Source organism: Panicum hallii, chromosome 1 (genome assembly GCF_002211085.1).
Source record: "Panicum hallii strain FIL2 chromosome 1, PHallii_v3.1, whole genome shotgun sequence".
Taxonomy (NCBI): Eukaryota; Viridiplantae; Streptophyta; class Magnoliopsida; order Poales; family Poaceae; genus Panicum; species Panicum hallii.
In genome coordinates this window covers 34,328,986-34,401,074 of record NC_038042.1, presented here as the reverse complement: position 1 = coordinate 34,401,074, position 72,089 = coordinate 34,328,986, and the positions used below count along the sequence as shown (strand labels likewise).

Genomic DNA, 72,089 nt, shown 5'->3' with positions numbered 1-72,089 from the left:
ATGGAAATATTTTGAAGTGTTGCCCTTGAGTAGTGCAACCTGTTCAAAGAAATCCAGAACAAAATTTTGTATATATCTATAATCATAAATAACTTTTAATATATTAGTGCTGTTGTTATTTATTCTTGGGACATAATTTCTACGAAGATAAAATCTTGTTAAATTTACAGTAGCTTGGATATAGCTTAATTTGTAATTAATAAAAGTTTCAACCCCAGTGCTATGGTAATTTATCTTATAAAAATAAGACATGTTGTCTAATGTGGCTAACTAGGTTAGTTTATACCCGATAAATGACTACCCAGTTAAAGAGTAAATGATATGTGTGATGAGTGAACTGTGTTTTCATTGGATTGCAACTTTATTGTGAAGTAAAATGAAAGTGCATGCACCTCTTAAACTAGATCTTTGCATATCATATAGACTTAACTACTCTCGCCGACGGAGACTACGAACTGATCCCGGAATCAGAAGTGGAAATTTCTGAAGACCCCGGGAACATCGTCGGAAATCTAACTAAAGCTCCGGACCAAAATTCGGAAAACCTTGACACTCCTGCCCCAACCCCACTAACGAAGGCAAGCCCCGGACATAAACCATTACTTTATTTACACTGCAATCTACCTTTATATATATCTACTTATGCATTAAGTTCTTAGGAATTGTCTGGAAATCCTAGTTGCATATTCTCAGAAGCTGATGTACTGAATACTAGAACTTGAGTCCGAATAGCTGCTACGCTAATAGGACCGGTAGAAGTCGAGTGATTGCCTATCACTCGCGAGCTTATAGGAATTATAGTGTTTATATTCCTATAATCACTATAAGGATGACGGATGGGATTTATGTGAGGTATCATGGTCGAGATGATACCCCGTCTGTGTTAATGAATTTGGCTAAGGTCGCAGTGTGTGGTAGCGGTGGTTAAGTGTTTGAAAGTACTAGCCACATGCTGCGAAATATGGTAAGCGGTAAGCCTAGTAACCAATCGGCCCGAGGAGTGGACTTACCTCCCACCACTCGTATTTGGTTTTTTCGGTTACTCACTTTGACGTGTGGGAATATGTGTTGCAGGGCAACCAGGAGTATGGCCATGTAGTCGCGCTACAGACATATGTCTTGCACATTGAGTGTGCGTATGGTCCTGCAGTCGCTTGTGGTGGATCTGATCCACGAGTCGGAATGAAAGGCAAACGGTTGCTTCGGAACGATCTCTGGATGTTCCAAGCGTGTGAGTTAGGTTTGCCCTTGCAAGGCTAAAATTCGATTCAGGAATCGTCCGTTTCTCGCGGAGATTGAGACTGCTTGATCCCTTTGCCACATAGAGTAACAAGAGCAACTTTATGATTATCAAAGATGATGTTTGCCTAAAGATTCTACCATGCTTGAGTAGTTATAGGTGCTTACCTAGAATGAATAATCAACTAGAACTCGAAAGCTAAAATTTGAAATTAAGGATCTACTCTTTGTTGCTTTTCAGCTGAAAACTTTACCCATCACCATTAAAGCCTTCATAAGTCTAGTTACATGGCTAAGTATACCACGCAACGGGTAAGCCTTGCTGAGTATTAGAATACTCAGTCTTGCATTGTGACTTTTTATTCAGGTAATCCCTCTGAGGACTCTGCTCTGCCTATGCCATGGCCTTATGCTCTGCCTATGGTTGGTCCGTGGAATGGGATCCGTCCCCGGCCAACACTGATCCTACCGAATGATATCATGCCAGGGCTTAGCATGATATCCGTACTGGCGACGTGTATAGTTGTTTTGTTTTAAATTCCGCTGCCGTAAACTTGAAAGCTTGAACCGGTTTGTAATAAATCCTATCAGTTTGGAACTGATACTACTTTTGACATCTTGTGTAATATAAATGCCTGTGATGTAAAATATGACGGTGATTGTATGTCTGAACTCGCCTTCGTGCGAGGTACCTTGTTTGATCCTGCATCGGTGGTTTATCGGGACGTTACCCGACAGGCCAAGGGATTATACCGTTTGAAGTACATTGGAGCCCTCGGGAATGGACTCGCGTACTTGAGCCGGTATAATTCAGGTTGGTTCTGCCACAGCTGGTATCAGAGCTAACAAGTGTACCCTGGAGATATGGTTAGCCTTAAAAATATTTTTAGTATAAATTTGGCCAATGAAGTATTTGGTAAAAACTACATTGGTATCGTTAAGTATTGTGCTTAGTATGTAAAGCCCTAGGGTGATGTTTATTAAGGGAATTAGAGGTGGCCATAGTATATATATATATATAACTTTAACTCTCAGCATTACTTTTCTGTCAAAACTTAAATTTATGCACAATCCAATTTTACATTTGTAACGACACCTTTGACGATGAGGTAAGGATCCTCAGCTAACTAGGGGGTTAGCCTTCCCGTCGGTGATGCGAACCGAACGCTGTTTTTCAAGCAGTGGCCTACTTGAGATGCTGCCAATATATCAACTTAGGTTGATTATATTGGGAGTATATGGTTTGGCGATCGCTGTTCATACCCCCGCATTTTGCGGTACCCCCGTGAATATGTTATTTTGATAACGTATGTTAACGTTGTCTGTACGGCGGTAATGGTACAGATGCTGTTTCTTTAGTGAACAGTAATGATTGGGGACACTTTCATGACTTGCTGGCATAAAAGGTTCATTGGATATATATTGTGGTTTTCTGCAGGTACAGTAACCACGATTAAGAGGCTAAGACGGATAGGACTTATCGACTAGTTATTAGTGAGAGACGTATGTATTGTGCCACCGAAACTGTGGCAGAACCAACCTGAATTACACCGGCTCAAGTACGCGAGTTCACTCTTGAGGGCTCCAACGTGCTTCAAACGGTATAATCCCTTGGCCTGTCGGGTAACATCCCGATTAACCATCGAAAGTAGGATCAAACAAGGTACCTCACACGAAGGCAAGTCTAGAGATACAAATGCCATCACATTTTTACATCACAGGCAGATACAATACATGGTTATTTTAAAAGTAACAATAGTTACCAACTGATGGAAATTATTACAAAACCGTTTAAAGTTTCAAGTCTTGCAGCGAAGTTCAAAGCACGGGCACTGTACACGTCATCAGTTCAGATATCATGCTAGCCCTGACATGATATCACTCGGAGGGGTCTGCGTTGGCCGGGGACGGGTCCCACTCCACGGACCAACCAACAGGCAGCGGGTAAGGCCATGGCATAGGCAGAGCAGGGTCGTCTGGGGGATTACCTGAATATAGAAGTCACAAGGCAAGACTGAGTATTCTAAAACTCAGCAAGGCTTACTCGTTCATGGTATACTTAGCCATATAACTAGACTTATGACGGCTTTTCGGGTTTTTGATAAGGTTTTCAGCTGAAAAGCAACAAAGAGTAGGTCCTTAATGACAACTTTTAGCTTTCAAGTTCTATGTGATTATTCATTCTAGATAAGCACCTATAGCTATTCAAGCATGGTAGAATCTTTTCCCAAACATCATCTTTGATAATCACAAAGTTGCTCTTGTTACTCTATGTGGTAAAGGGATCAAGCAGTCTCAATCCCCGCGAGAAAACGGACGATTCCTGAATCGAATTTCAGCCTTGCAAGGTAAACCTAACTCACACGCTTGGAACATCCAGAGATTGTTCCGAAGCAACCGTTTGCCTTTCATTCCGACTCGTGGATCAGATCCACCACAAGCGACTGCAGGACCATACGCACATCCAATGTGCAGGATATACGCCTGTAGAGCGACTACACGGCCGTACTCCTGGTTGCTCGGTAACACGTATTCCCACACGTCGAATCGAGTAACAGGAAAAACCAAAATACAAGTGGTGGGAGGTATGTCCACTCCTCGGTCCGATTGGTTACTAGGCTTACCGCTTACCATATTTCGCGGCATGTGGCTAGTACTTTCAAACGCTTAACCACCGCTACCACACACTGAGACCTTATCAGATTCAACAACACAGACGGGGTATCATCTCAACCATGATACCTCACATACATCCCGTCCGTCATCCTTATAGTGATTATAGGAATGTAAACATTACAACTCCTATATCGCACGAGTGACAGGAAATCACCCAACTTCTACCGGTCCTATTAGCAGAGCGGCTATTCGAACTCAAGTGCTAATATTCAATACATTGGTTCCTAGGAGAATGTAACTAGGGTTTCTCACACAATTCCTATGAACGTAATGCATAGATAGATATAAACAAAAAAGGTTGCAGTGTAAATAAAGTAGCGGTTATGTCCGGGGCTTGCCTTCTTGCGTGGGGCTTGGGGCAGTAGTGTCAAGGTTTTCTGAACTTTGGTTCGGAACTTCAGTTAGATCTCCGACGGTGTTCCCGGCATCTTCAGAAACTTCCACTTCCTAATCCGGGATCAGCTCGTAATCTCCGTCGGCGAGAGTAGTCGAGTCTACATGATATGCAAAGTTATAAGTTAAGAGATGCATATTCTTTTATTTTATTTCACGATAAAGTTGCAATCCAACGAAAATATAATTTACTTTGTACACTTATTATTTATTTCTCTACTCGGCAGTCATTTATCGGGTATTAATTATTTTATCTAGTTACATTAAGCAACAGGGTTGGTTACCCTAATTATTTAACTAATGGCATGTGTCCTGACCTACGGAAAGGACTGGGAGCAGAGTCTTGCTTATGCAGAATTCTCGTACAACAATAGCTACCAAGCCAGCCTGGGCATGTCGCCATTCGAAGCTCTCTACGGAAGAAAGTGCAAGACTCCTCTGATGTGGTCGGAAGTTGGGGAACGTGCCCTAGTTGGGCCCGCACTTATAAAGGAAGCAGAAGAAAAAGTAGCGGAGATCCGCGAAAAGCTGAAAGCGGCTCAATCCCGACAGAAGAGCTACGCAGACAAGAAGAGGCGGGAAATAAGTTTTAATCCGAGAGATTTTGTTTATCTCAAGGTCTCACCCATTCGAGGAACGCGAAGGTTTCAAGTGCAAGGAAAATTGGCCCCTCGATATATTGGACCGTACCGAGTTCTGAAGAGGGTCGGAGCAGTGGCATACCGACTGGAGTTACCGGAAGAAATGTCAGATATACATCCAGTATTTCATGTCTCGCAATTAAGGAGATGTTTGAGAGTACCCGAAGGAGAAAACGTGCCGGTAGAAACAATAGACCTGTAACCGGATCTGCGGTACCAGGAAGTACCGGTCAAAATTCTGGACACTGTCACTAGGAGGACAAGAAACTCCGAAGTACGGATATGCAGAGTTCAATGGAGCAGACACGGAGTAGAGGAAGCAACCTGGGAACGCGAGGAAGCTCTAAAGAAGGAATTTCCCCATCTGTTCAGGAGCCGGCCGAATCTCGAGGACGAGATTCATTTAAGTGGGGTAGGTTTGTGACGCCCCGAAAATTCACTTAATTAAATCATGCGCTAGAGTAATTCGTAGAAACGGTTCGACGTCAAAACCCTAACCCTAACCGGATCGCCGTCCCGTTCCGCATCGCTCGCGACCGCCCGCCGTGATTAGAGCCGGTGCGACCCCTTTTCTTTTTCTCCTCGCGCGATTACCGCGCGCGTGGCCGACCGGCCGCGGCTGCGGCCGCGATTGGCGCCGACGTGTTTTCCCTTTTTTCCCTCGCTGTTCTCCTCGCGCTGCGCGCTACCCCGCGCGTGGCCGACCGGCCGCGGTCACCGCCGCGACCGGCGCCGGCACTTCTCCCCTCCCCGTTTTCCTTTTCTCTCTTCTCCCTAATTCTTTTCTTTTTTTTCCTTTTCTCCCTTTTCTTTCTACTCCATTTTCTTCCTTCCCTCCCTTTTCTTTTCTCCCTCCTTCCTCCCTGCCTCTCCCTCTTTTCCCTCTGCTCCCGAGCGCCACACGCCGCGCGCTGCCGTGCCGCGCATGCCCCCGCGTGCCCCGCGTGGCCGTGCGCCACGCCGTGCGCCGCGCCGTGCCCGCGCCCCGCTCTGGCCCGCGTCTCGCCGCGCCGCGCGCACACGCGCCGCGCCGCCCGCCGTCACTGCGCCCGCGACGCCGTGCCGTCCGCCGTTGCCGCGTCCTCCCTCGCCACTGCTCCCACGTGCGCACGCCGCACCGCCCCGCCCCCTGGCCGCGCCGTACCGCGCCGAACGCGCACGCGCGCACAGACACCGCGTCGCGACGACGGCAAGCGGCCAAGGCGCCATTAATGGCGCCCCGCACCTGCCGCCGCCGCGACCGCCCCTCCACTGCCCCGGCCGCCTATAAAAGGGGCCGAGGAGCACCCCCAGCACCCCACCACCGCCACCGCTCGCCCAGACCCTCGCCCCCCCTGCTCCAGTGCCGCTCCGACGAGCCGCCCTGCGCCGCCGCCTCCGCTCCCGTGGGCGCACTCCCTCACTCCACCTCGGCCCAAGGTGAGGCCGGGGATGGACTCCCCGTGCCCCCCCTCTCCCTTTTCCCCCCACCCCCGGACCGCCGCCGTGCCCCGGGCCGCCGCATCAGGCCGGCGCCGAGCCCCCTCCACCCTCCTCTGTTTCCTGTGAAGAGAGGAGGAAGAAGAAAGGGCATTTTGCCCGTAACCCCCTCCCTTTCCCTGTAATCTCCAAAAAGAAACCCCTACTTACTCCCTTTTGCAAAAGAGACCCTATTCCTTCCATTATTTCAAAATAAACCCTCTATTACATGAACCTAGACATACTTAGCATCCTTTAGCATATCCTGAGCATTTCCAGGATTCGCAAATGGGTCCTTACTTCTTTCGGATATTTACAAACAAGCCCCTGAACCCCGTTTAACCCTTGAAACCATCTTTAACTCGTCATTTTATGTGCGAAACGACCTCCGATTGACCCGAAACTTTACCACTCCACTCTAGTATAGTTTTAGCCATGCCATTAAGAAACCACCCAAAGACATCACCCCTAACTCCGTAACTAAATTATTTCCGATTCAAGCCCAACGATAAAAGCTTTTAGTCCTTCCGCTTGATTGTGTGTCTGTTTGTTTGCGTCGTAGGACACGGAGTGAACGACGAGGTTCCCGACTGCGACCAAGCAACTGAGGACCAGTTCTGCGACCCCGAACTCGAAGGACAGTGCTTCGATCAGGACTTCCCGCAAGGGTTTGACGATGGCAAGTTCAATTCCGCCCTTTGATGCATGTTTTTGTCCTAGTTTTTATAAACACAACCCGATGGCCTGTTTTATAAAATTGCATGGTTTTGCATGCCGTAACCATGGTAGGATAGCCACCCTTGTTGTGACCACCATACCTTGACCACCTGATTTTATAAAGAAAATGCGTGTGTGTGGGAAAGGGTAAAATGTGGATTTGAGAAACGAGTCGGACGGGATGGATGGCATTTCTGTGTGAATTGCCGTTGGTGTGCTCGTACCTGTGTGGTTGAGCGTGGAGGGGAGATATCCATCTTGTCACCCCTAAGGACCGAGTTGATGTGTCGTCTCACCTAGCTTCCTGTCGTGCAAACCACTTGACCGTTGTATGGGCAACGGCTTGGCCTAACCCCACTAGTTAGTCTGATAGCCATCAGGAGAGCTGGGAGCAACGGGTGATCAAGGAGACGGGATAAGCTCTGTGTGACTTATGCCCCGGTTAAACCTTGGTGGTAGGTCGAATGACCCCTTGATAAATCCCGTGGTGGCTAGTCAGGTCTAGCTAAGGTGGGTAAGGGCTTCGATGGGATCTGCACCGGCACTAAGGTGTTCGTGCTGTGGTACCCCACCTGTGGGTAAAGTTGCACACCTCTGCAGAGTTGAAAATCTATTCGAATAGCCGTGCCCACGGTATTGGGCAAGTTATGGTGTGGTCACATAACTAGTGTTTCTCTTGGGAATGATTGGGCTGGTGTGAGTTGTTTGGAAAGTGTCCGGCAGTTGTGCCGTGTGCTACGGCGGACGGGGAGTCCGGTAGCAGTTTAAAACTTGGATCCTGTGTGGATTGACACCGTGTGCTCTTTGGTATTAGAAAACTCGTTTTGAAAGTTGTTTTTGAACAAACCTTGCACACAACTGAGTTTTCCGTAAATGAACTATAACCTTATCCTTGGATTATCCTGTGCATTAAATTCTGTTATACCCCCTCCGTGGGTGTGATTGGACTTGCTGAGTACGTTTGTACTCACCCCATTCTTACTTTTACAGTGGAAGACCCAGACTACGTCCCCGAAGACAACGAGTAGGGTTTCGTCCTGCACCCAGTCTTGCCTGTGGTTGAGGCCACCGTTGGATTCCGCATGGCGCAAGACTCTGATGATCCTCTTTTCGTAACTAGTGTAGTGGTGTGGGTTTTAGTTGTAATCCTCGCGATAGTGGCGCTTCACTGCCCATTACCGCGAAGAGTTGTACGGTGATGTACCACCTGTTGTAATAAAAGTGTTATCAGCCTCCTGGGACTGATAAATTAACGCTTTTAAGTCTTCCCTGATGGGGGGACGCTTCAGGTGGTATCAGAGCCGTAGGCTGGCCGTAGGACGTGACCCTAGGACCGAGACCCCTTTTCAGACCCTAGAACTTGTCCCGGTTTAGAAACTTTCTGCACAAACACTCACCACCGGTCTTTGCCTTGTTCCAGATGGCTAGCAATGGATGGGTTAGCGGAATCTGCCACGCAGAGCCTGGCCTCCCCAAGTTACTATTGCTCAGCCTGGAACGCGTTGGGATTAGGGAACCACCGGAGTATGCTTACCGTGAGTACATCGCCGGAGGCACCCTTCGGTGCGACATGATGGTTTTTGTGGAGAGAAGCACCCGCTACCCTGATGTGGACCCTTGGTTCATCTCCACCACTGGCTTTCGCTTCCCTGACACCTACCGAAAAGCCGCCCGTAAAGCCCTGCGACGGCTGCGTGTGCTCTACAGGCACCACCTTCAGCGGACTCCTATGGGATTTTTCCCACCCGCTGAGGGACGAGGACGCACTTGGATTGCCCGAATGAGGGGACTTGGACGAGAAGAAGAAGACCTAGAAGATACGGTCTCCCACCTGTCCATCTACCTTACTGGCTTGGATGCACTCTACCGCGAACAGTCGGCGCAACTGAAGCAGCTAATCCGTGGGATTGAAAGGATAACCCAGGAGCTGGAGGAACAACGGACAAGAGCTGCAAACGCCGAGTATTCCTTAGCCGCCCTCCAAGCCCAGATGCAAGAATACGAGAACCGCAACGGAATTGGTGGATGGATAGAGGAAGAAGAAGAAGAACCCATGGAAACCCATTGGATAAGGGTACTCAGACCGAAAACGAGATGGATCGGTTCCTTCCAATAAAGAAGCGCTCTATCAGAACCGAGGTAGAATCCCCATGATAGGATTAGCACCCTTAGCTAAAACCCTACCCTAATGACCACGCATCTATGAAAACTGTACCACCCCTGTTGTAATAATAAATATCGTCCACTCCCTTTTGCGCCTGTACCAGGTTGTTTACCCTGTTTCTGTTTCAGATGGCTGAGGAAGGATGGACCCAGGGCGATTGCCAAGCTGCACCTGGATTTCCCAGCCTCTTAATCAACACCCTGGAGAACCTTGGCGTTACAGAACGTCCAAGGTACTACAGCCGAGAGTACGAGCACCATGGTACCCTCCGCTGCAGGGTGATCCTGGTCATCGCCAGGAGCAACCGCTACCCCGACATCCAGCCTTGGCGAGCGACCGCCACAGGATTTAGACACCAAGATACCTACCCCCTGGCCATCAGAAAAGCACTCCGTTATTTGTGCCGGATTTTTGAAGAACACCTCGCCCCCACGCCAGCGAAGTTCTTCCCGCCGGCCATCAGGACCCCAATCTGGGAAGCACGCATGAGAAACCTGGAGCGACGTCGCCACGAAGAAGGCCCCCTGTACCAAGTGGCTACTTACCTAGCCGCCCTGGACCAACTTTTTGATGAGCAAGCCAACCTTCTAAGGGAGCAGACCCATCGAGCCGAGCAGGTAGAGCTCGCGGTGAGGATACAGCAGATCCGAGCCGCCCACGCCGAGGCAAGAGCCGCAGCCGCAGTCAGTAGCGAAGCAGTTGCCCAAGAAAGCCTCAGGCAGGCCCGAGACCGGCGTATGCAAGATTGGACCCAAAGTGGGACGCCAGTCCCAGCAATAGGGGAAGACCATGTTTTACTCGGGACACCCGTCATAGGGTGGGGATCACTCTTTGGGAGCACACGAGCCCCACCCGAGAATCCTGAAAGTTCTGCTGCCGCCGACGAAGGGGATGCTGCAATGCAACCCCTGACCGATGGGAACCCAGAAGACGGCGAGCGAGAACCTCTCACCCTGTCCGCCCCGGAAGAAGACACACCACGAAAGTAGAGTGACCGACGCCATCCCAGTGATGCCCCTCCCCAGCCTTTCTGTTTACGCCGTACCCTTAAGATGAGACCCTGGCCGAGTAGCACGGGACCTAGTCGTACCCCCAAGCTGTACCCCCCCCCTTGCTGTAATAAAAAGGGTTTGTGCTTGCTGTTTGTGGTGATTGTGTGCTGGTTTGTTGTGTGCTACTTGTTTATATGGGTACCGGCAGAAGGTAGATTCTGCCTTATATATACGAATTAAACAACTTAAACATCACAAAATCGTAACCCTGATTTACCCAATCAACAGGTGACCCCCCGGAACGTCGCGAGGGCCTCCCGTGGCCGGAACCCCGTAGCCGCTAGTGTCGGAGCACAGCCCGTTGAACAAGATCTTCCCCAAGGGGAGCAAGAAGTAAGCCAGAACCGAGGGGGAATTCAAGAAGGAGAACAACTACCACCACCCCCACCCCTCGGAGACCTGGCGCAGATCATCCATAACCAGACCCTCATACTGGAGACTCTGGCAAATGCCCTCATTAACCGGCAGCCACGAGGGCAGAATATGAACGACAAGCTGACGGCCTTTCTAAGGACCAAGCCACCTACCTTCGCCGGATCCTGCAACCCGTTGGATGCTGACGACTGGTTGCGAGTAATTCAGAGGAAGCTCGAACCATTCGAATGCCAGGACCGGGATAAAGTCCTTCTGGTAGCCCACCAGCTCACCGGAACAGCATTATCCTGGTGGGAAAACTATTGTGCCGCAGCCGAAGATGCCTCTACCATCACCTGGGGAGAATTCGTAAGGGAGTTCCGCCGCTACCACATCCCTTCGGCCACTATGAAGCGCAAGGCGGATGAATTCCGCGCACTACAACAAGGGAGCATGTCGGTGGAAGAATACACCCACCGGTTCATAGAATTGGCCCGATATGCGCCGGAAGAGGTGAACGACGATGATAAAAAGCAAGACGTGTTCAAGAAGGGGTTAAGCCCAGAGCTCCGAACCTTGCTTACTCCCCAGATCTATCCGGACTTCAACACCCTGATGAACAAGGCTATCCTCACAGAAAGGGCCAAAGCTGAAGAGAGAAAGGATAATAAACGCAAATTCCTGGAAAGTAAGGCCCGCCAACAGGACCGCTTCCAAAAGCTGAGGAACTCCAACTACACTGCACCAAGATCCCAGGCCCCAATGCAGTATAGGACTCAGTCCCAAGTGACAGGATCACGAGCCCCTGAAGCACAGCCTAAGAGTCAGAATACCATGAGGGCCCCGCAGAGCAACACCAGCCTGGCTGCTTCCGACAACAGCAACGTTAGGGCCTGTTTCAACTGCCGTGAGACAGGGCACTTCATCGCCAACTGCCCTTACGCCAAGAATAAGCCGGCCACGTCAGCCTTCTCCAACACAGTGAATGGGCCCAGACCAGCCCTAACCGGTGCCAACCGAGTGCCCGTCCGCAACAACGACGGCAACCAGCAGGTGAAGCAGCAATCAGTTGGACGAGCCCGCGTCAATCACATCGACGCGCAGGAAGCTCAAGAAGCTCAGGGCGTAGTGCTCGGTGAGTATCTAGTCAACTCAGCTCTAGCAACGGTACTATTTGATTCTGGAGCATCGCACTCGTTTATATCCTCGAGCTATGTGGAGAAACACAAAATACCTACAGTACTACTAAAAACACCCCTAGTAACCCGGACGCCTGGAGGCGACATCAATTGTCAATTAGGTTGTCCACGGGTAAGGATCAATTTAAGTGGGGTAGACTTTCTAGCAGATTTGGTAGTACTTAAGTCTGGGGGAATAGACGTGATCCTTGGAATGGATTGGTTAAGCCGACACAATGGTCTCATAGGCTGCACTGACAAAGTGGTACACCTAACAAACCCCGAAGGAGTACAAGTGATCTGCCATACCCGAGACAGTAAGTTTGACCCGATGGTGTTTAGCATGGAAGCCTAGCCCTTAGAAAGAGTCCCGGTAGTGAATGAATACCCAGATGTTTTTCCCGAAGAACTTCCCGGTATGCCACCAGACAGGGATATAGAGTTCGTCATTGACCTTATCCCTGGAACCTCCCCTATAGCCAAAAGACCCTATAGGATGGCGGCATCCGAGCTGACGGAATTAAAGAAACAACTAGAGGAACTGCAACGAATTGGTTTCATCAGACCAAGCTCGTCACCATGGGGAGCCCCAGTTCTGTTTGTCAAAAAGAAAGATGGGAGTATGAGATTGTGTGTAGATTACCGGGCACTGAACGAGGTTACCATTAAGAACAAGTATCCCCTCCCCAGGATTGATGACCTTTTCGATCAGCTAAGAGGAGCCAAGTACTTTTCCAAGATCGATCTAAGGTCAGGATATTTCCAGCTCAAGATTAAGGAAAGTGACATCCCTAAGACAGCTTTTGTCACCCGCTACGGGCAGTTCGAGTTCACCGTAATGTCCTTCGGACTAACCAATGCCCCTGCCTATTTTATGAACCTTATGAACAAAGTATTCATGGACGAGCTGGATAAGTTTGTCGTAGTCTTTATTGACGACATACTTATCTACTCCAAGAGTATTCAGGAACATGAGCAACATCTGCGGGTAGTATTGGAAAAGCTGAGGACACATAGGTTATATGCCAAGTTCAGCAAGTGCGAATTCTGGCTGGAGAGAGTAGCTTTCCTTGGTCACATCCTGACCGCGGAAGGCGTAGCTGTGGACCCAGAGAAGGTCGAAGCAGTTTCCAACTGGCAGCGGCCGACCAACGTTAGTGAAATCAGAAGTTTTCTTGGATTAGCCGGGTACTACCGGAGATTTATTGAGGGATTCTCCAAGATAGCCCGACCCATGACGGAACTTCTTAAGAAGGAGAAGAAGTTCGCCTGGATAGAAAGTTGTGAAAGAAGTTTTCAAGAGTTGAAACAAAGGCTGACAACCGCCCCAGTGCTGACCCTACCGGACATTCACCGGGACTTTGTCATCTATTGCGACGCGTCGCGACAAGGATTAGGGTGTGTGCTGATGCAAGACGGGAAAGTCGTTGCATATGCTTCCCGCCAACTCCGGACCCATGAGCAGAACTATCCGACCCATGATTTGGAACTTGCAGCCGTAGTGCATGCCCTTAAGATTTGGAGACATTATTTGATTGGAAATAAGTGTGAGATTTACACCGACCATAAGAGTTTGAAATATATCTTCACCCAACCGGATTTGAACCTAAGACAGAGGAGATGGTTGGAGTTGGTTAAGGACTATAATTTAGAGATCCATTACCACCCCGGAAAGGCGAATGTGGTAGCCGACGCCTTAAGCCAGAAATCCTATGGACCCAAGGATGACAATCTGCGCGAGGAAATGGCACGAATAAATGTGCACATTGTTCCTCGAGGCTCCAGCCATGTGCTGAGCGTTCAATCAACACTAGAGGATAGAATTAGAGAGGCTCAAAGCTTGGATCAGGAGCTAGTAAAGATCTGCAAGCAAACTGGAGAAAACAAAGCACCAGGCTTCAGAGTAGATGAAAAAGGAACGTTATGGTATGAGAATAGAATTTGTGTACCCCAGGATGGAGACTTCCGGCAGATAATCATGGACGAAGCCCACAACTCGGCTTACTCCATCCACCCAGGATCCACCAAAATGTATATGGACATAAGGCAAAAATACTGGTGGAATGGAATGAAAGCGGATATTGCACGATTTGTGGCACATTGTGATACCTGCCAAAGGATCAAGGCCGAACATCAAAAGCCAGCAGGATTATTGCAACCCTTGCCTATCCCGGTCTGGAAATGGGATGAGGTAGGAATGGACTTTGTAGTGGGTCTACCCCGAACACAGAAGGGACACGATTCCATATGGGTGATAGTGGACCGACTCACTAAATCGGCACATTTCATACCCGTACGAACTAATTATGGTGGAGAAAAGCTGGCAAAGCTTTATATTGAAAACATAGTAAAGTTGCACGGAGTGCCTGGCCGAATTGTCTCGGATAGAGGGACCCAATTCACCTCAAGGTTCTGGAAAAGCTTGCATCAAGCCATGGGCACCAAGTTGGATTTCAGCTCTGCATATCATCCACAGACGGATGGACAAACCGAAAGGGTAAATCAGATTATGGAAGACATGCTGAGAGCATGTGTCCTGACCTACGGAAAGGACTGGGAGCAGAGTCTGCCTTATGCAGAATTCTCGTACAACAATAGCTACCAAGCCAGCCTGGGCATGTCGCCATTCGAAGCTCTCTACGGAAGAAAGTGCAAGACTCCTCTGGTGTGGTCGGAAGTTGGGGAACGTGCCCTAGTTGGGCCCGCACTTATAAAGGAAGCAGAAGAAAAAGTAGCGGAGATCCGCGAAAAGCTGAAAGCGGCTCAATCCCGACAGAAGAGCTACACAGACAAGAAGAGGCGGGAAATAAGTTTTAATCTAAGAGATTTTGTTTATCTCAAGGTCTCACCCATTCGAGGAACGCGAAGGTTTCAAGTGCAAGGAAAATTGGCCCCTTGATATATTGGACCGTACCGAGTTCTGAAGAGGGTCGGAGCAGTGGCATACCGACTGGAGTTACCGGAAGAAATGTCAGATATACATCCAGTATTTCATGTCTCGCAATTAAGGAGATGTTTGAGAGTACCCGAAGGAGAAAACGTGCCGGTAGAAACAATAGACCTGCAACCGGATCTGCGGTACCAGGAAGTACCGGTCAAAATTCTGGACACTGTCACTAGGAGGACAAGAAACTCCGAAGTACGGATATGCAGAGTTCAATGGAGCAGACACGGAGTAGAGGAAGCAACCTGGGAACGCGAGGAAGCTCTAAAGAAGGAATTTCTCCATCTGTTCAGGAGCCGGCCGAATCTCGAGGACGAGATTCATTTAAGTGGGGTAGGTTTGTGACGCCCCGAAAATTCACTTAATTAAATCATGCGCTAGAGTAATTCGTAGAAACGGTTCGATGTCAAAACCCTAACCCTAACCGGATCGCCGTCCCGTTCCGCATCGCTCGCGACCGCCCGCCGTGATTAGAGCCGGTGCGACCCCTTTTCTTTTTCTCCTCGCGCGATTACCGCGCGCGTGGCCGACTGGCCGCGGCTGCGGCCGCGATTGGCGCCGACGTGTTTTCCCTTTTTTCCCTCGCTGTTCTCCTCGCGCTGCGCGCTTCCCCGCGCGTGGCCGACCGGCCGCGGTCACTGCCGCGACCGGCGCCGGCACTTCTCCCCTTTCCTTTTTCCTTTTCTCTCTTCTCCCTAATTCTTTTCTTTTTTTCCTTTTCTCCCTTTTCTTTCTACTCCATTTTCTTCCTTCCCTCCCTTTTCTTTTCTCCCTCCTTCCTCCCTGCCTCTCCCTCTTTTCCCTCTGCTCTCGAGCGCCACACGCCGCGCGCTGCCGTGCCGCGCACGCCCCCGCGTGGCCGTGCGCCACGCCGTGCGCCGCGCCGTGCCCGCGCCCCGCTCTGGCCCGCGTCTCGCCGCGCCGCGCGCGCACGCGCCGCGCCGCCCGCCGTCGCTGCGCCCGCGATGCCGTGCCGTCCGCCGTTGCCGCGTCCTCCCTCGCCACTGCTCCCACGTGCGCACGCCGCACCGCCCCGCCCCCTGGCCGCGCCGTACCGCGCCGAACGCGCACGCGCGCACAGACGCCGCGTCGCGACGACGGCAAGCGGCCAAGGCGCCATTAATGGCGCCCCGCACCTGCCGCCGCCGCGACCGCCCCTCCACTGCCCCGGCCGCCTATAAAAGGGGCCGAGGAGCACCCCCAGCACCCCACCACCGCCACCGCTCGCCCAGACCCTCGCCCCCCCTGCTCCAGCGCCGCCCCGACGAGCCGCCCTGCGCCGCCGCCTCCGCTCCCGTGGGCGCACTCCCTCGCTCCACCTCGGCCCAAGGTGAGGCCGGGGATGGACTCCCCGTGCCCCCCCTCTCCCTTTTCCCCCACCCCCGGACCGCCGCCATGCCCCAGGCCGCCGCATCAGGCCGGCGCCGAGCCCCCTCCACCCTCCTCTATTTCCTGTGAAGAGAGGAGGAAGAAGAAAGGGCATTTTGCCCGTAACCCCCTCCCTTTCCCTGTAATCTCCAAAAAGAAACCCCTACTTACTCCCTTTTGCAAAAGAGACCCTATTCCTTCCATTATTTCAAAATAAACCCTCTATTACATGAACCTAGACATACTTAGCATCCTTTAGCATATCCTGAGCATTTCCAGGATTCGCAAATGGGTCCTTACTTCTTTCGGATATTTACAAACAAGCCCCTGAACCCCGTTTAACCCTTGAAACCATCTTTAACTCGTCATTTTATGTGCGAAACAACCTCCGATTGACCCGAAACTTTACCACTCCACTTCTAGTATAGTTTTAGCCATGCCATTAAGAAACCACCCAAAGACATCACCCCTAACTCCGTAACTAAATTATTTCCGATTCAAGCCCAACGATAAAAGCTTTTAGTCCTTCCGCTTGATTGTGTGTCTGTTTGTTTGCGTCGTAGGACACAGAGTGAACGACGAGGTTCCCGACTGCGACCAAGCAACTGAGGACCAGTTCTGCGACCCCGAACTCGAAGGACAGTGCTTCGATCAGGACTTCCCGCAAGGGTTTGACGATGGCAAGTTCAATTCCGCCCTTTGATGCATGTTTTTGTCCTAGTTTTTATAAACACAACCCGATGGCCTGTTTTATAAAATTGCATGGTTTTGCATGCCGTAACCATGGTAGGATAGCCACCCTTGTTGTGACCACCATACCTTGACCACCTGATTTTATAAAGAAAATGCGTGTGTGTGGGAAAGGGTAAAATGTGGATTTGAGAAACGAGTCGGACGGGATGGATGGCATTTCTGTGTGAATTGCCGTTGGTGTGCTCGTACCTGTGTGGTTGAGCGTGGAGGGGAGATATCCATCTTGTCACCCCTAAGGACCGAGTTGATGTGTCGTCTCACCTAGCTTCCTGTCGTGCAAACCACTTGACCGTTGTATGGGCAACGGCTTGGCCTAACCCCACTAGTTAGTCTGATAGCCATCAGGAGAGCTGGGAGCAACGGGTGATCAAGGAGACGGGATAAGCTCTGTGTGACTTATGCCCCGGTTAAACCTTGGTGGTAGGTCGAATGACCCCTTGATAAATCCCGTGGTGGCTAGTCAGGTCTAGCTAAGGTGGGTAAGGGCTTCGATGGGATCTGCACCGGCACTAAGGTGTTCGTGCTGTGGTACCCCACCTGTGGGTAAAGTTGCACACCTCTGCAGAGTTGAAAATCTATTCGAATAGCCGTGCCCACGGTATTGGGCAAGTTATGGTGTGGTCACATAACTAGTGTTTCTCTTGGGAATGATTGGGCTGGTGTGAGTTGTTTGGAAAGTGTCCGGCAGTTGTGCCGTGTGCTACGGCGGACGGGGAGTCCGGTAGCAGTTTAAAACTTGGATCCTGTGTGGATCGACACCGTGTGCTCTTTGGTATTAGAAAACTCGTTTTGAAAGTTGTTTTTGAACAAACCTTGCACACAACTGAGTTTTCCGTAAATGAACTATAACCTTATCCTTGGATTATCCTGTGCATTAAATTCTGTTATACCCCCTCCGTGGGTGTGATTGGACTTGCTGAGTACGTTTGTACTCACCCCATTCTTACTTTTACAGTGGAAGACCCAGACTACGTCCCCGAAGACAACGAGTAGGGTTTCGTCCTGCACCCAGTCTTGCCTGTGGTTGAGGCCACCGTTGGATTCCGCATGGCGCAAGACTCTGATGATCCTCTTTTCGTAACTAGTGTAGTGGTGTGGGTTTTAGTTGTAATCCTCGCGATAGTGGCGCTTCACTGCCCATTACCGCGAAGAGTTGTACGGTGATGTACCACCTGTTGTAATAAAAGTGTTATCAGCCTCCTGGGACTGATAAATTAACGCTTTTAAGTCTTCCCTGATGGGGGGACGCTTCATAATTGAAGTGCGGCAACGAGTAAACAAGGTCACAGAGTGGTTGTGGAGCGCGTCTTAAGGCTAGGAGCGATGCTACGGTGCAAGCAGGAGCTGTCAACGGCGGTGAGGTGCATGGCGGCCGGCGGACGGCTCGGGAATGCATGGCGCGTGCGCGAGAGGGTAGCAGGGAAGGGGAACAGCGCCGGGGCAGGAGGGAGAACGACGCGTGGAGGTCGCTCCAGCAGGAGGTGGCGCAGCGGAGACGGCAGAGCGGTGGCCAGAGGCAAAGCACTGCCTGTGGCAGGTGTGGCAGAACCAACCTGAATTATAACGGCTCAAGTACGCGAGTCCACTCCCGAGGGCTCCAACGTGCTTCAAACAGTATAATCCCTTGGCCTGTCGGGTAACGTCCCGATAAACCACCGATACACAGGATCAAATAAGGTTACCTCACACGAAGGTGAGTCCAGAGATATAGTCACCATCATATTTTACATCACAGGGAATTACATTACAGGAATTTCCAAAAGTAGTACAAAATTTTAAACTTAGAGAAAACAGTACAAACTGTTGAAGTTTTGGCTTTTGGCAGCGGAAAACATACGCGATGATTTACAATATGTCATCAAGACGGATGTCATGTTAAGCCCGGGCACGACATCACTCGGTGTCCTTAGTGTTGGTCGGGGACGGATCCCAATCCATGGACCAACCATCTGGAAGAGCACAGGGCCAAGGCAAGGGAAGAGTAGGGTCTTCAAAGACTTTACCTGAAAAACATAAAACTAGCAAGGCTGAGTATACTAATACTCAGTAAGGCTTACCCGGGTTTGGGTATACTTTAGCCCGTAACTAGACTCATGAAGGCATTTCAAGGGTTCTGGGTTTATTTTCAGCTGAAAAGCAACAAAGAGTATGAACTACTTTCAAATTTTAGCTTTCACATTCTAGTTGATTATCCATTCTAGGTTAGCACCTACACTAAGCAAGCAAGGTAGAGATTATCATCCATCAAGATTGTTCCATCATTAGTTACACTTCTTACTCTATGTGGTAAAAGGGATAAGCAGTCTCAATCCTCGTGAGAGGCGGACGATCCGAATCGAATTTAACCTTGCAAGGTAAACCTAACACACACGCTTGGAATACCAACAGGGCGTTCCGAAGCAACCGTTTCCCTCATATTCCAGGTTATGGATCAGGGCCACCACAAGCGACTGCAGGACTGTACGCACACCAATTGTGCAGGACATACGTCTGTAGCGCGACTACAAAACCCGTATTCCTATCTGCCATGCAGAACGTACTCCCACACGTCGGTGCGTGTAAACATAAAATAAAAGTCGAGTGGTGGAAATGCGTCCATTTGCCGGGCCATTTGGGTACTAGGCTTACCGCTTACCATATTTCGCGGTATGTGGCTAGTACTTTCAAACGCTTAGCCACCACTACCACATGCTGCGACCTTAATCACTTTTAACAAAACAGACAGGGTAAACCTCCAGGTCATGATACAACACATGACCCTGTCCATTATCCTTATAGTGATTGCAGAATTGTAAACAAGCAACTCCTATATCGCGCGAGTGATAGGAAATCACCCAACTTTTACCGGTCCTATTTAGCAGAGCATCTAAGCGATAAAGGACTCGGGTACAATACATTGGATTCCTAAGATCTTATGCAACTAGGGTTTCATTTCAACTCCTAGACGTAATGCAAGATATATAATATAATAATGGAATTGTAATAGATTGAAATACTGGGATATGCACCGGGGCTTGCCTTTACTGGTGGGGCTGAAGTCAGAAATGTTAACATCTTCCGAACTTTGGTTCGGGGCTTCAGTTAATCCCTTGGTGACGTTTACTTGATCTTCAGGAACATCCTCCGTAGACTCCGGGGAGATCTCGTAGGTATCGTTCTGAAGTAATCGTATCTACATGCAATGCGACATTACATTCAAAGTGTGCATATGAAACTATCTTATTTTACAATACAGTTGCAATTCAGTACTCATATAACACACTATTCACATAACAAACAAAAAGATTTGAAGTTAAACTTAAACGGAGCTTTAGGAGGACAACTAATTAGAATTGGCTGCTCGTTGAAGATCACAACAGAGCCGATTGGAAATAACAGAGGTTTAGCTGATGGAAAGGTGCATCGGTTCCCTAATTGATCGATGAAAGCATCGATTATTAGCAGAAGGATGATTCCTAATGCAGTTGTCTTAACTGAGATGTGCTTAAGTGTTATTCTAGGTAACTAGGTGTGGTTGTATCGGCTCGATTACGTCAACACAACAATTGAGTGACGTATAGCCGATTGGAGTGTGGTTAAGGGTATGTGACCGATAAGTATAAAGCCGACCTCTCAGTCGATAAATCGACTGATAGAAGTGTGTGGATAAGGATGGGAAAACTAAGGTTTGATCGGCCATATTAGATTGTTATGGAAGACAGCTAAAATCGGCTTGGATCGGCCGATAACAAGAATTTTAGAATCGTGTGTGTTTCTCCGATACATCGACTCTGTGCAGTCGATGTAGGACAGAACAAAAGAACTGTATTGGCAGTAGCCGATACTAGAAAGGTAACAACCGTATCAGCTAACCAGCCGATGGTAGAAGCATCGACTGACAGCTGTTACACAGAAACACCATAGACTCAAGAAAACTGATGCTTAGCGGCTGAGCTGATAGCCTGACACTGAAGCACAGCTGCCGAGATGTAGTGGCTAAGTAGCAGATGCACATGGACTAACAAGGATTTTTATACGACAAGGAACTTAAGGAAACAGCAATCAAGACGAGGACAATGTCTTGATGGTAGGGATATGAGCGTTCGTGTGATGGATTAACTAATTATCACACTTCTCCACCTGAAACATATATCTTATAATCTATACTCAGCTACAACACATGCATATCACAAAAGACACAAATAAAGCATTCATTTCCTAATATTTAACCTAGATCACAAATCAAGATTTTCAATTCAAGAGTACAACATAAAACTTGTAGATTTTAATCTAAAGGTTCAAATAAAACTGATTTTGCATTTTTATGAACTTCTTACAAATTTCTATGTAATGTAGAAGTTCATTGGTTTGAAATAACGAAAGTTCTGGAAATCTTATAGAAAACACCCTAGAACTTTTTAAAACATAGCAGTCAAGTCCCTGATCGGGGAAAACAAAGAACGGAAAGATAACAACGATATTCCGGCAAAGGAATCGCCGGCATTAAGAAGATTTCGTAAAATAGGGCAAACCTTGGGGTAGCCTTGGTTATGAAGGAGAACACGCGGAAAGTGAATTCCCGCGATGAACAGGATCGGCGATAAGATAAAGTTGACGATGACGAGATTCCGTGGTTGACGAAGAAGTTTGCCGGGAATAGTTCTTGTGGGTGGAAGATTGCCGAAGGAGTAGCCCTCGTGGTGACTCGGGGTGATAGCGGTTGAGCGAGCCACGAGGGATAAGAACTGTTGGAGGTCGTGGACCCTGGGACAAGACAACTGAGCCGGATTGGTTCGCTATGCCAAATCCTCCGCGAACCTCAAGGTCCTCTTGCTCACGGGTTAAGCCTTCACTGCCCATGCGCGTGTGCCGCTGAGACATGGTCGGCACACCCGCGCAGCTCCCTGCAGGACTGCCGTGCTTGGTTGCATCGAGGCTCCTCCGAGCTCGTCACGCCTAACTGCCGCCTTCGCTCCACAACTCCTCCTTCCGACTCGCCTCGTCAAATTCGTAGCCGCATCACTATCAGTGGCCTCCGCCGCCCCACGCTGAGCACTCAACGTGGTCAAACCCTGGAAAGAAACCCTGGACGTCATGCTATTTGCGGACCAGCTGCTATCCAATCCGCGTCGCTGTTTCCGCCTCGACTACCTCGTGCTGCTGCTCCTCTTCTTCCACATCTGCTGGACCTGCGTTGGCTCGGCCTTGTCGCGCCGCATCTGCATATGTCCGAGCCGCGCGCATCCTTGACCCGCTCCCACTTCGCAGGCTCAGCTTCGCTTCTCCCGCGGTTAGCATTTCGTCGAACACCTTGGCTGCGCCCTTGATACGGCTACCGCGTTCCTGCATCTCGCGCAACAGCTTTCCACCGCTACTCCTCCTGCGCGTGCCATTGCTTGGCACGTTGCACTCCAGCATCGCCTGTTCGCACCCATGGGCCCGCTCTGCTCCGGCCGCCCAACACTTGCACACACCGCCAGCTTTCACGCATCACCGCGCGCACGCTTGCGCCACCCGCTCGGCGTTGCTCACGAACCGCTCCAGTCCTACGCTTGCCCGCTCACGTGTGCCTGTTCGTGCTGCTGTTACTCCACCCGTGCGCCTAGGCCGCTTCGCTCCAGCACCGCCCGCGAGCCGCTCCTGTTCCGCCGCCGCGCACGCCTGCTGCCTCACCCGCGCGCCTGGCCACTCCGCGCGCCACTGCTCACTCCGGGCTGCTCGCCTCCGCCCGGGTCTTGCACCTGCTGCGCTCGCACGCGTCCTGCACGTCGCCTGCTCGCGCCGCCCTGCGTACGCGCTACACAATTCACCAGCACCAGCCTCCTCTTGCGCTCACTCGGGCCGCCGCTCCCACGCGCTCGGCTTCCTCGCGCACTCGCCCGCGCTCGCCCGGGCCCACTCCATGCCTGCAGCCTGCCCGAGCGTCTGCTCCCACGCGCATTACGCCTGGGTTGGTGCCTCTCCTCCTGTGCGCATGCCTCCTCCAGCCCGCCGCCGGCGTTTTGCTCTGCCCAAACCAGCTCCGTCCAAGCCGAGCTTCGCTCCTGTGCCTGCCGCTGGTGTCCGCCTCCGCCTGACCTGGCCTGGCCTGGCCTGCTCGCCCAGCGCGCGCCTGCACCGCAACTGCCCGCACTGGCTCGCCTCTGGCTCCCGCGGCCCGCCTGCGCCAGCCGCTCTCCGCCCACGCGCCAGCCTCCGCGCTCCTGGGCCGCGCGTCCGCGTGCCGCCGGCGTGCCTCTGCTCGCCCCAATGCCCGCGCGCCTGGGCCTGCGCCAGCCGCCGCCAGCACCTGCTGCCGCGCGCTCGCGCGCCACCCGAGCCCGCGCGCCCCGCCTGGGCCCGCCTAGCGCAGCGCCTCCGCTCGCCGCTCGGGCCCCCCTCGCTCTGGCGCTACCGCCTGCGCGCGCTCAAGCCCGGCCGCAGCCGCCCGAGCACTCGCGCGCTCCACGTCCGCGTGCGCCTGGAGCCGCGTGCCAGCTCCCGCTCGCCTGGGCCGCCGCCCAGTGCCGCACTGGTGCAGCTCGGTTGCCTGATTTGCTGTCGCATGGAGAAAAGAGAAGGAGGTAGGGAAAACGAGATGCGGCTGCCAGTGGAGGAAGGAAAGAAGGAGACGGCAGGGAGAAAAGAAACAGAGGAGTAGGATGAACAGATTTCCCCAAGGACCTATGCGTAAATACATAAAACTATAAGGGCCTATCTGTAAAAAACAAAATTTCCCATTGATTTAAAACCCAAATGAAGAAATGACCAAAATGAAAGTTGGAGAGTTTTTCAAGCTCTACAACATTGCTTTAGGGCCCAAATTCAAAAACTCAAAACTTATGTTTTTACATGTGAATTTTTGAATAAAAGTCGGATTTGAATTGCTTTTGTCCTAAAGAATGAAACTTTATAAAATTCAGGACCTAAATGCAAGCATTTATGACACGTCATGATGACGGGATAGACTCGTCATAATGGTTGGATAGACATGTCATGATGACTTGCACTTTTTACACTTTAGTCCTGAATAACTTAAAAGTTACTTTTGTAAATCAAATACTTGTATAAAAGGACTTGTACTTTTATAAAATTACATAAACACCCTTATTTTTACCACTTTACCCAAAATTTTTACATATTTCAACACACGCATTTCCAATGCAACTTTTTGAGTAAATATATATATATTTTTTTACAAGGGATAAAATAAAAAAGCATGTTTACAAAACCACCTTTCACTTATTTTGAAATTACCCGTATCCAAATACTTTTTGCAAAAACAACCCTAGGTTTTTCTGTAATTACAAAATACCCCTTTTTACTTGCACTTTAAATTTTCAAAAGCTTCACATAACACACACAAGCGTTATACTAATAAACACATACTTCGCACTAACAAAATATTTGCCTACATTATAAATACATGAACTGTCATAACCTTCCCCCCTAAAAAGAATCTCGTCCCGAGATTCGGACGAAAGACTTTTAAGGAAAGAGAAGCAAATCACCTATCAGAAGTGGCAAAAAGCAATCACACCGGAGAAACTTGTGGTTGACGATAGAAGCCGTTGGAGTATGTTGAGATGAGTATAGCGAGAGCATGGATAAATTGTACATGGATGAGTTTGGCGAGAGAAAAGAGAGAAAGGTGATCAAATTCTCATAGAGCTAAGATCACAACATAAGGACGATAAATGTCAGCGACATTCATCACAAAACTTTGTGGATAGCAAGTAAAGATAGCACAAGAGACTGATAAGTGATGTTTGAAACATTTCTTCTCAGAGTTTATTATCTGAATGATTTAGATGATATTGATTGCAAAACATGCCTATTTATATCGATGCAATCAAGGAATAATGACAAAATGCTCCAACTCAAAATGCGATGCTTGGTTTATAATCATGAATGTAATACACTATTGAAATGTATGTTTGCAATGATGATGCAACATGAAAATGGAGGATTTCATGCATGACCAAAATGGTGCATATGACACAATGCAATTACCATGATGCTGACCAAATGATGCATACACCATGATGCAAGGATGATGATACTCGCAATGTATGCACGTATGAAATGCATGAAGTATGATGCATACCCTCATGAGTTGATGACGCACACGACGCACACCCTGCAACCATTCTCTCGTAACTAACACCTGGGTAGTTCTATATCCTTAAGCGAGGATCAAAATTTAGGACACTAGTAAGGTTGCATAGACAGAGATTGCAGTGGAGTTACGTCACATGTACCTAGTCACCAGTGCGCCCCTAATGGCTCAATCATGTGGCTGCAGCACACCTGAGGCCTTAGGTTCCGACACGGTATCATGGTCATGTGATTAAACACCACCACAAAAGAGGAATAACAACCCTGTAGTGCCGATAGCAACAAGATAGATTTAGGAAACCGAGACAACCCGAAGTTGTACTGGAGGCACATCCGTTAGTTAGTCTACGGATTTTCGATGACGATGCAACACCATGCACTGACCAAAGATGGTATATGTTATGATGCATGACTTTTGCCGAGAGAATTGTATTCAAAAAGTAATTATTGTCATAAATCCTTTTAATTTATCCAAAATCATCTGAGCAAAAATTGAAGGTGCAACTCTCAGATGTTGTAACCAGAATGGCCAACAATATAAGATACAACATCCAGAGAGGATAGATGAATCACGGAATGATGGATTGAAGGGTTTAATGATAATTATCCAGAGAAGTTCAATGGTTCTGCCGAAACGGATTTAAAGCAAAATCAAGGATTTGAGTTGGCTGTCAATCTAGGATCGGTGATAGGGTTCAAACAGGACCCAACTCACTTGATTCACAAAAGACTTTCTTAACTCTAAGATAGCCTAGCAGATTTCATTGATTCCTAAATCACCAAGTCTAGGCAGGCATTCAGATACAAGCAACATACTTTAGTACAACAATGTAACAAACCAGGCAATCAAATCAATCCAAGATGACAGAATGCATGCACGTTCTACACGTCCTCACAACCAAAAATAACTGCCAAGTAATCTTGGTCTTACGTGGTTAAGTACGGTGGCATCATATAAATACGTCTCTCCCTATAATAGCTAGTCGATAATCCTAACCGTTCAAAACCTATCGAATCGTGGTTAGCATACCTGCAGAAAACACAAAATATAGATACCGAACCTTTCATGCCAGCATGTCATGAAAGCGTCCTCAAACATTACTGTTCACTATAGAAACAACATCTGTACAATTACCGCCGTACAGACGACGTTAACATACGTTATCGAAACAACGTATTCACGGGGGTACTGCAAAAATGCGGGGGTATGAACTACGATCGCCATACCCTGCGCCGGACCATATACTCCCAATGTAGTCAACCGAGGTTGGTACATCGACAGCATCTCAAGTAGGCCACTGCTTGAGAAACAGCGTTCGGTTCGCATCACCGACGGGAAGGCTAACTCCCCAGTTAGCTGAGGATCCTCACCTCCTTACCTCCTCATCGAAGATGTCATTACAGAAAGTAAAGTTGGGTTGTGCATGAATTTAAATTTTGACAGAAAAGTAATGCTGGTAGTTAGGGTTATATATATATATATATATACTATAGCCACCTCTATTTCCCTCATAAGCATTACCCTAGGGCTTTCCATACTAAGCATAATCCTTAACGAATCCAACGCAGCTTTGCCAAACATTTTGTTGGTCAAACTTTTATACTGAAAGCATTTTTAAGGTAAAATGTATCTCCAGGGTAACCTTATAGCTCTGATACCAGCTGTGGCAGAACCCACCTGAATTATACCGGCTCAAGTACGCGAGTCCACTCCCGAGGCTCCAACGTGCTTCAAACGGTATAATCCCTTGGCCTGTCGGGTAACGTCCCGATAAACCACCGATACACAGGATCAAATAAGGTTACCTCACACGAAGGTGAGTCCAGAGATACAGTCACCATCATATTTTACATCACAGGGAATTACATTACAGGAATTTCCAAAAGTAGTACAAAATTTTAAACTTAGAGAAAACAGTACAAACTGTTGAAGTTTTGGCTTTTGGCAGCGGAAAACATACGTGATGATTTACAATACGTCGTCAAGACGGATGTCATGTTAAGCCCAGGCACGACATCACTCGGTGTCCTCAGTGTTGGTCGGGAACGGATACCAATCCACGGACCAACCATCTGGAAGAGCACAGGGCCAAGGCAAGGGAAGAGTAGGGTCTTCAAAGACTTTACCTGAAAAACATAAAACTAGAAAGGCTGAGTATACTAAGAAAGTGTTTGGTTGCTTGAATCAACTCTATCCTGGATGGGATGGTCCAGCTGATGGGTTGATCCTGGATGAGATGGTTCAAGTTAACTGTTTGGTAGCCTGTATAAAATGATTTATGATTTTGTTTGGTTGACTGGATGAAATGATACGGGATGGTACAAGATTCTGTTTGGTTAGATGGATGAGTTGTGATATGGTAACCTTCTTCCTATGGGTGGTAACTTTACCTTTTTTTCTGACAACAAGCATCACAAATACACAATTCCATTTCAGCACAAGTTTGCAAAATATAATACTAGATCAGCATCATCGTAGCATGCACCAGCACAAGTTCATGCTTCCATGCCATTAACCACCATAGTAGCAGTACCAGCACTTAGACTTACATACCATTAACCACCATAATTATACTGTTTGTGGTTAGCAAAATATATACTAGCTTGACAGACTCTAATAAGAAGTACCAGCACTTAGACTTACATGCCATTAACCACCATAATTATAGTTTTTGTGGTTAGCAAAATATATATTAGACTGCACTACCACCTACAGACCACCATCAGCAAGGTACATCTTGATGTACCTTGCCACCCATATCATTTTACTTGACAGTGTCGGCAGCTTGTAAAACTGCCTTGCTTCACGTGGATGTTTGCACAAATGAGCATAATAGTCATCCAGATGTGTAGCTTCAAATCCAGGAATACTCATCAAATCTTCATAAAGTCCCTCAGGAATGTCATCATCATCTGAAGCGACAATCTTCGTCATATTTGTTATGGCTGTGGCAAGTTTTCCAAGATTATCACCTAACATAGCCACCATTGCCATGGTTGGGTCTTCAAGATTGGCCACTTTAGGTTTCTTTGGCGCTGGTGGTTTTGTACCATACGATTCCCAGTAGTTGCATCATCTGCTCCTACTTGTTCAGCTGTTGCCGCACCATCTTCAGTGTCTTTTGGTGCATTCTCTGTTTCAGTCACCACTGTAGCAAGAGGATCATATGCTCCCTTAGCATATGCACCAGTAGCCAAACTATTGCCAAAAATAGTGGCCATCTCATGATAGTGCTCAATTGGAGTGTTCAAGTATTTGGCATCATCACGGTGGTCCTAGAAGATAATAATTTATTCAGCAAGAATTTTAGCAAAGTAACACGAATCATAGTTAAGAAAACTAACCTGAACATGACCAATGTAATGCTCTTTCTCAAGGGATATTGTGCAAGTTTCTTGAACCCAAAGAGCTCCACTCAAGTTTTTTAGCTTCTCAATCTTTGCATAAATCCTTTTCCATTTTCTAAGATGGTTACCAACATGAGTACCAGTGTAATGCGTACCCATAGTCTCATTCAAAGCCTTTGCACATGCATTAAGATGAACTTGCTTAAAGCCTGTAGAAGTTTTAGTGCCACTGGCTACAAGCTGAGATAAGTAGGTAAGCATGAAACTTGACATGGCACTTGGCCACTGAACAACACCTCCACCATTTGCAACCATGTTGTCCCCTTGTTGTTCCATATCCATCTACAACATAACAAAGCAAGATATACATTCATAACCAAGTAGCAAAAGAAATGAACATAGTTCACCCAACAAAAATTTATTCATTACAAAACATCACAATTGTTCATATTACATAAAGGCATATTAATTTCAGATAACAAAACACAAAAAGCTGATACATTATCTGAGAACATAGTTCCTTGTTACACTTGATGAGCATAATAGTTTTGGCGATCTGCCCACATTGTTTCAGCAATCAATCGCCTCTTCTCAACCATGAATCTATGGTCCTGTGCGTGTTGGCTAGGTGTTCTTCGAGGATTTGGTGGCCAGTTATTTTCAGGTTGAATAAATCGGTCTGTTCCTTGAGAAAGAACCCAATTATGTAGGATGCAACAGGCTACGACAATATCCACTTGGATAGGGAAGGGGAAGTAGGGGATTGCATCGTCAAGAATTTGAACCTCCTCTTGAGTGATCCAAAGGCACGTTCAACGGTCACACGCAAAGAAGAGTGTCTATGATTGAATAATTCCTCTGCATTTTGCACAGGATTAGCCCCAAACTCATTCAAGTGATATCGTACACCACGGAACAGTGGCATGAATCCAGGTTTGGCTCCATATCCAGCATCAACTAGGTAGAATTTTCCTAAGATATTATCAAAATAATTATTATATTAATGTGGTACAATAAAAAACTACATGTACAAAACAATTGTATTACCTTCGGGGACTCGTAAGCCATTCTCACGCTCTAGCGCATCTGCTAAAACCACAGCATCATGTGCTGTCCCCTCCCAACCAGCCAACACATAGGTGAATTTTAAATCAAAATCTACAGCCGCCATCACATTTTGTATAGGAAATGGCTTCCTACCACGAAAAGATGCCTCCATAGACTTACTAACAGATGCTCTTATATGTGTTCCATCAATAGCACCGATACAATCCTTGTAATCCATAAAAGAAAATAAAAATCAGAAACTAAAGAATGTGACTGTATAGGACTAAGCTTTTTTTTTATTTATCATACCTTAAAGTATGGATCCCATCTTGGGTTTCCTGCAATTTTAGCTGGGGTCTCCAATGAAGGTGGTTGAATAAGCTCACTGCTTATCTGGCCTATGGCATGAAGAACTAATCCAAAATATCGACTAACTGTTTCACCAGATCTAGTGAAATTTGTACCAACTACCCTATTCTTTAGGTTGTGTCCAACTGTATTCAAGAACATAGCAACCTGCTCCTCGATGCATACATGTACAGTGTCACGGAGCAAAGTTCATTCCCTCAAAAGTTGACACAATCGAAAGAAAGGTTTTCTCTTAGGTTTATCCTTGCAAGGCTGAAATTCGATTCGGAATCGTCCGTTTCTCGCGCTTGATCCCTTTGTCATATAGAGTAATAAGAGCAATATTATAATTATCAAAGATGATGCCTGACCAAAGATTATACCATGCTTGCTTAATTATAGCTGCTTACTTAGAATGGATAATCAACTAGAAACTGGAAGCTAAAAGTCATAATTAAGGATTTACTCTTAGTTGCTTTCAGCTAAAAACTAAATCCAGAACCAGAGCAAGCCCTCATAATGTCTAGTTACATGGCTAAGTATACCATAACCGGGGTAAGCCTTGCTGAGTATTAGAATACTCAGTCTTGCCTTGTAACTTTGTTCAGGTAATCCTTCTGATGACTCAGTTCTACCTGTACCGTGGCCCTACCCTCTGCCTGATGGTTGGTCCGTGGAGTGGGACCCGTCCCCGGCCAACGCAGACCCCTCTGAATGATGTCATGCTTGGGCTAGCATGATGTCTGCATGGACGACGTGTACAGTTCCCGTGCTTTAAACTCCGCTGCATGACTTGAAACTTATGGTTGTTTTGTAATAAATTCCCTCAGTTGGGAAAGTTTATGTCACGTTTGGATACTCATGTAATATATCTGCCTGTGATGTAAAATGTAATGGCATTTGTATCTCTGGACTCGCCTTCGTGGGGGGTACCTTGTTTGATCCTGCATTCGGTGGTTTATCGGGACATTACCCGACAGACCAAAGGATTATACCGTTTGAAGCACGTTGGAGCCCTCAAGAGTGGACTCGCGTACTTGAGCCGGTGTAATTCGGGTTGGTTCTGCCACAGCTGGTATCAGAGCTAACAACTGTACACTGGAGATATGAAACGCCTTCAAAATACTTTTAGTATAAAATTCGATCAACCAAGTATTGTGTAAAACCGCGTTGGTTTCGTTAAGGCTTGTGCTTAGTACGTAAAGCCCTAGGGGGATATTTAAGGGAATTAGAGGTGGCTATGATATATATATATAACTCTAACCACCAGCATTACTTTTCTGTTAAAACTTAAATTCATGCACAATCCAACTTTACTTCTTGTAACGACGTCTTCGATGGTGAGGTAAGGAGGTAAGGATCCTTAGCCAACTGAGGGAGCTTGGCCTTCCCGTCGGTGATGCGAACCGAACGCTGTTTCTCAAGCAGTGGCCTACTTGAGATGCTGCCAATATACCAACCTCGGTTGATTATATTGGGAGTATATGGTTCGGCGCAGGGTATGGCGATCGCTGTTCATACCCCCGCATTTTGCGGTACCCCCTGTGAATACGTTATTAATGACGTATGTTAACGTTGTCTGTACGGCGGTAATGGTACAGATGCTGTTTCTATAGTGAACAGTAATGATTGGGGACGCTTTCATGACATGCTGGCATGAAAGGTTCATTGGATATATATATTGTGATCTCTTGCAGGTATACTAACCATGATTAAGAGGTTAGGACGAGTAGGAGTTATCGGCTAGTTATTAGGGAGAGACGTATGTGTTATGCCATCAAAACTAATTGCGTAAGTCCAAAGATATTCGGCAATTGTTTTTGGTTGAGAGAATGAATAGTACGTGCATGCATAATTCCTTGACAACAAAAGAATGCAAGGTATGTTTAAGTTTGATAAGGATGAGTAGTATGTTGTTTATCCTTAATATGAGTTAATGGGGTTCCTGAGGTAGTTTTGGTCAAGAACCTTAAGTTTTCTTTCGGGTTTTAGATCTTGCTGTTGTCAAAATCAGTCATCTTGTTCCATTTACCTTGTGACTTCCTAGCAAGGTAAACATATCTCACCATTTGCATTCTTGTTGCAGATGGCAGCCCCTTCTAATGTCTTTTGGGATCCGGAAGGACATCTCCATACCAATGCCCTGCACTGGGAGGGTTTCCCTCGTTTACTCTGTGAATCCTTACAGTCATTCCACTATACGGAACCTCCCCAATATGATGCTGTTGAGTATCTGGAAGGAGTTCACAGAGCTCAAGTCAGAATGACCATTCCTCAGCATCCTTTTCGCTCGCAATGGCAACCCATTGAAATCAACATGATGGGTTATCGAATAATTGATACTATTGAAGGAGCAGCATTAGAAGCAATTTATCATTTCTGTAATCAGCACCCGAAAGAAGTTGCAGGACAACCCATTGGGTTATTTTCAACGACAAGTCCCAATGAGCCAGAATGGAATCTCAGAATCGTCCCTGAGAGTCATAGATTGGAAGGTCCACCGGAAGAAGCACTTCAAGGAATGATGCGGTTTATGAATGTACAGTATCACTATCAACTGCTCCTACGTGGTGAAATGGGTCGGTTGATTAATACTGCATGAAGTCACTATAGAGAGGCTGATAGACAAAATACTCAAGTTGATCAGCTTCGAGCTCTGGTGACTCAGAACGATGAGATTATCGCAGCACGGGATGAAACCATCCTTCACCGAGAAGATCAGGTCAATGAGAATGATCATATAATTACTCAGCGCAACACCATCATAGAGTTCCTTCAGGAACAAATTCATGATCTGATCCTTGCGGCTGATGACTCTTAGGCTCAACTTGAAGAACTGCAGCAGCCACCGATACCTCCAGTTGCACCTGCAGTACCTGAAGCCGAAGAAGAAGATCCAGAGGAGATTGAGGGAGTCTCCGAACTTGATTCTGAGCATGGGGATCCCGTTCTTAGTCCCCACTATTCTTCTTTTGGCAGTCAGTCTTCCGTAGGCAACTTCGACGATTTCTAGTTGTTAAATCATCGACTTCTTTCAAGTTGTAATATGTGAGGAGTGAGATGCTTTAGTTAATATGTAGTTTTCTTAGACCTTGCGCCATTTGTTGTAATATAGATGGCCGGTATATGGGTCCTATGGTTGTGTAATGTGAGGAACCATCATCATCCATGTTGTAATATAAGCTTCGTGTTTTATTTCCTTGATCCTTATCTTGATGTTCTGAAATGAGATGACTGAATGGAATATGTGCATTGTTTATATGAATACTGTATCTTCTGAATTTGGGAGTAAGGTTATATAATTAGTAATGGATGTCTCCTTTATTTCAAATGGTGGGAGCCACGCGTGGAACCCCGGAAGGCTTCCGGGCAGAACAAGCCAGTGGTTCTCAACAACCGCCCCCGCCACCTCCCAATCTAGCCGAGGTGATGGCATGGCAAATGGAACTTCTCAATCTGCTGGTACAAGCACAACAGAACCAGCAGCGTCAACAGTTCCGAGGAGGTCGTGATGACCTTCCCCCTCCAGTGGCCAGCTATCAGGACTTCCTTAGCACTGAAACCCCGTTCTTCAGTAAGGCTGAAGAACCTTTGGATGCTGATGCCTGGCTTCATATCATTGAATCAAAGTTCGCCCTCTTGACTATACCTTGTGCGGACTCAAGTAAAGCTTCTTTTGCTGCCCAGTAACTTCGCGGTACTGCCCGTATATGGTGGGATAATTTCTACGCCATGCAGCCTGCGGGGCATGTCATCTCCTGGGATGAGTTCCGGACTGCCTTCAGGGCACATTATATTCCCGAAGGATTGCTAGAACGGAAGTTGAACGAGTTCTTGGCACTTACCCAGGGTTCCAATACGGTATTGCAGTTTGCACAGACTTTTAATCATCTATGCCAATATGCAGGTTATCATGCAGATAATGATGCCAAGAAACAAGATCGTTTTCGTCATGGCCTTAATACCAAGCTCAAGGAGCGCCTGAATCTTGTTAGGGCTAATAATTTTAGCGAGCTGGTTAATATGGCCTTAACCCAGGAGGATTGTATCATGGCACATCATGCTGAAAAGAAAAGGAAGACTCCTACTGGACCCTCAAGTGCTCAATCACCGAGGTATCGGGTTGTTCCTAACACCCAGATTAGAGCACCACGGAGGAATGCCCCGTTTGGCAGATTGGTTTTTAGGCCGCCCCAACAACAAGGCAGGTATAGACCTCCCATACCTTCACAGCAACAACAGCAATCTGGCCCAAGGCCAAATGTGCAACAAGCTCCACAGAGCGGCTCAGGCGGTGCGCGCGGCAGGCGTGGGAGCGGGCGCGTGGGCGCGAGCACGCGCGGAAGCAAGTAGGAGCAAGCTGCTGGTGGCGGCGCAGGAGCGTGGGCGGTAGAGCAGCAGCGTGTGCAGGTGCGGTGCTGGGCGACTAGCGAGCGGCACTGGCGTGGAGCTCGGGCGCTGGCGGAGAGCAGAGCGGGGCCGGGGCGTTGGGCCAGTGCAGGCGTGCGTTTGCGGCTCGGAGCGAGCGCGCGCGACGCGGGAACAGGCGTGTGCAGGACTGAACGTGCAGGGGGAGCTCTGGCGTAGTGGTTTGGCGTGGGCTAGCACGAGGACAGCAAGGCCCCGCGCGTGGAGTACCTGGTGATAGTCTGGCACGGGCGGCCGCAGCAAGACGAGACGCGGGCCACGAACGCACGCGATTCGGGCGTGCGCGGAAGCGACGCGGCAAGGCCGGAGCAAGCGCGGGTTCGGCAACAGAAGAAGGAGGAGGAGCTATGCAGAGCGACGATGTGCAGGGCGGCGACGCCGCGACCGAATTGGTGTACAGGAAGGTCGCATGCGGTGCGGGAGGTGCTGCAGCGCGACGATTCGGGGCGGACCCGCCCAGGGGGCAGTAGAGCCACGTGTGGAAAACGTCGGAGGCCATCGAGGAGAAGGCAGTGGAAGGGCGGTTATGGCGCGGCGAGCCGGAGGAAAGGTGGCGAAGCGAAGGCGAAGGTCCGAACGAATTTGGACTAGCACGTCCGCGGATGCGAGCGAGAGTATTCTACCGGTGGTCGACTCGGCTCGTTTCTGCAAGCGCGTGCGTATGCAAAGCAACAGATCACGCGCAAGTAAGTTGGAGGCCGATGGTGTGGAAGCAGAACGGGAGCAGCGGCCTTGCGAATGGTTACGCAAGTATGCCGACAGCGCATGCACCGGAGCAGTCAGGTCAAGGAGGGTTTCAACCTGTGCGAGCAGAGGTGTTCGGTCGGCCATGCTTTGGCATCGCATGTGCGTGGGCAGAGGAAGTTCAACCCGTGAGCAGGAAAACCCTGAGGTTCGCAAAGGAGTTGACATAGCGAACCGATCCGGCTCTACCGTCTTGTCCTAGGGGTCCACGACGTCCAGCAGTTCCTACCCTCGTTGATCGCTCAACCAACCGCCATCACCACAAATCACCGCGGGGATTACCTCTCCGGCCATTCTCTACCCACTACAATCCCCGGCAAACTTCTTCGTCACCCACGGAACCTCGTCACCGTCGAGCACTTCTCATCGTCGATCCTGTTCACCGTGGAAATTCACTTTCCGCCAGTTCTCCTCCACAACCAAGTCTACCTCAAAGTTTGCCCTAATCCACTGAATCTTCCTAATGCCGGCGATTCCTTTGCCGAAATATCATCGTTATCTTCCTGTTCTTGTTTTCCCTGACCAAGGACTTAATTGCTTTGTTTTAGAAAGTTCTAGGGTGTTTTCTGTAAAATCTCTAGGGTCTTCTTTATTTCAAATCCGTGAACTCCTACATTTCATAGAATTTCGTAAGAAGTTCCTAAAAATGCAAAACCAGTTTTGTTTGAATCCTTAGGTCAAAATCTACAGTTTTATGTTGTGGTCGTGAACTGAAAGTCTTTGATTTATGGTCTAGGTTAAATATTAGGAAATGAATACTTTGTTTGTACCTTATGTGTATGCATATGTTATAACTGAAAAGTAATCATAGAATGTATGTCTTATATGGAAATGTGTGATATTTAGTTAATCCTTTTATGCGAATGCTTATATCCCTGCCATCAAGACTTTATCCTTGTCTTGATTGCCGTTTCCTTAAGGTCCTTTTCATATAGGGATCTTTGTTAGTTCATGTGTATCTGCTGCTTAGCTAATACATCTTCGCAGCTATGCTTCAACGTCAACTATCGGCTCAGCCGCTAAACATCCATTTTCTTTGAGTCTATGATGTTTCTGTGTAACAGCTATCAGCCGATGCATTTCTTTTGATATGTTGCTACCATCGGCTGGTTAGCTGATACGGTTGATATCTTTCTAGTATCGGCTACTGCCGATACAATTCTGTTGTTCTGTCCTACATCGGCTGCCACATAGCCGATCAATCTGAGGTGCACACACAATCTCAAGATTCTTGCTATCGGCCGATCCAAGCTGATTCTAGTTGTCTTTCATATCAATCTAATATGGCCGATCAATCTTAGTTTTCCCATCCTTATCCACACACTTCTATCAGCCGATTTATCGACTGAGAAATCGGCTATATGCCTATCAGTCACATACTCTCAACCAGACTCCAATCGGCTGTACATCACTCAATTGTTGTGCTGACATAATCGAACTGACACAACTACACCTAGTTACTTGGGATAACACTTAAATACATCTCAGTTAAGATAGCTGCTTCAGGAATCATCCCTCTGCTAAAGTAATCGATGCTTTCATCGATCAGTTAGGAACCCGATACACTTATCAATCGGCTACCCAGACCAAAGTACACAACCCTAGATCAGTAAGATCGCACAATAGACACGCCTCTGTTAGGCACGACCTAAGCACATCAATCAGCTAAACCCCCGTTGTTTCCAATCGACTCTGTTGTAACCCTCAACAAGTAGCTGATTCTAATTAGTTGTTCCCCCTAAAGCTCTATCTAAATTTAATTCAGATCTTTCTGGTTGTTGTGTGAGTAGTATGTTAGATGAGTGCTAGATTGTAACTTTATTGTGAAGTAAGATAGTTATATATATACACTTTGAATGTAATATTGCATTGCATGTAGATACAGCTACTTCCACAAACGGTACCTACGAGATCTCCCAGGAGTCTGCGGAGGATGTTCCTGAAGACCAAGTGAATGTCACCAAGGGATTAACTGAAGCCCCGAACCAAAGTTCGAAAGATATTGACATCTCTAACTTCAGCCCCACCAGTAAAGGCAAGCCCCGAACATAACCCACTACTTTATTTACACTGCAATCTATGTCTATCTATCTATACTTATGCATTAAGTCTAGGAGTTGTAATGAAACCCTAGATGCATGGATACTAGGAATCCAATGTAATGCTCCTGAGTCCTTATCGGATAGATGCTCCGCTAATAAGGCCGGTAGAAGTCGGGTGATTTCCTGTCACTCGCGCGATATAGGAGTTGCTTGTTTACAATTCTGCAACCACTATAAGGATGACGGACAGGGTCATGTGCTGTATCATGACCTGGAAGTTTACCCTGTCTGTTTCATTAAAAGTTGATAAGGTCGATATGTGTGGTAGTGGTGGCTAAGCGTTTGAAAGTACTAGCCACATGCCGTGAAATATGGTAAGCGGTAAGCCTAGTAGCCAATCGGCGCGAGGAGTGGACATACCTCCCACCACTCATCTTGCTTCTTCTGGTTACTTAAGTTCGATGTGTGGGAATACATGTTGCAAGGGCAACCAGTCGCGCTACAGACGTACGTCCTGCACTTTGGAAGTGCGTATGGTCCTACAGTCGCTTGTGGTGGCTCTGATCCACGAGTCGGAATGAAAGGCAAACGGTTGCTTCGGAACGACCCTTTGGTGTTCCAAGCGTGTGAGTTAGGTTTACCTTGCAAGGTTGAATTTCGATTCAGGAATCATCCGCCTCTCACGATGAATGAGACTGCTTATCCCTTTTACCACATAGAGTAAAAAGTGTAATTGTTGATGAAATAATCTTGATGGATGATAATATCTATCTTGCTTGATTAGTATAGGTGCTTACCTAGAATGGCTAATCAAGCTAGAATCTGAAAGCCAAAACTTGAAAGTGAGTTATACTCTTAGTTGCTTTTCAGCTGAAAATAAACCCAGAACCTTTACAATGCCTTCATGAGTCTAGTTATGGGCTAAAGTATACCCAATCCCGGGTAAGCCTTGCTGAGTATTAGTATACTCAGTCTTGCTAGTTACATGTTTTCAGGTAAAGTTTTTGAAGACCCTACTCTTCCCCTGTCTTGGCCTTGTGCTCTTCCAGAAGGTTGGTCCGTGGATTGTGATCCGTCCCCGGCCAACATTGGTGATCTCGAGTGATGTCGTGTCAAGACTTAACATGACATCCATCAGGACGACGTGTTGTGAATCGTCACGTATGTTTCCCGCTGCTAAAAATCATAACTTAAACAGTTTGTAATGTTTTCTCTAAGTTTGAAACTTCGTACTACTTTTATAACCTCTTGTAATGTAATTCCCTTTGATGTAAAATATGATGGTGACTGTATCTCTGGACTCACCTTCATGTGAGGTAACCTTATTTGATCCTGTGTATCGGTGGTTTATCGGGACGTTACCCGACAGGCCAAGGGATTATACCGTTTGAAGCATGTTGGAGCCCTCAGGAATGGACTCACGTACTTGAGCCAGTATAATTCAGGTTGGTTCTGCCACACCTGATGTCTTTCCAGATGATTTGCTTGGAATGCCACCAGATAGGGACATCGAGTTCATTATTGAACTTCAACCTGGCACTGCTCCTATTGCTAAGAGGCCATATTGCATGCCTCCAAATGAGTTGGCCGAGTTAAAAATCCAACTTCAAGATCTTCTTGATAAAGGTTTCATACGCCCAAGTGCTTCACCTTGGGGTTGTCCCGCTCTCTTCGTTAAGAAAAAGGACAATAGCCTAAGGTTATGTGTTGATTATCGTCCACTTAATGCGGTTACTATCAAGATAAGTATCCTCTTCCCCGCGTTGATATTTTGTTTGATCAACTAGCTGGAGCTAAGATTTTCTCTAAAATTGACTTACGCTCTAGCTATCATCAGATCAAAATCAAGCCTTGTGACATTCCAAAGATGGCTTTTTCGACCAGATACGGGTTATATGAATACCTGGTTATGTCATTTGGGCTTACTAACGCCCCGGCATATTTCATGTATCTCATGAATTCAGTCTTTATGCCGGAACTTGATAAATTCGTCGTGGTTTTCATCGACGATATTCTAATATACTCTAAGACTGACGAAGACCATGCCAATCATATATGTATCATTCTTCAATGATTATGTGATCATCGTCTTTACGCCAAATTCTCAAAATGTGAATTTTGGCTGGATAGTGTGAAATTTTTGGGACACACTATCTCTAATGAAGGCATATCAGTTGACCCAACTAAAGTTCAGGAAGTTATGGATTGGAAGCCTCCAACTTCAGTCCATCAAATTTGAAGTTTCCTTGGATTGGTGGGATATTATCGCCGATTCATTCCAGATTTCTCCAAGATAGCTAAACCTATGACTGAGCTGCTTAAGAAAGAAGTTAAATATCGATGGGACGATAAGTGTGATGAAGCATTCCATACCTTGAGAAAGCTTCTAACAACCGCTCCCGTGTTAGCTCAGCCAGATAATACTCAGCCTTTTGATGTCTACTGTGATGCTTCCGGGACTGGTCTTGGTTGCATTCTAATGCAAAACGACCGAGTCATTGCTTATGCATCCAGAGCGCTCTGGAACCATGAGCAAAACTATCCAACTCATGATCTGGAATTGGCAGCAGTTGTTCATGCTCTTAAAATCTGGAGACATCATCTTATGGGTGCTAAGTGTAACATTTACACTGACCATAAGAGCCTCAAATATATCTTTACCCAAGCGGATTTGAATATGAGGCAAAGGCGATGGTTAGAACTAATTAAGGACTATGACCTTGAGGTATACTACCAACCTGGTAAAGCCAATGTGGTTGCGGATGCACTTAGCCGCAAGGCACATTGTCATTGCTTATCCATAGCAGCTTTCGGTGACACTCTCTGTAATCAGATGAGAAAACTCAATCTAGAAATTATTCCTCAAGGCAGTCTGAATCTTTTATCTATCGAGAATACCCTTCGAGATAAAATCATCATGTAACAACTCCATGATAAGGGTATCAAAATTATTAAACCAAACTATCTCGGGGAGAAGCTAAATACAAGTGTTTTCACATTGATCATCAAGGAGTCTTATGGTTCAACAATCGCATCGTTGTACCAAAAGATCATCAACTTCGACGACAAATCCTTGATGAAGCACATTTATCTAAATTCTCTATTCATCCTGGTAGCACCAAAATGTATCAAGATCTACGACAGCATTTTTTGTGGACCAGAATGAAAAGAGAAATTGCTAAGAACATATCTGAGTGTGATACATGTCAGAAAGTCAAAGCCAGTCATCTCAAGGCATCTGGTACACTTCAGCCATTACCCATTCCGTCGTGGAAGTGGGAAGACATTAATATGGATTTCATTATTGGTCTTCCTAATACATCTCAATAATATGACTCCATATGGGTAATCATTGATAGACTCACAAAAACAGCTCATTTTCTTCCCGTACATACCACTTACTCCACCAAGAAATATGCCGAAGTCTATCTTGATCAAATTATTCGGTTACACAGTGTTCCTAAGACCATTATCTCTGATTGGGGAGCACCATTCATTGCACGCTTCTGGGAACAATTACAGTATGCTCTTAGAACTAAACTGATTCGAAGTTCTGCGTACCATCCCCAAACGGATGGGCAAACCGAGCGAGTTAATCAAATCCTTGAAGACATGCTCCGAGCTTGTGTTATTCACTATGGTACGAGTTGGGACAAATGTCTTGCCTTAGCTGAATTCTCTTACAATAACAGCTATCAATCTAGTCTTCAAATGGCACCTTTTGAAGCGTTATACGGTCGCAGATGTCGAACCCCTTTGAGTTGGTCTGAGATCGGAGAACGCAAAATCTTTGGACCAGATCTAGTTGTCGAAGCCGAGGATAAGGTCAAAATTATTCAAACTAACCTTAAGACAGCCCAGTCTAGACAAAAGAGTTATGCAGACCAAAGAAGGAAACCTCTGCAGTTCCAAGTAGGAGATTTTGTATATCTCCGAGTATCTCCTACCAAAGGTGTTCAGCGTTTCGGCATAAAAGGAAAACTAGCACCCCGATATATCGGACCCTTCAAAATCCTTGAAATTTGTGGCCCAGTGGCTTACAAACTTCTCCTTCCACCTCAAATGGCTGCTATTCATGATGTTTTCCATGTCTCTCAACTTAAGAAGTGTATCAAGATACCCACGGAGATTGTGGAAACCCGAGCTATTGAGATCGGACCTGATCTATCCTATATTGAACAACCCATCAAAATCTTAGATACCAAGGAAAGGGTCACAAGAAGGAAGAAGATCAAAATGTACAAGATCTTATGGGATCATCATACCGAAGAGGAAGCAACTTGGGAAACAGAATCCTATCTTCAATAGAATTTCCCAACTTTTCTTTCAACCAATTTCCAAATCTAATCATCCAATCTTCTTCCGCTTCCGAATATCGGGACGAGATTCTTTTTAGGGGGGAAGGCTGTGACATCCAGGTAATAAGGGATATAGACTCTAAACTCTAGTGTGAAATAGGCATGTTTGGTATGCGTAGTACAAAGGGCTAGGGGTGTATTTGTAATTTCTATACAATATAGGACTTTAAGTGTATGATGGGTGGATTGGAAGGTAGCCTTGAAACCTAGGAGAAATATAATATTAGGTGTTAAAATTATGGTATTATAAGGAAAAAAAGCCCTTAAGTAAGAGTAAGGGCCTAGTTGTAAATAAACATAAGCCATAGGGTCTTTTATGCAAAATAACTGTAGAATAAAAGTAACATTCATGTTTACTAGAGGGTCTACTTGTAAAAGTACTAGTCATCATAACATTTCATGAATATTTGCAAATATATCAAAAATTTGATCAAAACCTCGTTTGGTAAGGACAGGGGTAATTTAAATTCTACCTTGCTCAAAATTCAACATGTAATGTTGTAAAATTTGAGTTTTTGAATTTGAGTCCTAAAGCAAGTTTATAGAGCTTGAAAAACTCTACAACTTTCATTTTGGACTTTTGCTCATTTGATCTTTAGATCAGTGAGAATTTTTAGTTTACTGAGAGACCCTTGAACTTTCTAAGTTTTCCAAACCAGTCCTTGGACTTTCCCCTCTTCTTCTATCTCTGAACACCCTCTGCTCCTCTACTTCCCGCTCTGCCGCCAGTGCAGAACCTCCCCCCTGGCCGCTGCCCTGCCCTCGCCGCCATTCATCTCCTGCCTGCCCTCTCCCCACGCGTCACCCTACCCCTACCTGCCGCTCTAGCCGAGCCCTGCTGTCTCGCCTTACGCGCGCCACGGTGCTCCCGAGCGCTCGCCGGCCGCCACCTCGCCGCCCACCGTCCTGGGCGCAGCCGTGACCATCCCTTTTCTCTTTCCTTTTCCTTCTCTTCTGCAAACCAGGTGCTGCTACAAACCCGACCACACTCCCTCTCCCTCCAGCTGCATTGCCCTTTCTTCCTCCTCGCGACACCGAGCCGCCGCCGCTGTTCCTCACCGGGATTCTCCCCAATCGCGCCACCCCGCCCAAATTCACTTGAACAGCTGCTTCCCCACCCTCTTCCCCAGCTCCTCGACTTGACCCAACCCAGCCCCCGACTTCCCTCCGCCGGAATTGCTCTCACCCCGAGCCGCCGCTCACCGGAGCCGCCCGAGCTCGACCTCATCGTCGACAGCTTCCTCCACTTGATCTCCAGCCCATCCAGGTACACAAATCATTTCCCCATGGCCTGCTAGTGCTCGTGCGCGCCTCCCCTGCTCGTGTTCACCGGCCCTTCGCCGGGAACGCCGGTGACCCGAACGTGGCCGCCGCACCTCTCCGTCGCCGGCCGTGCTCCACCGCCGTTCATCGAGCACCCTCTCCTCCAAACCACTCCCTAGATCCCATGGGTCGTGCTTGGTCTGCCCCTTCCCACCGGAGAGCTCGCCGCCGGCGAGAACGCACTCGAACCGATCGGCCGGCCGTCGTCAAGGTCGGGCAGGGGCATATCTGTAAATAGAAATCCTTTTCCAGGGGCCCGAGCGCAAAAAGACCGAGACCCCCCCCCCCCCCCCCGTCTGCTGTTATTTCATGTGATGCTGCTGCTATTTTGTAAAATTCATAACAAACTGTAGGAAAATCCAAAAATTACAAAACTAATTTTGCTAGAAACTAGATTTTAAACCCTACAACTTTAATTAAATGAGTTTAGTTAGAAACTAAGTATTTTTGAATATATTTAAATCCAAGGTGAAAGAGTTTAGCACACATAGGTTCTACATAACAACCTTGCTACTTATGATTTTTGGTATACAATTTCTACAGATTATGTATAAGCTAATGTAGAATTTTCAAACCCAATTTTGTTTTCTAACTTGAATTCTTTTATTCTGGACAATTCAATTTATTTAATCATAGGATTAGCTAAGCTTATCCACTAAAGCTTATTTAATTAGATCTCTTTGTCATAATCTATTGAGTATGCAATTAATCTAGGTTTAAATTTTCAAAACTTTATAATTTTATTTACCTAAGGTTTGAATTCAAATTTGAATTTAAATCTAAATTTAAAATATTTTAATTCCTGTTTTCAGTAAATTTAATGCTATAGCCATAAGTTGAATATAAATGATGATTCAAAGCTAGGATCCCTTTTTGTGCCATGAGTTCTTGAAGTGTTAGCCTTTTTGGATTGCAACCTATCGTGAAATAAAGTAAAAGAGTATGCATTCCTTAATGTTATATCCTTGCATATCATGTAGACCCGACTACTCTCACCGACGGTGACTACGAGCTAATCTCGGATCAAGCCGTAGAAGTTCCTGAAGACCCCGAGAACACCGTCGAAGGTCTAACTGAAGCTCCGAACCAAAGTTCGGAAAACCTTGACACTACTGCCCCCAACCCTACACAAGAAGGCAAGCCCCGGACATAACCCACTATTTTAAATACACTGCAATCTATATCTATTTGTGTAATTCTATGCATTAAGTTCTTAGGAATTGCTTGGAACCCTAGTTGCATAATTCCAGGAACCGATGTACTGAACACTAGAACTTGAGTCCGAATAGCTGCTATGCTAATAGGACCGGTAGAAGTCGAGTGATTGCCTGTCACTCGCGAGCTTTATAGGAGTTGTAATGTTTACATACCTGTAGTCACTATAAGGATGACGGACGGGAGTTTTGTGAGGTATCATGGTTGAGATGATACCCCGTCTGTGTTGTTGAATTTTGATAAGGTCGCAGTGTGTGGTGATCGGGGTTAAGCGTTTGAAAGTACTAACCACATGCTGTGAGTTTTGGGTAAGCGGCAAGCCTAGTAGCCAATTGGCCCGAGGAGTGTACATACCTCCCACCACTCGTATTTTGGATCTTCCTGTTACTCGAATAGACGTGTGGGAATACGTGTTGCTGGGCAACCAGGAGTACGGACATGTAGTCGCGCTACAGGCGTACGACCTGCACTTTGGAAGTGCGTATGGTCCTGTAGTCGCTTGTGGTGGACCTGATCCACGAGTCGGAATGAAAGGCAAATGGTTGCTTCGGAACGACCCTTTGGTGTTCCAAGCGTGTGAGTTAGGTTTATCCTTGCAAGGTTGAAATTCGATTCGGAATCGTCTGTTTCTCGCGGAGATTGAGACTGCTTGATCCCTTTGTCACATAGAGTAACAAGAGCAATATTATAATTATCAAAGATGATGCCTGACCAAAGATTATACCATGCTTGCTTAATTATAGGTGCTTATTTAGAATGGATAACCAACTAGAAACTGGAAGCTAAAATTCACAATTAAGGATTTACTCTTAGTTGCTTTCAGCTAAAAACTAAATCCAGAACCAGAGCAAGCCCTCATAATGTCTAGTTACATGGCTAAGTATACCATAACCGGGGTAAGCCTTGCTGAGTATTAGAATACTCAGTCTTGCCTTGTAACTTTGTTCAGGTAATCTTTCTGATGACTCAGTTCTACCTGTACCGTGGCCCTACCCTCTGCCTGATGGTTGGTCCGTGGAGTGGGACCCGTCCCCGGCCAATGCAGACCCCTCCGATTGATGTCATGCTTGGGCTAGCATGATGTCTGCCTGGACGACGTGTACAGTTCCCGTGCTTTAAACTCCGCTGCATGACTTGAAACTTATGGTTGTTTTGTAATAAATTCCCTCAGTTGGGAAAGTTTATGTCACGTTTGGATACTCATGTAATATATCTGCCTGTGATGTAAAATGTAATGGCATTTGTATCTCTGGACTCGCCTTCGTGCGGGGTACCTTGTTTGATCCTGCATTCTGTGGTTTATCGGGACATTACCTGATAGACCAAAGGATTATACCGTTTAAAGCATGTTGGAGCCCTCAAGAGTGGACTCGCGTACTTGAGCCGGTGTAATTCGGGTTGGTTCTGCCACATGAAGGAGCGGTGGAATGACGGCGCGGCGGGCAGCCAAGGCATAGCGGTGGCGGCGGCGTAGCGAGCTTCTCGGGCGGTTAGGGTTTAGGCTACGGCGGCTGTGGCTTGAGGGGAAAAACCCTAGGGCACAGGCGGTACTTATAGGGTGGCCGCGAGGGTGCCTTGGCGTGCGGGCCCGAGGCGGCGTGGCAAGGTGTCACACCCGATTTATAAGAACATAAATCGAGCAATCATATATGCGCCAGGATCAAGTCACGCATATATACAACAGATTATCAAGATATCACAACACATGTCAGGAATAACATTAATATAAATCGTAAATGAATCATGAATGAATTATTTTATTACAACCGAATCAAGAATCGGTTCAAGAGTTGCGGAAGCGTAAAAGGAATACATGAAGAGCTGGGCGCCACAGGGACGTCGACTGGGAGACAAACGCCTAGAAGTCGTCGAAGCCGCTGACGTACTCCTCCGCGTTGCCGAGCACTGAGCAGCAGTCGAAGATATCCAAAATAGAACAGAAGAGTAGAGAGGCAAGTGTGAGTACAAACTAGTACTCAACAAGTATAACACGAGTATGAGGCTCTAAGGTTAGCTGACTCAACTGCATTAGCTTTTAATCTTGGCCAATTTTATTAAAGCTAATTACTACAAGTGGATGAGTTACCATAACCCAAATTGCATAAGAATTAATCAATATTAATTAAGAACTACTGAGAACCATCCAAACCAAAACCACCCGGGGAAATCTCCCTAATCAAAGGTTGATAACCCCACTAATCAGACGGAGGATCTGGGCCGCTCATGACTGTGAGCACAGCTGATATATCAGTTTTACACTCTCGAGAGATTGCACAACTTTACCCACAAGTCGTGAGCTACGCTAGTTGTTCATCACACTTCCTTAGGTGAGATGGCTAGCAAGCACACTACGAGACCGTTACAAAGAATCACGTTGGTAAGGTGTAACCGCTAAGGATTCTAGATCAGCGACGATGGGGCCCACCTCCGGGGGTACAAGACACAGCACAGACCAAGCCGGAGGAGCAGGGACCATTGAAGCTTACCACCCCTCTTGCCCACGCAGGTAAGTTACCCCGAACCAAAATGACCTAATTAGTAAGTCAAGACCGTCCCATTCCAGTCTTGTGGTTGCGCGATTGTCCCAGGTTGTCGCTCTATGAACCGGTCCTTATGGAGAGTGGCCAACCAAGCACTAAGCACCGTGCTGGCCCCCTAAACCATGTTTCTACAAAAACATATTTTTAAGGACGCACAAACCACTCAAGCACACAGCACAGAGGGTCGGCTCCAGAATTAAGTTGCATAAGACCATTAATCAAATTAATTACAAAGGACCGAGATTTGTTATAGCGCAGCAACCTAGCACAACTAACCAAAATGCAACACAAAGGATATATATAAAGGATATAAAGGTGGTTAGGAAATCCTTATAGGCGCACAGAATTAAATGCAGTATGAAATTGTATTTAAAAGTGATAGGAGATTCATGTTATACTTGCCTTCCTCGTACTCTCCCGGCTGCTGCTCGAACTGTTTGGAAGATGGCTGCTCCTGGTACTGCTCCGGTGGCTCGACGTCTACTCACGATCGTAACAGCAACACATGGGCCACACATGCACACACATGCAAACAATAGCAACTATAAGAAAACAGTATACCAATACAGTAGAACAGCACATGAAACTAGCCTAGAACTACTCTACGCGTTATAACGATCGCGTGGATATAAAGAACACCTAAAACGGAGCTAAAACGCGAAAACTACGCTTAAAACAGGATCCAGGGACTTATTTGTAAGAAAAACAGGGCAACCAGGGGCTTCTGGACAAAACCCGGGGACCTAAACGTAATTAAACCCTAGACGCAAGGGCTAACTCGCTAAAAAACCTTAGACTGGACTGCGGGTTCAATTTCCAGAGAAGCCAGGGGGTCAAACGGGAAGAAAAGGACCTATCTGTAATTATTTTTGGGCTAGGGTTGGACGGCGGGTTGATTTCCCATAAACCCGAGGGCTCTTTAGCAAAACTACCGGCGCTGACCGGTATGCCTCCCATTTGACTCGCGCACGGGATGAATCTGGGCCACTGGATCGGCATCGGACGGCTCAGGGAGATAAGGGAAAGGAGGGGCGGCGCTGTGACGCCGGCGGCTCAGATCCGCGGCGGCGCAGCTCGGGACTCGCCGGAGCTCGGCGTTCCCGCCGCTCTGGGGGCCAAAGCTCCCCGACTTCAGGCCTAGGGGCACCACCAAGGCATGGGAAAGCGGTCTGGGACTACGGCTGGGCCCAGGGAGGCTCGGGCTTAGCGCGCGACGGTGAGGGGCGGTGAATGTCGCCGGCGAGCAGCGTTCCAGAGGCTACGGCCTGTCAAAGACCACGGGGTCTAGCGCAATACGACCAGGGGGTGATGTGTTGCTCACCGAGGCGTCGTGGGGGTCGGAGACGCAACGGAGGGTGGTCGTCGGCGATGACCGTGCGGCGAGGGCGGGCGGCGCTCGCGGAGGAAGGTGCTGCAGGAGTGGCCGGGGTCCTTGGCTGGGGTAGATCGACTCCAGGGACTCCTGTGGAGGTGGCAGAGGGGTCAAGGGGGCGTCAGGATCACCGGCGGCGAGTAATTTCGGTGGCGGGAGGTCTCACCGTCGGTGGCTTCGGGTCAAATTCCGGCGAGCACAGGGACGGAGGATACGAGCACGGCTCGGTGGTCAACCCTGGCACTTGGGCGGAGCTCCTGCGGAGGTCTCAGGCGGTGGGGCTACAGCGGACCGGTGTGCCCGCGGCGGCGAGGCTCGGCTCCAAGCAGGGGCAAGGCAGCGGCCGCGATCCGGGTTTTGGGGGCGGCGCTGTTGAGATGAGGTGGTCCAAGGGTGGCGTAGGGGAATAAGAAGGGTGAGGCCCGGGGTCTCGGGATAGGGTTGCGGCGGAGAGGATCCGGTGGTCACCGGAGACCTCGGAGGCCGTTGCGCCGGGGAAAAGAGGAGAAGGGGGGGAACAACAGGGAAGCTGGCAGGTGGGCCCAAAGGGTCAGAGAGAGAAAGGGGAAACCGGATGAGCGACTTGGGCGGGGGAACGAGCGCCGGCAGGTGGGCCCGGTGCGGCAGACAGAGGAGAGGGAGGGGGCGCGCGGGCGCTGGGGAAAACGGGCCGGGGCTTGGCCCACGCGGGAGAAAGGGAAGAGGGGAGGATGCTGGGCTTGGTCGGCCCATGCGGGAGTGAGGAGGGGGAAAAGGAAAATGGGCCGGGCTGAGAGAGGAGGTTTGGGGTTGGCTTCTTTCATCCTTTCTCTTTCTTTTCTACACTCAAACACTCAAACAAACTCATTTGAATTCAAATAAATTTGAATTCAAACCCTATAAACTCAACACAAGAAAAATAATGCTTCAGCATGAATGCACAAACAATTTAATCCTATGATAAATTTTATTTTCTTGCGTTATAAAATTACCTTAAATGCAGGATAAATTAAGGAAAACTCCGGAAATTTTATTTGAGCCCAAAATAAATTCATTAAAAATTAAGGAAATTACCTTAGGGTGTTACAAACCTACCCCCCTTGCAGGAATCTCGTCCCGAGATTCGGATAGGCTAGCTAGCAAAGAGATCGGGATATGTCTTCCTCAGCTCATCTTCTCGCTCCCAAGTAGCCTCATCCTCCGTGTGATGACTCCACTGAACTCGGCACATCTTGATCTTCTTGTTTCTAGTGACTCTCTCAGACATCTCCAGAATCTTCACCGGATGCTTGACGTAGGTCAGATCCTCCTGCACATCCAACCCTTCTATCGGTGCTTGCTCTTCTGGCACTCTCAAGCACTTCTTCAGCTGAGACACGTGAAACACATCGTGCACTCCTGAGAGATTGAGTGGCAACTCCAAACGATATGCCACCTCACCTTTCCGTTCCAACACCTTGAACGGACCAATGTATCGAGGAGCTAGCTTCCCTCGTACATTAAACCTGCGGATTCCTCTCATCGGCGAGACCTTCAGGTATACATGATCACCCACTGCAAAGGTCAAATCTCGACGACGCACATCCGCGTAGCTCTTCTGACGAGTCTGAGCGACCTTCAGATTTTCTCGCACCTGCTGTACCAACTGTTCAGCCTCCTCAACAATATCCGGACCAAACACCTGCCTCTCGCCAATCTGATCCCAATACAACGGAGTTCTGCACTTTCGACCATACAAGGCCTTGAAAGGGGATTTCTTCAGACTGGCCTGATAACTGTTGTTATAAGAGAACTCTGCATATGGCAGGCATTTATCCCAGCTGGTACCATACTGAATAGCACAGGCTCGAAGCATATCCTCCAACACTTGGTTGGTTCTCTCTGTCTGCCCATCTGTCTGAGGGTGATAAGCAGTACTGAAGCGCAGCTTCGTATCCAACGAATCGTGCAACTGCTCCCAGAACCGTGAAGTGAACTGAGATCCTCGATCAGATATAATCTTCTTAGGAACACCATGCAGACAGACAATCCTGGAGATGTACAACTCTGCGAGTCTAGCGCCGGAGTAAGTAGTGTTCACCGGAATGAAGTGGGCAACCTTCGTCAACCGGTCCACTACTACCCATATGGAATTGTACCCTTTCTGAGTACGAGGCAAACCAACAATGAAGTCCATAGTGATTTCCTCCCATTTCCACTCTGGAATCTTCAACGACTGCAATAACCCTGCTGGCCTCTGATGCTCTGCCTTGACACGCTGACAAGTGTCACAAATAGCCACATACTCCGCAACGGAACGCTTCATTCCATACCACCAGAATCGTTCCTTTAGGTCGTAATACATCTTCGTGCTGCCAGGATGGATAGAATACGCTGTGTCATGAGCCTCACTCAGGATCAACCTTCTGAGGTCATTCACATCCGGCACACATATACGACCCTTGTACCACAAGGTACCCTGATCATCCTCTCTGAAATGAGGAGCCTTGCCAATCTTGAGCAACTCACGAATCTCCTGCAGCTTCTGATCTTCCTTCTGATGCTGCCTGATCTCTGCCTCCAGAGTGGGTTCTGCCTCAAACGATGTACCCGAGGTATGATGCAAGAAACCCAGACTCAACTGCTCAAACTCCTCGCATAACTCCTGAGGCATCTGAAAAGCCACGGCCATGTTAACATAGCTCTTCCTGCTCAGAGCATCTGCTACAACATTAGCCTTGCCCGGATGATAGTGAATCTCCAGGTCATAATCCTTGACCAACTCTAGCCATCTCCTCTGCCGCATATTCAGCTCACTCTGGGTGAAAATATACTTGAGGCTCTTGTGATCGGTGTAAATATCACACCTCTGCCCAAACAAGTAATGCCTCCATATCTTCAGAGCATGCACAACTGCGGCCAACTCCAGATCATGAGTGGGATAATTCAGCTCGTGCCGGCGCAACTGCCGCGAGGCATAAGCTATCACTCTGCCTTCCTGCATCAGGACGCAACCAAGACCATCCCTCGAAGCATCACAATACACTGTGAACCTCTTGCTCTGGTCTGGCAGAGTAAGGACTGGCGCCGTAGTCAACCTCTTCTTCAGCTCCTTGAAGGCACTCTGACGCTCATCAGTCCAAGAGAAATCCACACCCTTCTCTAGCAAGGAAGTCAAAGGCTTCGCAATCTTGGAGAAATTCTCAATGAACCTCCGATAATAACCTGCTAAGCCCAGAAAAGAGTGGACTTCCTTCACCGTCTGCGGTACAACCCAGTCAAGCACATCCTTCACCTTCCCGGGGTCCACAGCAATACCTCCCTTGGAGATAACATGACCGAGGAACGGAACCTCGTCAATCCAGAACTCACACTTGCTGAGCTTGGCATACAGCTTGTGCTCTCTGAGCCTCTGCAACACAAGCCTCAGATGTTTCTCATGCTCCGCTTCTAACTTGGAATATATCAGGATATCATCAATGAATATCACCACAAAGGTGTCCAGATAATCCATGAAAACCTTGTTCATCAGATGCATGAAGAAAGCCGGAGCATTGGTCAAGCCGAAGGACATGACCGTATACTCGTATAGCCCATGCTTGCAGGTGAATGCCGTCTTCTGAATATCCTCAGGACGAATCTTCAGCTGATGATAACCCGAACGCAGATCAATCTTCGAAAATACACAAGCACCCTGAAGCTGATCGAAAAGATCCTCAATACGGGGCAATGGATGCTTGTTCTTGATAGTGACTGCATTCAGATCCCGATAATCGACGCACATTCTCTTCGCGCCATCCTTCTTCTCTACCAGCAATACAGGAAAAGCCCAAGGAGAGAAACTGCGACGGATATAACCCTTAGCTAGCAACTCGTCGACAGTCTTCTTAACCTCCTCATGCTCGACAGGAGCCATACGATAGGGCCTCTTAGCAATAGGAGCTGTGCCAGGCAAGAGATCAATAGAAAACTCAATGTCGCGATCAGGCGGCATACCTGGCAAATCATCCGGAAAGACATCCGGGAATTCAGACACCACGCGAATACCATCCGTGGGTCTAGCCTCCATCTGATGAAGAAATCCAGAAGGCTCTGTGGCACCAACAGTGACTTCCTGACCATCTGGTGCTGACAGAAGAACCGTCCTCTGAGCACAATCTATCCGGACTCCCCATTTAGCAAGAGTCTCCATCCCGAGGATCACATCAATGCCCTTGGAGTCTAGCACCATCAGATTTGCACTGAAATCTACCCCCCTTATAGCCACACTGACTCTGGGACAGAAGACATGAGACCTCAACTGCCCTCCCGGTGAAGATACTAACATGCACCTCTTTAATGTGCTAGTAGGAATGCCATGATGCTCAACAAAAGACTGGGTGATGAAAGAATGTGTAGCACCAGTATCAAAAAGCACTGTAGCAGGATGGGCATTAACCATGAACGTACCAATAACCACGTTGGGAGCCTCGGCCGCTGACTCGGCCGTCACGTGGTTCACCCTGCCCTGAGCTGGGGCCTTGGGCGGTGCTGCACGCCCCTGCTGTCCTGCCTGCGCCTTTCGAGGGCAGACGTTGGCGTAGTGCCCTGGCTCGCCGCAGTGGAAGCACACTCGAGGAAGTGCAGCGGCCTGCTGCCCAGGAGGAGGAGTGGGCGCTCCCTGCCTCTGAGCTGGTGGAGTCGGAGGCGCCGGAAGCCTCTGACCCTGTCCCGCCTGCTGCTGCTGCTGAGGACGAGGCGGAAACTGCTGCCGCTGCTGGTACTGCTGGGGCGGCCTCTGCTGCTGCGGCAGTGGATGCTGATAGCGGGGACGAGTGTTGCTGCCCGAAGAGGATGGAGCCATCTTCCTCTTCTTATCCTCAATCTCCCGGCGCTTACGCTCGGTGTTGAGGGCCGCATCAACCAGCTGGTTGAAGTTGTCGAAGCGGTGGTTCAGCAGCGCATACTGGATGTGATCATCCAGTCCCTCTTTGAAGTACTCCTGCTTGTCGCTATCACGAGCGACGTTAGCAGGGGCGTAGCGGGCAAGCTGAAGGAAACGGTCACGGTACTCCGTCACCGTCATCGATCCCTGAAATAACGGACACAGATAACAAGGGTAGAAATCGCTCAATTGGTCAGGTTTACGAAAGAAATCAAGGATAGATCAAGCTCAAAAGAAATGGTAGGGAATTCCGTTAAATTTTTTACCTGCTTAAGGGCACGGAACTCCTTCTGCTTCATCTTCATAATGCCCTCAGGAATGTGATGGTTCCTGAAACGCTCACGGAACTGGTCCCACGTGAGAGCGTCACGATCCCGAGCTGGGTAGGACTCCCACCAGTCAAGAGCGGAGCCTCGCAGCTGCCCTGCTGCGTAAAGGACTCGCTCCCGGTCGTCGCACTGCACAACAACCAACTGGCGCTCCACCGAACGAAGCCAGTCGTCCGCCTGGAGTGGGTCCGTGGTGTGAGAGAAGGTCGGCGGGTGACCTCTCAGGAAATCCGCACGCCTGTCACGGGGCTGAGGCGGCGGAGGAGGCGGTGGCTGAGCATGAATCTGCTGCAGAGCTTGAACAGTGTTGTTCAGGGTCGCCATCATCTGCATCTGGAGCTGGAAGAACTGCTCCGGGGTCAGTGGTGGCGGCATCGGTAGCGGCTGACCGGTACTCTGGTTGTTCTGCTCCTGCTGGTCAGAACCGGAACCGGTGCGCTTGGTGTTCACCATCTGATTGCAACAAACGAAATTTATGAGAATAAGATATCGTGCAGCTGCGGAAATGAAACTTCGGAAAGATATGACAGAAAGAAAGGAATATAGGTTTTTTTACCCCCAACATTCAAACTAAATTTTATTATTTAGCTCAAGTTGGGTTGGGTCGATTTGCATGAACAAGTTTAACACCACTAGCCTATGCAATCAACCAAAAATCCAAATCAAACATTTGCACAATAACAAACATTCAATATTCACAACTTAGTCGAGTTTTCCACACTACTCGACTAACACCCTCGTTCTAGCGTATTTTTATCGGGACAACCTAAACTTATAAATTACAGGATTAGGCAACTCAGGCCAACGTCTATGGAAAGTTCAAGCTATTTCTCAGAAAAGACAGGAGAGATAGCAAATCTAGGGCTTAAGACTCAAGGAATAGAAGCAGAAACAATGATGGTTGAAGATCTACGGGGGCAAGGCAAGAGGAAAGAAGTCCTAAACTCGACCAATTCTACCTAGGCTTCGTCCTACAGTCGACACGGCTCTGATACCAATCTGTCACACCTGATTTATAAGAACATAAATCGAGCAATCATATATGCATCAGGATCAAGTCACGCATATATACAACAGATTATCAAGATATCACAACACATGTCAGGAATAACATTAATATAAATCGTAAACGAATCATGAATGAATTATTTTATTACAACCGAATCAAGAATCGGTTCAAGAGTTGCGGAAGCGTAAAAGGAATACATGAAGAGCTGGGCGCCACAGGGACGTCGACTGGGAGACAAACGCCTAGAAGTCGTCGAAGCCGCTGACGTACTCCTCCACGTTGCCGGGCACTGAGCAGCAGTCGAAGATATCCAAAATAGAACAGAAGAGTAGAGAGGCAAGTGTGAGTACAAACTAGTACTCAACAAGTATAACACGAGTATGAGGCTCTAAGGTTAGCTGACTCAACTGCATTAGCTTTTAATCTTGGCCAATTTTATTAAAGCTAATTACTACAAGTGGATGAGTTACCATAACCCAAATTGCATAAGAATTAATCAATATTAATTAAGAACTACTGAGAACCATCCAAACCAAAACCACCCGGGGAAATCTCCCTAATCAAAGGTTGATAACCCCACTAATCAGACGGAGGATCTGGGCCGCTCATGACTGTGAGCACAGCTGATATATCAGTTTTACACTCTCGAGAGGTTGCACAACTTTACCCACAAGTCGTGAGCTACGCTAGTTGTTCATCACACTTCCTTAGGTGAGATGGCTAGCAAGCACACTACGAGACTGTTACAAAGAATCACGTTGGTAAGGTGTAACCGCTAAGGATTCTGGATCAGCGACGATGGGGCCCACCTCCGGGGGTACAAGACACAGCACAGACCAAGCCGGAGGAGCAGGGACCATTGAAGCTTACCACCCCTCTTGCCCACGCAGGTAAGTTACCCCCGAACCAAAATGACCTAATTAGTAAGTCAAGACCGTCCCATTCCAGTCTTGTGGTTGCGCGGTTGTCCCAGGTTGTCGCTCTATGAACCGGTCCTTATGGAGAGTGGCCAACCAAGCACTAAGCACCGTGCTGGCCCCCTAAACCATGTTTCTACAAAAACATATTTTTAAGGACGCACAAACCACTCAAGCACACAGCACAGAGGGTCGGCTCCAGAATTAAGTTGCATAAGACCATTAATCAAATTAATTACAAAGGACCGAGATTTGTTATAGCGCAGCAACCTAGCACAACTAACCAAAATGCAACCCAAAGGATATATATAAAGGATATAAAGGTGGCTAGGAAATCCTTATAGGCGCACAGAATTAAATGCAGTATGAAATTGTATTTAAAAGTGATAGGAGATTCATGTTATACTTGCCTTCCTCGTACTCTCCCGGCTGCTGCTCGAACTGCTTGGAAGATGGCTGCTCCTGGTACTGCTCCGGTGGCTCGACGTCTACTCACGATCGTAACAGCAACACATGGGCCACACATGCACACACATGCAAACAATAGCAACTATAAGAAAACAGTACACCAATACAATAGAACAGCACATGAAACTAGCCTAGAACTACTCTACGCGTTATAACGAACGCGTGGATATAAAGAACACCTAAAACGGAGCTAAAACGCGAAAACTACGCTTAAAACAGGATCCAGGGACTTATTTGTAAGAAAAACAGGGCAACCAGGGGCTTCTGGACAAAACCCGGGGACCTAAACGTAATTAAACCCTAGACGCAAGGGCTAACTCGCTAAAAAACCTTAGACTGGACTGCGGGTTCAATTTCCAGAGAAGCCAGGGGGTCAAACGGGAAGAAAAGGACCTATCTGTAAATATTTTTGGGCTAGGGTTAGACGGCGGGTTGATTTCCCATAAACCCGAGGGCTCTTTAGCAAAACTACCGGCGCTGACCGGTATGCCTCCCATTTGACTCGCGCACGGGATGAATCTGGGCCACTGGATCGGCATCGGACGGCTCAGGGAGATAAGGGAAAGGAGGGGCGGCGCTGTGACGCCGGCGGCTCAGATCCGCGGCGGCGCAGCTCGGGACTCGCCGGAGCTCGGCGTTCCCGCCGCTCTGGGGGCCAAAGCTCCCCGACTTCAGGCCTAGGGGCACCACCAAGGCACGGGAAAGCGGTCTGGGACTACGGCTGGGCCCAGGGAGGCTCGGGCTTAGCGCGCGACGGTGAGGGGCGGTGAATGTCGCCGGCGAGCAGCGTTCCAGAGGCTACGGCCTGTCAAAGACCACGGGGTCTAGCGCAATATGACCAGGGGGGTGATGTGTTGCTCACCGAGGCGTCGTGGGGGTCGGAGACGCAACGGAGGGTGGTTGTCGGCGATGACCGTGCGGCGAGGGCGGGCGGCGCTCGCGGAGGAAGGTGCTGCAGGAGTGGCCGGGGTCCTTGGCTGGGGTAGATCGACTCCAGGGACTCCTGTGGAGGTGGCAGAGGGGTCAAGGGGGCGTGAGGATCACCGGCGGCGAGTAATTTCGGTGGCGGGAGGTCTCACCGTCGGTGGCTTCGGGTCAAATTCCGGCGAGCACAGGGACGGAGGATACGAGCACGGCTCGGTGGTCAACCCTGGCACTTGGGTGGAGCTCCTGCGGAGGTCTCAGGCGGTGGGGCTACAGCGGACCGGTGTGCCCGCGGCGGCGAGGCTCGACTCCAAGCAGGGGCAAGGCAGCGGCCGCGATCCGGGTTTTGGGGGCGGCGCTGTTGAGATGAGGTGGTCCAAGGGTGGCGTAGGGGAATAAGAAGGGTGAGGCCCGGGGTCTCGGGATAGGGTTGCGGCGGAGAGGATCCGGTGGTCACCGGAGACCTCGGAGGCCATTGCGCCGGGGAAAAGAGGAGAAGGGGGGGAACAACGGGGAAGCTGGCAGGTGGGCCCAAAGGGTCAGAGAGAGAAAGGGGAAACCGGACGAGCGACTTGGGCGGGGGAACGAGCGCCGGCAGGTGGGCCCGATGCGGCAGACAGAGGAGAGGGAGGGGCGCGCGGGCGCTGGGGAAAACGGGCCGGGGCTTGGCCCACGCGGGAGAAAGGGAAGAGGGGAGGATGGTGGGCTTGGTCGGCCCATGCGGGAGTGAGGAGGGGGAAAAGGAAAATGGGCCGGGCTGAGAGAGGAGGTTTGGGGTTGGCTTCTTTCATCCTTTCTCTTTCTTTTCTACACTCAAACACTCAAACAAACTCATTTGAATTCAAATAAATTTGAATTCAAACCCTATAAACTCAACACAAGAAAAATAATGCTTCAGCATGAATGCACAAACAATTTAATCCTATGATAAATTTTATTTTCTTGCGTTATAAAATTACCTTAAATGCAGGATAAATTAAGGAAAACTCCGAAAATTTTATTTGAGCCCAAAATAAATTCATTAAAAATTAAGGAAATTACCTTAGGGTGTTACACAAGGAACGGCGCGGGGGCTGGCCGGACTCGAACTCTGGTCTGAGTTGGGCTCGGGGAGAAGATGGCCTCGACATGTGGGGCCCGCCCGTCAGTGAGCGGAAAGGGGAAGCGGGGAGAGAGGCCGGCGCGCAGGGGAGAAATGGGCTAGGGAAAGACTGCTAGGCCGCGCTGTGGAAAGGGAAAAGGAGAGAAGAGGGGGCCCGCGGCTGGGCCGCGCAGGGGGGAGAAAGGGGAGGTGGGCCGAGCTAGCTGGGCTGGGCCGCAAGGAGAAAAGGAAAGGGAAAAAGAAAAAGAGGAGTGGGACGGCCCACTAGGAAAAAGAGAGGAAAAAAGAGAAATGCTTTTCAAATACATTTGAATTTGAATTGAAATTTAAATTCAAATGGAAGACAATCAACAAAACGATGCAAAGGGCATGAAATGCACAAAACTTATAGTTGCTTATATTTCTTTTTATGTTTTCTTAATTGATATTAATTCATGATAAATGCTTTGAAAATCAAAATGAGAAGGTAGAAACCTTATGGTCCTAAGAGAATCCTAGCATAATTTATTTAAGTTCCTAAATTCAAAATTAGGGTGTTACAAAAACTGGGCCGTGCGGAGGAAGAAGGAAAGGAGAAGCTGGGCCACTGGACTGGGCCGTGTGGGAGGAAAAAGGGGGAAGGAGAAAGGCTAGGTTGGGCTAGGCCGCAAGGAAGAAAAGAAAGAGGAAAAAGAAAAGGAGAGAGTGGGCCGGGCCCAATTAGAAGAGGAGGGAGAAAAAGAATTGCATTCAAATGCATTTGAATTTGAATTTGAAATTGAAATTTAAATTCAAATGGAAGATAAAAAATAAAATAATACAATGCGGCATGAAATGCACAAAACCTATAGTTCCCTATATTTCTTTTCATGGTTAAGTAAATTACTATTAATTCACGGTAAATGCTCTAAAATCAAAATGATGGAATAAAAACCTTATGGATCCTAAAGAAATCTAGCAAAATTTATTTAGGTTTCTAATTTGAAAATTAGGGTGTTACACTTTTCAAATCGAGTGTGACATAAGTGGTATCAGAGCAGTGTTGACTGTAGGACGTTAGCCTCGTCAGTAATGGTCGAATTTTATGGTTTATCTTGCTTAGTAACCTAGCTTCTGCTTGCTTGCTTCCGAAAATTATTTATTTCTTGATTATATTACTATTATCTCATCCTTGACTTCAGGCTTGCCTCTCAAGTGTGTTGATGTTTTCCAAATCTTTTCTTGCTATAAGGTCACCTATAGCATTTTCTAAATAACCTCTATCTTGCGTTGTCCTCACTTTTGCTACAGATGGCCAAAACCAGGTAGACCACCCGCAAGAGCACCCGTGGACCGCCTCATCCGATCCATCATCCTCAGGAAGTGCCCGACCAGGAAGAGCCCGAATAGCCGGAGGACTTACCCGAGTTCGTGGAGATCGAGGACGATGATGACGATGACTACGGCTACTACGAAAGAGGCTGGGTGGACACTGACACCGAGGAGGAGCCCATGGAGCTGCCTGAGGACCACCGTGATGCTGCAGGCGACAGCAATGAGGACGCTATAGGAGGAGACGGTGCCGATCCAGGTGCCACAGGATGAGACAATGCTGAAGATGGTGGTGACGAGGATCCATTTGATGATCTAGAGCCAGCCGACGCAGCTGACCAACCACCACTAGAGCCCCATTATGAGAAGCTAATACATCGCATGGACTTTGCTGAAGGTCCATTCCCATCACTTCTTTGGAGGGGCATGCAGAGAATCGGCTTCCCACTAATGCCACATTATGAAGCCTGCTTGTACAAGAATGCTCAACAGGAGGAGTATTGGTTAGTGGCAGTGGTGATCAGCATTCCAGATGAGAGGTATGGCAGCCGGATGGAGTACTACAAGCACTTGATGACGTGCCCAGGAGGACTTTGGATGTAGGGACCAGTGAAGCTGCTAGAAGAGCTCTCTACTATCTCTACCATGCTTATCGAGATGAGCTCCAGGGCATCGAGTTTCAGCAGTTCCCACGCCGCAGGAAGGGTGCCAATAGTGCGCAGATTCCTGCCCCACTCCCTGGGGAAAGAAGTTTGCTCATGGACACCACGCAGGAGTTGGTCGCCACTCTCAGCACTGACTTGGATGCTACTGGAGCAGAGATCCAGGAGGTCAAGAGGAAGCTGAGGAAGACGATCAGGGAGAAAGCAATTCTAGAAGCTCAGCTGAGGGGAGATCAAGAGTTACCGCCAGAGTACGACAGCGATGAGTCCATGGAATACTTGCCAGAGTCACCTCCCCGCAAGCGTGTTCACTACGGAGAGCCCGGCTACCGCACCCGCTACCGTTAGAGATGCTAGATAGAAGTTTAAGTTAGGAGTGTCTTTAAGAGTCTTTTTGTAATCGCTAGTTTGAACGGTCCTTATATTTTGTTTAATCTTAGTTAGTGTGCTTGTGTGCTTGGTTTTGTGAGAACAATTTGATTTGGATCTTTGTAATGATTGTGATAAATTGTGGAGTGATGACCACGATCATATCAAGTTTTTAACAAACATAGATAGTTTAGTAAAGTTTGGGGTATCTATTTTATTTACTATCTTTATCTTATCCTTGCTCCTATCCTTTTTCCATGATTAATTTCATGAGCTCACGGGGACTTGGGGATGACCGGAATCAAAGAAGAAAGGCACTTGGACGAATAAACCTTTATCAAGGAGGTCCTGAAGTTGAATTTTCAATTCTGCCAGCTCATTGGGTGGCATACGATATGGCCTCTTTGAGATGGGGGCTGTGCCGGGCTGTAGCTCTATAACGAACTCAATGTCCCTAACCGGAGGCATCCTAGGTAAATCATCTGAAAAAACATCTGGGTACTCACATACAATAGGGATGTCCTCTAGGTTGACCCCTTCTACAGCATAGGCACAAGAGTTGATGCACTTCCGTTGTAAAAGATAGAGAATAGTAGTTCCTTGGTAGGGTGAGTCTATCTCAACTGCTCGGGATGAGATATCTAATGATACTCGGTGCCTAGTCATCCAATCCATGCCTAGGAGGATATCCATTCCTTCTAGATCTAACAAAAGTAAATCTGTCTTTACCAGATTGTTACCCAACTGAATTGGCACATTTCTACAGATTTGATTTGAGGCAATTTTACCGCTAGGAGTTGCTATCATATATGCTCCTTTAGTAGGATGGAAATCCAAGCTATTTTTGTTCCAAACTTTAAATTGATAAAGCTATGAGTTGCACCAGAATCAAAAAGTATAACTGCGGGTTGATGGTGTATAGTGAAAGTACCCGTCATTATTGGTGCACCCTCGGGCAGTTCGGAGAGAGTTGTGAAATTCACCCTCCCTTGGCGGACTTGCACAACTTGCTTCTTGCCCTTGCCCTTGCTGCTCGGGTTGGACGTCTGTCCTTGGAATGATTTCCTAGGTTGAGGGCAATTTCTAATGAGATGCGATGAGCTGCCGCAATTGAAACAACAATTGTTGTTGTTTCCCTGGTTGAACTATGGTAAATTAGGCCTTGAGCTAAGCTGCTGCTGAGGTTGCGGTACAGGTGGCCTGTTGAATCTAGGCTACTGAGGAGGCCTGGTTATCCATCTCCCTGACGGATTATTTCGGGGCGGAGCTCGTGTAACTGTATTCTAGACTAACTGATACCTCGGTGGTTGAACATTCGAGAGTCCAGTGGGTATCTTCCACTAACTCGTCGAGATCACCGCTTCGAGTCAATGAAGAGGCCTCTAGCTCACTGGAGTGGGCTAGGTGGTTGTTGAAGCCACCCAAGCTGTTGGTGTCGCAGATCCAAGAGCTGAAGATGAAAGTTGTGCCCTCGTCGAGCACAGTGCTAGTGAAGTTGAAGGATGCCATCCAATTCTCCGGTGGATGCTCGATAAAGGCCCCTACCGGGCGCGCCAGCTGTCGGTGTTTTACCACCACGCCCACCGAGGGATATCTCCGAGGTGGTGAGTTTGTAGGTAGAGTGTCGCCGAGATCAGGAACTCGAAGGTGCAAGGAGCACAAGGTTTAGACAGGTTCGGGCTGCCGAGAGCGTAATACCCTACATCCTGTGTGGTTTGTATTGCCTTTGATGGTGATCGGGTGATCTCCTCTGTTTGGAGGGGTTCCCTATCCACCTTTATATAGTCCAGGGGGATAGGTTTACATGGAAGTCCTAGTCGGGTACAAGCCCAAAAGTCCTACCCGAGTACTTCTTGGGTAGTTTCCTACCGTGTTCGACTAGTTTCACTACTGTATGAGTAGTCCTACTGCACTATGGGTAGTGACAACAGATGTAGGGCGTGGGCAATGTCCCATCCCGTATCCTAGGAAAAGTACACCACGTGCACAGTCCTGTGTGCCCGGGTCTGACACCATCCTTTTTGCAGAAGCGCAAACGCTTTAGGTTCAAGTACCTTGGCGTCTTAGATCCGTCTTGATTTTCTGCAGAGTGCATTGCAAAAGATGAAGCCTTGGTGCAAGTAAGCCACGTACTCATGGGCGTTAAAACTGTCCCGTATTTGCCGAGCATTTACTCGGGCAAAAATCCTCCCAAACAAGTAGGGCTATGTAGTCATATCATTCTGTCGAGTACCTCTTATATCCTTTAATCTGCTTTTGCACTAACAAATCTTAGAATATTACTTCAGGATGATGTAAATGTGTATAGGAGTATGCCTCCTATGCCAGACATCAAGCGCCCAAGCTACTTGATGCCTTCCACCCATCCTCTTGCCATCGCAGCATCAAGCGAGGAACAAGAGGGTGTTGAAACTAACTTGGACTGCACCTAGGCTGAGGTGATCAAGAGCAAATCCATGAAGACCTCCCAGAAAGCCGTAAGCTCTCCTAGTGGTGATCTTTTGCCAAGTCACCCAAAGAAGCCGCGGGTTACTACCCGGAAGCGTAGGGTAAGCGGTAGGTGGTGATGATGAAGAAACACCTAGGTAAGAACTTTTCGTAAATGATAGAACATGTTGTTGCTTCTTGTATATAGCCCTTCCTCTGCTCTGGGCTTGGAGGAGCCTGGCAACGCTGCGGAGACTCCAGCCCCCGAGCCATAAAAAGAGTCGGATGTTGCAGTGTCGAGTGCGGTATTGGCGACAACTGTCAGACCCGGGTACATAGGACTGTACACGTGGCATACTTTTCCTAGGATAAGGGTTGGGACATGGCCCACGCTCTACATCTGTATAACTACTCGTAGCCTAGTAGAACTACTCCTGTAGTAGTCAACCTAGTCGGATACAGTAGGGAATTACCAGAAAAGTACTCAGCTAGGACACTAAGGCATGTATCCGACTAGGACTTCCATATAAATCTATCCCCTTAGACTATATAAGGGCGGACAGGACCCCCTCCTGGGGAAGAACGCAGCGATCATCCAGGAAATCACCCAGGAGATCATCCAATCATCATCGAAGGCAATACAAACCATACAGGACTAGGGTATTACGCACTCAGCAGCCCAAACCTGTCTAAAACCTTGTGTTCCTTTACACCTTCAAGTTTCTAATCTTGGTGATACCCTACCTACAAACTCACCACCTTGGGGGTATCCCTCGGTGGGTGTGGCGGTAAAACACCGACAGCTGGAGCGCCAGATAGGGGTGTTCATTGAGCATCCACTAGAGAACCCGATGGCATCTCTCAGCTTCACCAGCAATGTGCTCGATGAGGGCACAACCTTCATCTTCGGCTCCTAGATCTACGTCGCTAACTGTCTGGGTGGCTTCAACAGCCACCTAATCGGCTCCAGGAAGCCGGAGTGCCCCGTAGTGACTCGATGCAGCAAGCTTGAGTCCTTCATCGATGATCTCGATGAGTTGCTGCTCCCCGATATGCCTAGGCAGATCAAAAACACATCCATTTTCAACGCGACTCCAAGTCATGCTGCACGAGGACTCGGATTGGATTCAAACCGATCTGAGGAAGCTTCACGATCCAAGTCCCTCCCCAATTCGGAGGAGGACTTAGATCGCCTCTTCAAGATTCAAGTTGAGGGAGCCACCGCGTGTCAGGGGCCCCCAATTCTTGAATATGATTCAGATTGAAATAAAGAGTACCCGTCAATTACAATTCCGGGCCGAGAAGGACTCGAGGACAGGGGAGCCACCGCTTGTTGGGAGGCCCCAGTTCTCGTTGTCCACTCACAACCCGATGATTATTCCGAATTATTTTCGGGTAGTCATCCAGGTCTAACTATAACATCCACGCCGCAAGGTTGTTTCTGGTACTGGAAGGGTCTGGAGCCCTCGGAGGTACTTTTATCTGACTCCCACCTTGTGGCACAATCCACCCTTCGGCGAATCGACCCTAGGGAGCTAGAAATTCTCGACTACTCCACTCAACATCGACGCGCTGCCGTGACAACCTCGATTACTCGACTCGTGCCGTAGTCACGATTGCCTCGACAAAACGGCAGCGCCAACGACATCTTCGACAACTCACCCTGACTAGAAGCTAGCCGGGATCGAGCCGCAAACTACTCAGCAACTAGCTCCGCTTGGTCAACAACTAGTCAGAATCAACTCCAACTAGTTGGCTCCATCAACAAATCTCTCACGAATCAAGATCAGGTTGAGACGGTTCAACCCAGCACCCACTCCGCATTGGAAGAGGATCTTGATCATCCTCCACCACTTGGAGAAGGAGAAGCCACCACTCATCCAGGGGCTATGGTTTCCGATAACCACTTGGATCCATCTACTCATATGACCTAGGGTCTGGTGAGGGGATCAGATTTGTCAGGAAGGTTTGGGCTACGGAAGGGCAAGAAACCCTCCAGGTCCCTTAAATCAAGTCGACCTTGATTCATTACCACACCCGAGAACTCCCTTTTCAAGAGGGTCCACCATCTGACGACGAAGACGAGGGCCAGGCAGTGCGTAGTGCCAAATGCTTCACCCCCAATCAAGAAGTACTCATGATTCACGCCGACGAGGATTGTGAAGGTCTACAACGGGTCCAACTAGATGACTACGACGACTACCTCCTTGATCCACTCGACGAAGACGTGGACGTAACAATGGATAGGGAATCCACATCCAACATGAAGGTGGATGACGCAGATGACATTCAGAAGGAATGTTGCAGGCTCATCAATGCGAAGCGCGCCCAATGCAGGCACCGTGCCATCAAGACGAACCAGCAAGGACGGCGAAACCTCCATGACTTCTCCACTGGTGACCTTCGAGCCATCATCAACGCTGGCCGGGACGCCCGCAATATCATCATTGCCAGATGGTACGAGCGCGAAGAAGTGGAAGCCTACAGCACCACCCGCAACCAACACCCTCCCGTGTACTTGGAGACTACTCGAAAGCAAAAGCCAGAAGCCGTGGAACCATCCACCCATAGGAAAAAGACTCCCAGTTCAAATAAACGACTCGGGGAAGTGCTCCACGGGCAATGCCTATACCACCCGAAGAGCAAGCATTCTACTTTTGAATGTCAAGCCCTTCGTAGGGCCCTTGGAGTTCCACCAAGTCCATGAAGAAAGGCGACGGGACTACCCGACAAGTAATTTACTCATAAATTTCGTACCGGATTCAAGGAGGTTTCCTAAGGGTCTTTTTGGTGTTTTGTTTGTTTAAACCATTGTTTTGGGACCTTATCTCGAAACAAGAGATTACGTACACCTAAAAGAACCCCTTATTTACCACTTAGTCTGGGTCGCTATTTTTATTTACTCAGGTTAATCAAGACTCTCTCGCTAAACTCATGGAACCCTGTCACAGCCGAACCATGCGACTGAGTGGTTGCCTAATTTGGCAATGACTAGTGGGACCCGTTGTCACACCCAGTTTTAAGCACAAAACAGAATGCATAACTATATGTATGCCAGGATCAAGTTCCATACATATCGTGACTTCATCAGTGAATAATCAGCAATAGTATCACGAAAAGAGAATTAAAAGATTATAAAGATTATCAGAGTTATACAACTTATCCTAGAAACAAAGACTCCAAACTTCATAGGCAATCGACCGAGGGTTGTGTAGGCCTAGAACTCAACATCATCTTCAAAAGACTTCACATCACTTTCTCCTCTGAGCAGCAATTATAACAAGCGTGAGTACACTTATGGTTGGTACTCAGCAAGTGTTGGGAATTATATGACATGAAGGCCAAAAGTAAGAATAGGCTGACTAGCTTACTGCGATAAGCAATTTTAGTTGGTCAAATTTTATTAGCACCTGATACAAAAGTATAAGTTCATACCAAAACCCACATTAAAAGAAACAGAACAGGTATAACAGAAACATAACCATAACCATAAACATGGTCCACGATTTAATTCATCTTCAAGTTTAGTTATCATGTGAGGGTCCAAGCCACTCTTAACCATGAGCACGGCTGAAATATCAGTTTTCACTCCGTAGGAGTTGTACATTTTACCCACAATTTGTGTCTCCCAATTTGCCCAAGGTAGCTAGGATCTTAAACACTTTCGAGGTGAGTGACAAAGGATTCACTACGAGGCCTTTACAAAGATTCCCTAACTTGTGACAATCCGCTAAAGTTTCAAGTCAAAGCGGTCATAACTCTCCCTAAGGAGGAAGTTCCTTAGCCAAGGACCACATATCGAAGCCTCAAGAGGACCGAGCTATACTCCGACGATGCAGCCCCTCTTGACCTTTCGGTAAGATTGTCATAAGCTAGTGTTTCTAATTAATCAGCCAAGACCAGAGCCATATAGTATTATGGTTGCACTATTTTTCTGGGTGGTTCTCCATGTTCCGATTAAACATATGATCATGTATTAACAATGCATAGTGCATGAACATGGATAGAATAGGTGTAGAATGATCATTATTGTCATCATGGTTATATATATTATTTCCAAACCGGAACCAGTTATAGCAACTAAGCAGAAGCTACCCAACAGAAAGATAAAACCCAGATTGACAAGGAATGATCATAAAGACTAGGCATATCCTTAATTAGGATCCATCAAAATTAGGACACATTCATGCATATAGAAAAATTTATATTTATTGTGATTATTAGGACAAAAGAATGATCAAGGAAACACTTATCTTTCTTTTAGAGAATAGCTACTCAGAGTCTTCAACTCTTGTTCTTTAAACTCTAAATCTTCAAAGCTCTTGGATCGCGCTCCTTCTAACGTCACACAAGCATCAGACCAAAGTATACAAGCAAACAAACAAACAAGAACAACTAAGAACAGATACAACAAATAAAAGGAAATATTTAAAAGAGCGTACAAAAGGATAGGGCTCGCTGCTACGGTCACGAGACCGAAAGAAACGCGGAAAGCAGAGCTCGGGTTGAAAAGAAACAACTATCGGAAGATTTATGTTATAAAATAAATAGAAAAACTATAGGCTTTCATTTATTTTAATTTAGAAAACTAATGTAAAAGATATTCAAAAGAGAATATCCCTAAGTATAATTAACTCATATTATATTTGCATTTATAAAGACGAGGTACAACTTAGTCAAAGGTTATATATAATTGTCTATGTACAAATTACACTAATTAAATAATTAATTAGAAAAGAATTTGTGGGAGCATCTAAATGCATAATTTTATGATTCATGTTGAACTAAACAAATTAAATTATAAACACATTTAAGTTGATAATAAAGAAGTTAACATTAATTATGAAAACCAGAGTAAAGACTTAATTGGATTTTAATTAGAAAAACTAGATGAGAGGATATTAATCAAATTAAATCTATTTTTAATTTTAAAAATAGGAACTATGATGCAACAATGCTACAAAATGATAGCTTAGGATTTTAGAAGACTAACGCAAAAAGAACGGTTCAAAATGGATCTAAAACGTGGAAACTAAACATGAAACAAAGTTGCAAGGACCTATACGTAATTAACTATAGATTTTCGGGGCTAGCAGGGAAGATATGCAAGACACAGAAAATAGTGCTCGTAGATAAAGAAAAGTTTAGGGTTAGATCTGCAAAAGACCACGGGTGGGGCTGGATTGAAAAGATGCAATAGATCTAGGGGGTTTTCTACGAAGTTTGCAAGACACACGAAAATCTGCACGAATTACAAGATTTTCAGGGGCCTAAATTGCAAAAGCTCAGGAATAGCTCCCATGGTGGCCGGCGGCTACTATTTTGCAAATTCCCATCGTTCTAGGGCATGGGAGATCGCGAGGAGCGGGGCAAAAGAAAGAGGACGTTGAGGGGATTCGATTCCATACCTTACCGCGGGGATGCATCGTGGTGGCCGGATTTCACCGGAGAAGTTGCGGTGGCGGTTCTGCCCGGCCTCTGTTCCTGGGCAGCAGTGCTGGGCAGGGTTGCGGGATGCGACACGGCAGCGGAGGAGGGAGCATGAGCAGAGATGATGCGGGCCTAGGGTTGCGTGCAAGATTTATAGGAGCGTGGAGGCCTGGGGTTTGGCAAGCAGGAGGGCGCATGACCGAAGGGTTCACAAGGAGGGGTCTTGTTGAGTTTTATAGAGGCGCAGGTCTTGCCGTGCGTGGCACGTATGAAAAACAAGCACAAGGCGGTAGTGGTACGCAGCACCGGGACTCGACCCAGCTCTTGTTGTTCGTGATAAAGATTTTAGAGCCTTCCAATAAATGGATCCAGCTCTAGGAAATTGAGAATAATTTCCAAAAACAAATCTGGAGAAATTCTTTAAAACCCCTAAAGATGGATGAACACAATCTAAAAGACATTCACATCCTAAAATTAAATATTTTAGGGTGTGACACCCATTAATCAGCCAAATAAAGCACCTACATGATTATCTATCAAACACTTCCAGTAACGCCCAGACTACTAGCTCCCGACTGGTTTGCTGTGTTACTGAAGAGGCGTCACTCCCAAACTTCCAATAATACTCCATTTGTAACACCCTAATATAAATTTTCACATTTTTTAATGAATTTATTTGGGCTTAAATAAAATTTCTAAAGTTTTTTTTGATTTGTCTTGCATTTAAACTAATTTTATACCACAAGTAATTAAAAATTTATTTAGGAGTCAACATGTTTGTGCATTCATGCTGGTGCATTTCTTTTGTTTGCTTGAATAGTTGAGGTTGAATTCAAATTCCATTTGAATTCACATGAATTTTAGCTTGGAAATCAGGAAAAGAAATAGAAAAGGGAAAGGAAAGAGAGAAGAAGCCAGCCCAACAGCAGCCCGACCTGCTCTCCTTCCCTCTCTCCCCCTTGGGCCGGCCCTCTCCCCAGCAGCCCACTCCCCTCTCCCCTCTCCTCTCCACGCGGCCCAGCCACGCTCGGCCTAGCTCTCCCTTTCCCCCTCCTTTCCCCGCGTGGGCCATGCCCGGCCCAACTTCCCTTGCTCCCCAGCCCAAGAGCGCCCCTCCCCCTCCCTCTCTCTGACCCGGTGGCCCACTGGTCAGGCTCCTCCCCCTCCTCACGCCCCTCCTCTGTTTCCCCCTCCGCTGGTCCGGCCGCCTTGCCACTGGCCGTGGCCCCGCTCCGCCGCACCTTGGGCCCGCTCCACCGCAACGCACCCCGCCCGAGCCGCACGCTGGCCTCGTCCCCCGCCTAGGCCCTTCTAGAAGCACACCCGCGCTTGGATGACGGCGAGCCGCAACAACCCGCGGGATGCGCGGCATCCGTTGCACGGGCGACCCGCACGCCGAGGCTGCCCTACCCTTTTTCTTGGCCGCAGCCGTCCCTCGCGCTCTCCCTCAGCTGCCACTGCATCTCCCAGCTCTCCCCGTACCCTTGCGCCGCTGTGTCGTCGCTCGGAGCCGAGGGTGCGCTGCCACCGATCCACCTTGCACCGCCGCGATTCGACCCCGGCACCACCGATCTTCGGCCTCTAACCGCCGTCGTAGGACCCTGAGGTGGTAAGGACCGCGCCGTGCCCCTTCTCCCTTTTCCTTTCCATCTGCGCGAGCGAGTTTCCCTCGATGCCGTGAGCCAGCGCCACCCTCGCCGTTGGGAGCCCCAACCCAAGCCCTAATTAGCTTTCTTGAGTGCCTAGAAGTGTTCACCGTGTCGCGCTCTACCTCCAGGGCCTGATCTCGTTCAAAATGGGGCCCGGACGGCCGAGATCTGCCATCTCCAGTGAGCCGCCGCCACGGGAGAGCTCTCCGGCGAGCCATTGCCGCCGCCCAGACCCCCCGACCCCATTCCCTTTGGTCAGAGCCACCCGATCGGGATACAGTGGTCCTGAGCCAAAGATACCGGTTCGGCCTGCCAGTTTTGTTAAAGAGCCCCTGCACTTTTCGAAAACCAACCCGCAGTCCATCTCTAGTTCAAAAATAATTCCAACTAGGTCCTGTTTTTGGTGCCGGAGCCCCCTGAGCTTTCTGGAAATTGGGTCCGTAGTCCATCCCTGGTGTTTTTTGCGGGTTAGACCCCAGATCTAGCCTTTAATTATGTTTAGACCCTCGGTTTTTGCGCAGAACCCCTTAGAATCTCCTGTTCTCTTACAGAAAAGCCCCTGCACCCTGTTTTAGCTCTAGATTTCGTGTCTTAGCTCCGATTTAGATGGTTTTCACGCTCACGCGATCGTTATAACACGTAGAATAGTTCCATCATAGTTTTGTGTGCTGTTTTGCTGTATTGTTGTACTGTTTCTTATCTTTTTCTATTTGTTTGCATGTATCTGTATATGCTGGACCATGTTTTGGCGTTGCGATCGTGAGTAGACGCTGAGCCTTTGGACGAGTACCAGGAGCCCCTTTCCGCAAAGCAGTTTGAGCAGCAGCCGGAGAACTTTGAGGAAGGCAAGTATAACATGAACCTCCTATCACTTTTAAATACAATTTCATACTGCATTTTAATACTATATACCTATAAGGATTTTGTAGCCACTTTTATCCTTGATATAAATACCTTGGGTTGCATTGCGGTTAGTTATGCTAGGTGCTGCGCTCTCACATATAAGGGTCCTTTTAATTAAATTTGATTAATGGTATATGTAACTTGATTCTGAGAGTGGCCCTCTGTGCTGTGTGCTTGAGCGGCTCACGTCTCGTTAAAATATGTTTTGTTAGAAACATGGTTTAGGGGGCCAGCACGGTGCTTAGTGCTTGGTTGGCCACTCTCCATAAGGACCGGTTCATAAAGCGACAACCTGGGGCAACCGCGCAACCACAAGACTGGAATGGGACGGTCTTGACTTACTAATTAGGTCATTTTGGTTTGGGAGTAACTTACCTGCGTGGGCAAGAGGGGTGGTAAGCTTCAATGGTCCCTGCTCCTCCGGCTTGGTCTGTGCTGTGTGCTTGTACCCCCGTGAGGTGGGCCCCATCGTTGCTGATCCAGAAACCTTAGCGGTTACGCCTTACTAATGTGATCCTTTGTAACGGTCTCGTAGTGCGCTTGCTAGTCATCTCACCTAGGGAAGTGTGATGAACAGCTAGCGTAGCTCACGACTTGTGGGTAAAGTTGTGCAACCTCTCGAGAGTGTAAAACTAGTATACTAGCCGTGCTCATGGTCATGAGCGGCCCAGATCCTCCGTCTGATTAGTGGGGTTTGTCTTGGTGGTATGGATGGTTCTCAGTAGTTCTTAATTAATATTGACTATTTTCTTATGCAATATGGGTTATGGTAATTCATCCACTTGTAGTAAATAGCTCTAATAAAATTTGCCAAGATTAAAAGCTAATGCAGTTGAGTCAGCTAACCTTAGAGCATCATAATTCGTGTCATACTTGTTGAGTACAAGTTGTGTACTCACACTTGCCTCCTCTACTCTTCTGTTCTCTTGGGATATCTTCGACTGCTGCTCAGTACCAGGCGACGTGGAGAACTACATCAGCGGACTCGACGATTTCTAGGCATTGTCTCCCAGCCGACGTCCCTGTGGCGCCCTATTCTTCATGTATTTATTTACGCTTCTGCATTCCTTGAATTGATTCTTGATTCAGTTGTAATAAAGATATTCATTTATAATTTTTTTTACGCTTTTATTTCGAGATACGTGTTGTGATATCTTGATGATTCTGTTGTATATATGCGTGACTTGATCCTGGCGCATATATGATTGCTCGATTTATGTTCTTATAAATCGGGTGTGACACCATTTACTAGTTTCCGACTAGTATTTTGCGTAGTTTACTGAAGGGGCCTTACTCCTGTACAACTTTGCCAATGGTTTCGACGGAATTTGATGTTTCCCGACTAGAAGTAGCATGAAGCAACCATAGCACCCACATGGAAATCAACCGTGCAATTGGCGACTAGATCGACAACTTGGAACCCCCTCCCCCTCGGTCGAAGGTCCTCTATCACAAGTCAGAGTAGGATTTGGATTGCCTACTACAAGTCGAAGGAGGATTTGGATCATCTACTTCAAGTTGGAGAAGGACCAGTCAGCCTCCATCGAAAGGCTCCTGTTCCCCCCAACTACTCGGACTTCATCAACAACACCATACCTTCACCAAATGGCCACCATGACCTGATGGCGCCTCAATCTTGGTAGGGCGAGCCTGGGCATAGGAAGAGTATGAGTCCTCCAAGCTACTCGGCTCAGCCCACCTTTTTTGTGCCTCCATTGTGGTTGGGCAAGCTTGGGCATAGGAAGGGCACGAGTCCTCCAAGCTACCCGGCTCAGCCCACCTTTCTTTGCCTACAACTTGGTTGGGCAAGCCTAGGTACCGGAAGGGCACGAGTCCTCTAAGGTACCCGACTCAGCCCACCTTTTGGCGCTACAATCTTGGAAGGGCAAGCTAGGGTATCTGTGGCAGAACCAACCTGAATTACACTGGCTCAAGTACACAAGACCTCTC

At 47.8% G+C, this 72,089-nt stretch overlaps 1 pseudogene; it reads right to left on the bottom strand.

The window, feature by feature from the left end:
• Nucleotides 1-27,723: 27,723 nt before the first annotated feature.
• Nucleotides 27,724-64,726, bottom strand: LOC112896915 (annotated as a pseudogene).
• Between the last annotated feature and the right edge of the window lie 7,363 nt (nt 64,727-72,089).